A 72,089-nucleotide genomic window follows, 5' to 3' on the forward strand; every position below is an offset into this window, starting at 1 on the left:
ACAATAGCAGAAATTAGTAGATCAACGTTGCTCTTGAGTTTCAACTGCTGACAAACATAAGACATGGAGGATCATTGTAATGGTGAGAGCATTTTGAGATGACCAACTCATCTTTTGGCTGAGTTTTAGTCTTTAAGATGGAACCATTCATATCTACATTGCCAAACAACAACAAAGACCTATAGACGACTGAAAGGGATACACTTGAGAAGAACAAGATCATACACTGGAGAGCAACCAAGTGAGGCATTCCACTGCACATTAGCACAATTTGCGCACCACGAATTACTAAAAATGGATTACTGGCAGACACTCCACAGTACACTTTTTATTCGAGCAACAAGTAGAAACCTGCCCGGGTCCAGTATCTCAGTGTGACGACCATTGTAACATTCACAAGGGCAGAAATACTTTAAAACGAAAGAAAACAGAAAAACACATTGAGGGTTCGCTCCACCACATCAATGGCCATTAACAGGCATAGAACAATGTATTCATGGGAAGAGGTAGCAGGGGATATCTTGTTCAGCGCATCAACACCCGGTGTTCGGGGTTAGCAGGTCTCTCCATCAGTCCTGCATTTCTTTGGTGCCATCTTAAATTGGGACTCTGCATCATCAAATTTCGAACAGACGCACTCCACATGACATGTAAACAAAATGTTCTTTGTGAAGATGGTAATTTCCCTGCTTAATCTGCAAGTGGAAAAAAAGACAGCTATTGAAATCTGAATGAATATGGTCTTTATCTCTTAAACTGTTAGTGCAAAAATATTCAAACAAAGAACGGCCGAATGGGTATACCAAAGATTAATCCTACATATATCAGATTACAAAGCTGTAAGGTAGATTCGATGAAACAGTCGCAATAATTTCATTAGCATAAGACCACATTTTTCAGAACTTTAGAACAACAACACTGTAATTCTTATTTCCACTTATCTTTCCATAATAACCAAATAAAAGGAAGGTAAGGTATACATGTTCTGTGCAAGTGAACCATATAAGGACATGCATGGCCATTATGCTTAGGTTGGTTGTTCAGTGTTTCAGAATCATTAAGAAAAAATAAATCTCCCAAACAAATCTCATGCAAAATCTGAAATGCTGTGTATAGATAAGCAACATGTTTAACTTTCACACAACAAGACGAGTAGAAACGAAATACAAGACCATGGAAATTATTTTTTATCATACCATTTTGATCGTGCATGTTATAAACATTGAACAAGAACTTAAGGTTCAGGATACCCCAAATTCTTGTTTATCGCCTTCAAGACCTCATCCTCAAGAGCTTGCCAAATGCTAGGTGGCCTTGGTCCATCACCGCCGCCAGTCTGCGTGGCCATGAAGAAGTCATGGTGGTAGATGTTCACCTTGCATGTCATGAGGCTCCCTAGATGCTCGATGCCTTCAAGTACAGTATCAGCCCGCTGCACTGCTCTTGTGTGACACTCCACAGTGAGATTTTGAAGCCTGGGTGTGGCCCCTGCCCTGAACTTGAGACAGGGCACTTTACATCTGAAGAAGAAGCCCTTAAGATTCGGAAATGCTGCACCAGGGATGACAACGCCCTCTGCGGGAAGAGACTTCCTAACAAATAGTCGGAGGTTCACCAGCGAGACCAGCTGGGAAAGAATATGGATACCCTCCCTTGTCATGGAAAGAATTTCAATTTCCAGACTTCTGAGGATGGCGAATTGGGTGATCCAATATGGGACCACTGAAAAGGGGCAGTCCTGCACATGTAATCTACGGAGTCGGCGTGGAGGTGGAGACCAGCAAATCAACACATCAACAGGGAGCCCTCCATTGATGATTAGGGATTCAAGGCTGCCGAGTCTGCTGAAGGAGGATAGTAGAGAATCACAAATGGCAACTCCACGTAGATGAGGAACATAGTGGTGTTGGGGTTTGGCTAGGGATTCCCTAAAGGACAGTTGACGTCCACCTGTGTTCCAAACAGATGCGCTCACATATAGCCTTAGCTCCCTTAGGTCGGCCAGATTACCGAGCCCCTTCATTCCCTCCATATGTTTGATATCACCTATTGCTAAGGTAGCTAAACAAATGAGGGATCTCATCCTTCCTATGTCACCAAGTAGCTTTGCAAAGACAATCAGATGCAACAGCGTCAAGGGTAACTCACCAATGTCTAGGTAAACATCTTCACTTCTTCTGTGTGCGATCTCCAGTGTCTGCAGATGTTGCAATTTACGCAATTGTTTGAGAAATCCCGTGCACCAAATGCCTACAATCCTCAGATATTTCAGTTGGAACAGGTTACAAATGCAAGACAGATCATAGTTCTCATCCCTGTCACCAGAAACAACAATATGTAGAACTCGGAGAAGTTGGAACTTTGAAACAGAAGGAATGCTTTGAGCAGGACCCCAGAAGTTAAATGACCTAGCTTGGGTGAGAGCTATGTTTTCCACCAGGTCATTGCATCGAGAATTTTTTATTTTTTGGAGGGATAACCGGCGAACATCCAGACAGCCTTTCGTGCAATGCAGATCATTCATTATAGTGACAAAGTTTTCTTCTGTGGACTTCAGTATGATAAAATCAAGCATGATATCATGGACTCGACAAGACAACACATGCCCGCAGTCATCAATATTAGCTATTTGGATCATGTTTCTATTAATCAGCTCACTGAAGTAACTTTCTGCAATATCATGTGGGCTACGACCATGCTTTTCAGTAACAAAACCCTCGGCAATCCATCTTTTCACCAAATCATCCTTCATTATTTCAGAGTCTTCTGCAAATATACTAAAATATAGCATACATGTCTTAAGGTCCAGGCATAAATCATTATAGCCAAGATTAAGCACATGCCTTATCCACCCTAACGCACGATGTCCTTCCAAATAGATAACAAAATGATTATGTATCTTCTCCCAGATTTCTATTGAATTTACCTCTTCATGACAAGCCAGTATGCTGGCTACGCTAATTATGACTAATGGCACTCCTTCACATTTCTTCAAAATTCCACCACGTACAGTCTTCAGTTGCTCAGGACAATTAAGAGGAAAAATCCTTCTGTCAAATAATCTTCTGGAGTCAATACAGTTAAGAGGTTTGATTCTGTAGACAAGGCCATGGAGAGAAGAACAACATGCTTGAGCTATATCTTCAAATCGTGTAGTTGTTATAACTCTACTGCCAAGACTGTTCTCCAAGAAGCAACCTTTAATAGCATTCCATGCTTCCATTGTCCATATATCATCAATCACAATAAGGTATCTGTCAAGTAATAAAACAAAGTATGTCATGCCAAGAGTATAAGACATAAGGATAACTATTACCACTAAAAAAGTTGAGACTATATGATATGTGAGGCTTTTGGTTTCTCAAGCTTACTTTTAATAAAATTTATGAATTATATAAAAAAATTGTATCATGGACGTAGGAATGTGTAACCAAATAATAGTTGAACAGGGTAGTGTGCGCTAAACCACTTTCATATAGTTTTACCTATATCTTATCTTTATTTTATTTTATGTAGGTACATATTTGACTCCACCTCCTGTTAACCACGTTGCTTTGAGAATTTTAAAGTTTGCTACAACTAATATACAGACAGAAATTTCTATGCAACAATTGTTTGTGTAATTACAGAGATATGAAATTTGGTTGAAAACCATTGTCCTTAACTTTGCAGATTATCAAGAATCTGGTTCATGGTTATATCAGCGTAATCTTTGCATGCATATATGTGACATGTATATGGTTTCAGATTTAGTTTGAACTTCTATCACTACTTCTCATTTTTTTTTTACTTTATTGATGTGCGGGTCTAGACCTAAACTAAAAATGGCTAAGCACCATTCCGCAAATTCTAATGAGCTACCCGCAGTTAGTAGTACATTTTATCAGTTACATCAGTCGTCCATGATCTATACACCATGCATCCATAAACTGTTGGATTACAAATCTAAACCGGCTATTGTTTTACAAGCGAGCAGACAAGAGTATTGGATATAAACGAACGGAAGAGAACATTCAAGTCTTTATTCATTCTAAGCCCATGGACAAATTTCATAAGATTTTCTTAACAATAACCAAACCGAATAAGTTGCTAACAAGTCAAAAGAAGTAACGTGAGTGTTGTTCAAAATATCAAGTAAGCTTCTGGTGTGGCAAACCTACCTAGTTTACCCAATTACTATGTAGATATAATGTTTCTAGTGTGAGCCCTCATACCTTTTGTCTTCTAGACTATTCCTGAGCCGGTCAATGATTAGCCGCTCATCATTACAATTGGTGTTTGGGTCCGTCGTTGCCGAATATATATCTGACAAAATCTTGGCTATATTTGGAATCCGAGACACCGATACAAAGGCCGTGCAATCAAACTGGCCTTTCATCTTGGTATAAACTTGGTTCGCAAGAGTTGTCTTGCCCATACCTCCAAATCCAGCAATGGCTACTAGTTTAAGTCGTTGTGTATCACCAACATCCATCCTCAGCAACTCGATGAGCTTCGCCTTTTGGGCATCAATGCCAACAAGGCTATCAGGATCTACATAGAGTGCCTGTAGACGAGGGTCAACCTCCACAAGGGCCCTAGAGCTAGGAGAACCAATGCACTCATCGGGCTTGTATCTGTTGTGACGATTGCTTAATTCGACAACCTGAGCCCTCAACTCTTCAATACGGTGGCCAATCTTGTACCGCGCCTTGATCTTCTTAAGCCTGCGCCTCAGTCCACCCTTGGCTTCATGCCTATCAAGCTCATGCGTGAAGATGTCGATGCAGTCTTCTATATCATAGGACAGCTCGCGCACCTTGTCACGCCAGTCCTTGTCTCGGGGAGTTAGCTCCTCCAGCCCAGCTAGCGTCACGAGCAAAGCACTCATGCTGCTCATCTCATGCCTCAAGGAAGTGATCTTCTTCCTCACTCCACCAGACAGTTTGTACTTCTTGTGTAGCAAGGCAGTGAGCTTGGGCAAGAGCGTCCTTATTGCTCCGGTCACCGCGCTCGCCACCACCGCCACCTCCATCGTCGGCACGGTGGTCAAGCGATGCCAAAGGCGCTATAGTACTGGAGGTATGAGTTTGAGGAAGAAGCATACGTCTAGAGGTGCCGTGTATGGGCTAATGTGCACACTCAGCAGGCTGGTTAACAATTATTGTTGCAAAAAGGTTGTGAGCTGTCGAATAATGTTTCCGCGTAGCGTTCACCGCGTTGACACTGGATGTGGGCCAACCACTCTAGCTGCGTGAGCTGACACGGCTGCTAGGAATCCGAGGCAAAGCTGTCCACCTGCTCTAACATTCATCTCCTCTAAACGTCTGGTAGGAAAATTTACTCTAGGCCAGCCTCCTTTTTGAAAAAAAAAAAGGAAAAACTGCTCTTTGCTTCTCAAGTAACATGGGACAGCTTTCTCGATTACCAGCTGGTTAACGATGCAAAATGCAGTGTTCACACGGAGTATTGTTTCTACATTAGAATTAGTATTTGCTGCATCAAAGTACGTACGTTAATTTGTTTGTTTTATAAACCTAACATTGAAGTTAGCATCTTGGTTAGTGAGCAAGCGGTGCTACCACATGAAGATCTGCTTTAAGACTTAAGAATCACCCATCAAACTGTTGTGTTTGACTTTGCGCGGTCCGAACTTCCAAGCACCTTCTGGCCATGCTTCGATGCAGCTTCGAAGCGTTGGCTAGGATCTGAGAGGGCGTTTGACTTTGGGTGGTCTGGCGCGTGGGCGCACGTTACCTTCCCCCTCTCCGCATTTATACTTATCTTCATCTCATTCGTCATCTTAGCCCTCGAGGCCAAGCAAAACCAAGGATACTCCCAATGGCTACTCGCCATTGCCAAAGGATCGTACTAAGTTGGCAACTAAGCTAAGTACCGAGTGAACATCTAACTAAGGGCCTGTTCGATAACTCTCCTGCTCCTGGCTCCTCCAACTTCATATACCGAGCTGGCCCGCATGGCCTAACTCCTGGAATTGCCCAAGAGAAGCTAGCGTACTGTTGTAGTACAAACTAGATTATGTGTGTTGCGGCGCCTGTCAATTTTGACGATAAGATGCAGGAATTTATAAATTATATGAAGGTATGCGAGATGAGCTTTTAATGCTTCGAACTATTTATTATTCTAAATAACAAAAAAATGATAATATTACACTGACAAAAACATAAACAATATCTGTCAAACGATGATCTTGGAGAAAGGAGTCAGTGGACCAAATCCAATCATTAGAAAATATCAGGTTTGGAAGTTAGCCTCTCACAATAATAACACAAAAACGTTTGTAGAAGTAGAACATTGTTGACAGGAATTCCTTCAAATGTCCTCGGATCTTCTTTAGCAGCAAGTTCAACTTAAGTTGTTGGATAATAAAAGTAAATACTTTTAAAAAAATACTACTCAAAAAAATACTTTCAAAAAATCGGCCCAGTCACGCCCCCGGGGGCCTTTTTTTCGCCGGCTCGGGCCGAAATTGGCGCCGGCGGACCCAACCCGAACCCGGCGCGCTGGGGGGCGCCGGGCGAATCGTTTTTGGCGCGAAAGCGCCGCGGGCCAGCCGCGTCAGCGACACCGCCCGCCTCGTCTTCTCCCGACGACTCGGTTTCCCGCGGGGAATCAATGGCAAGGCTGCCGCCGGTCAGCTTTGCCATTGATTCCTCACGGGGCGGCACGCCGACGCCTCCCCTCCCTCGGACGAGTACACACGGACGCGGCGCGGCTATATATGGCCTCGCAAGGAGGAGAAGGCCGACGATGGCGGCGACGACGGCAACTTCTCAGACTTCAACAAGTTTTTTTTCTTAGTTTTTATATGTAATGGCGACTCGACTAAAATCCGCGAATATAAGCCCAAATTTGCCGAAATTTGGCGTGTTTTAGCCGAACTTTGCGTAAATTTGCTACACAAATTTTTTTCCCTGCGCCTGGGGCCGGCCCTGGGGGCGGCGGCTGGGAGCCAACTCGCCCCCAGGCCCATTTTTTTCGCCGGGTCACCCCCAGGCAGCGATTTTAGGCGCCCCCTGGCAGGCCAACGACTGAAGATGCTCTCATGGTCACGCTTTCGAGACTTGCCCAGGATCCACTTTTGCATTTTGGCCGGCCAACGACAGGGGCGTGGGCGGCGCGAGCTAGGGTTTGTCGGACACATGGAAGTGTGTGGAAGCTGATTGCAAGTGCACTAGCCAGTCTACGCACACGCGATTGAAATAAAAAGGACCCAGGCAGAGGCATCTGGGTGGATGACATGGGGGCCCCATCCACATGTTTGGATTAAATGGGGCCGATGGGAGTTGGTTGGTCAACTAACAGGCAAGCCCCAGGACGAACACCCACAGGTCCGTCTGCACGCAAATCCGGTCCAAATTTGCACTAAAAATGCATCAAGCCAGACAGATTTTGCGCCCAAGACCCCTGGTATTTGTCCGTCTCGACGCAAAGCGTTGGAGTTGGCCTAATGGTAGAAAGCTAGAGCGAATATGTTCCTTTGTGCTCCCAATTTGGTCCCAAATGAATGTTACATGACTATTTAGTTCCATGTAAGTGACGTGATACGTTGCAAAGACATTAAAATAGAGAATTCAGCCTACATCGTTGTGGATAGGCAATACAATCCAACACACAAAGGGCGAAGTGGACTTTTTCTCCGGGTGTAGAGACCATACGGTATATTTTCCGCAGCAGTTGCATCGACTTGTCTCGCTGACTCTCAAATATGTAACCAAGCATTTCATCTCAAGACTCCATCAACATGTCCAATCGCAATATATTACTATAGAACGCATTTTTCAACTTTTCGAAATGTGTATTTCGACAATGGGTGCATATGCACGTAGGAGCAAAAGGGAATATCCAATTACTATAGTAGTACTACTTGGCATCACCATAAATAAAAGGTTGCAGGAATGAAAAAGAGGAACATAACACAACTTTTACACTGAAGAGAATAAGAGGCAAAAATAGAAACAGGGGGGAGAGCTGCAGATTAGGTTGCACATACTGTGTACCAAAAATAGAAGGGCAGATTCAAAACTATCTATATACATCAAAGACCAAATGTAGTATATTCTTTGCTGATGCTCGAGAAACATCAGCAATAATGTAATAGTATTATTGCTGATGCTTGAGGTGCCATAGTTCAGAAAATGCATGAATGAAAAAGAGCAATGTAGCACAATTTATACAATACCACAACCAAGGTATGAGAGGAAGAATAACCATGCGCGAAATAAAATGCAGGAACGACTAAATGGGGGAATGCTGAGCAAAGAAACAGAACATATGCAAGTAACAAAGGACATACAGTTGAAAATAATAGCATAGTTTGAACAAAAGATGTGAAAATCTCTGCTTGCTTCCCGGGCCCTTGGCACACAGGATTGTTTTTTATTCAAACAAAGTAGAACCTATTGATGCATCACTAATTCAAAGCACATTCTGAGCATGTAAGTGTAAAATAGCTCAACATCCAGTTCGCCATGAGCGTATATCCCAAGTGTCTAGATGATAACATATACTACAGTGAGATCCCAATACTGCTATAAATCATTAACATATTGAGAAGAAAAACCAATAATATTCAGAAATATAGATGAAGCACATAACCACAGATTGTAGAAAGAGAGGTCATATTTATTAAAAAAATATGGGAGACTCAGAGTTGGCTCGTCTATCATATGGGCAACCCACTCTGTAACCGACAAGTTTAGTGATCAGCGTTTGGACATGCCCTTAAACCCATGTGAAGTAGCATTCAAATGGTTGCTCACAGAAAGCAAGCCGTCCCGATTTGCACACTTCCAGTCACACAAAACCCTAACCCTAACCCATACCATAAAAACAAGCAATGGTACCTGATCTCAGTACACCTCTGAATGAGCCTTACTCATCATCGCCGTCAACAGCACTTAGCGCCAATCCCACAAAAAGAATAACAGAGAGAAGCCAATTGTCAAAGAACAAAAGATGACCAGAAACCAAAAGAGAATCAATGAAAGCAGGAAGAATCACTATATCGGGAGCAAATCATGATCTGGTGGACACAAAAATTGGACATGCATAAGTAAATGGCTGAGACATACCCCCATCTCAACACCATGACTGAACTTCTGGTAGAATGACTTATGGACATACTCCTATTATTTTTGTGAACAGAGGGAGTAATAGTTAGCCGCTAAACTGGTTACTTTCTGTGACACAAGCCATCCTAGTTTAGCACCAACTGAATCAATTCAGGTGTTGGATAGAAGCTCTTGCAAGGAAGCTATATCATCACAGCCATTCATGAACATGACACGAAAGAATCAGTAATCTTGACATCTGAACTTGCCCTATACGTCCCTTAAATTGAAACCAGTAAAGAGTAACCAAAAGAAAAAACTGATAAGTAGATAAAGAGTAGGGTAGAAAAGAATGAAATTATCGAGTCAAATAGCAATTGAAACAAGCAAACTGACCCAGCACCAAATAAGATAGTTTCAAATACTATCCAAGGGACTTAGGAACAGCAGAATCAGCATAGCAATTCAAGAAAAAGGAAGAACAGAAGACAAGAATAAGTGCAGCTGCAGTACTATTTCTCAAACAACAGAACTGGTTGACATACTGCAAAACCAACAAAATGTTAAGAAATAGGTAAAATATAAACTTGCAAAACAGTCCTTTGTATCCACCAGAACATGATTTTACCGAAAGAACTAATATCATAACCGAACTATCAACATATATTTTATCTATACATGGATGCCAGTGAGCAAGAATAAAAATTCTCAAACAGGAAAAGATCAGTTCAAATTTTGTTGAGGAAACGATCATTTGTACTCAGAAGTAGCTCTATTTAGCAAGAGGCTCGGAGTTGGCCCATTTATAGAAGGTGGTATGGTATTTTCGCAACAAGAGGTTATAAGAAGTAAATGCAGGTGTATGACAATATTGTGATTTTCCACGTATGGGCTTCTATAAGCATTAATATGATCATCAGCAGAAAGCAAATTTGAGGCCAGTTAGCAGTTGCTGTGCTGGACAACAGTAGACAAAATATTGACAACTGGCCAACTTGAATGTACATCACTGCCAACAGTAACCATAACCCATACCACAAAAACAAGTGATGGTATCTGATCTCGGTACACCGCTAAATGAGCCTTATTCGTCATCTCCATCAACTGCACTTACCGCCAATCCCAAAAAAAAGAATAACAGGGAGAAGCCAATTGTCAAAGAACCAAATATGACCAGAAACCACACAAGAATCGGTGAAAGCAGAAAGAATCACTACATCGGGACCAAATCATTATCTGGCGACACAAAAACAGGGACATGCATAAGAAAATGGCTCAGATATACCCCCATCTGGACACCATAACTGAACTTCTGGTAGAATGACCATGAACATATTATATTTGTGGACGGAGGGAGTAATATTTAGCCGCTAAACTGGTTACTTGCTGTCACACAAGCCATCCTAGTTTAGCACCAAGTGAATCAATTCAGGTGTTAGATAGAAGCTCTCACAGGGATGATCTCACAGGGAAGCTATTATCATCACAGCCATTCATGAACATGACAGGAAGGAAACCATAATCTTGACATCTGAACTTGCCCTATATGGCTATTATCATCACAGCCATTCATGAACATGACAGGAAGGAAACAATAATCTTGACATCTGAACTTGCCCTATATGACCGTTAAGTTGAAACCAGTAAAGAAGTGAGGAGTGACCAAAAGTACAAACTGATAAGTAGATAAAGAGTATAGTAGAAGAATGAGATTGTCAGAAGTCAAATAGCAATTGAAACAAGGAAACTGACCCCGAACCCAATAAGATAATCTCAAAAAACTATCCAAGGGACAGCAGAATTATCACAACCATTCAAGGAAAAGAACAGAAAAGAAAAAGGCCGAATGCACCAAACCGGTTCCCACCATGGACAACAAATTCATGAGAAGGCAAACCAAACACCACGAGAGGTGATTTGTGTGTAGCTGCTCCTAATGAGATAGCAAATGCCACAACCATGACAATTCATCACTTTTAAACATAAAAAGGCGATAGGACTAAATAAATGTGTGGAGGGCACAATATTAGTTGCATTGAGATTTGAGAGGGCTCAGATTCGCCTTTGATAGATCATACAACCTAGCTCCACCATCTTCTTTCACCAGATCAACCCCCACCATTGAAGTCGAGCTCCTCTGGTTATCACTCAACAGAATGACCATCCAAGAGAGAGCCGTCAATATTCGGTGAGAATGAAAAGGTTCTAAAAGAGGGGGGAGTGGGTTTTTGATGCCCACAGCTCCTCGAATAATCGAAGAAAAGTTTATGTCAGCCAAGTTTTATCATCATCGCCACAGATAAGTTTCCAACATGGTTCATTTCGTGCTGAGCTTTTCCAAAAAGGGTCAAAACACTGATTTCGGCCGCAACATGGTACACACATGCATGCATGCATACGTCACTCTGGGGTTGAGAGTTCTGACACCATTGACAATGTCAAGGCCAAGATCAAGGACAAGGAGGGCATCCCCCCTGACCAGCAGCGCCCGATCTTTGCCGGCAAGCAGCTGGACGATGGCCGCAGCCTCACCGACTACAACATCCAGAAGGAGTCCACCCTTCACCTGGTGTCACCTCCGTGGTGGCCATCCATCCATCAGTCTCACGAGCTGCTCATACCTGGCCTCGACCGACCAAAGCTCCCCGCTCGAAGGACACCTCTCAGACAAGCTGTACGGTTCCCAGCCCACGCCACAACCGGATCCAAGGCAATGGAATGTCGGTGGCTGGCGGCACCATAGCGACAGGAACTGGGAGGGCGGCCACCGAAATGATGGGTCAGTCAGCAAGTCCGGCTGTAGATGCTCTTAGTACCCACCACCACCACCACCACGGCTGTCTTGATTGCTCAAGACATGATTATTTCAGCAACAATCTTCATCATCGCCCCGCCACTATTTTCTCTGATGAAAAAGAGGTTGCACGCCAAGCAACATGACCATGATATTTCTTTACAGAGGGAGTACCCATCAAATGCATGCATGCGTGCACGCATGAGGAGCTGCTCATACCTGGCGTCAGCCGACCAAACCTCCCAGCGCGGAACACGCATCAGACAGCACCGTATGGTTCCCAGCCCACGCCGCAACCAAATCCAAGCCAAAATGGAGCGGCGGTGGCTGACGGGGCTGTAGCGGTGTGATACTGAAGCGGCGTCCACCGGGAGGATGGATCAGCGATCCGGCACGAGCGCTCGCCTGATTCGGGTTAGGGTTTGGATTCAGGTGCTGGCGTCCACACCGAGGGAGAGAGTATGCAGGGGACCAATAAACCAGACGGAGGTAGTAGTACCAAATCCGAAGAAATCCATGGACGGCGGCTCAGATCAGATCCCGCGTCGGCCCGAGAAAGCCCTCGAGCGGGAAACCCGCCGCTCGGTCCCCAGGCCGCGCGGCCGCGGACGGCTCCCGCACCGGGGGCGGCCCCGAGGGGCCTCCAAGCCGATGCGCGGTCCGGCGCGGGGGAGGGGAGGGCTGGCCCCGAGGAGCGGCGAGTCCGTCAGTCGGCCGGCTGCCTCCGTCATCATCGCCGCCGTCTGGGGAGGGGCGCGGCGAGCGGGACGGGCGGGGTTCGATCGGATCTAGCCAGAGCGGTCGCGTCGCCTGCTCTGCTCCGCGGCCGCCGCGCGCACTCCAACTGATCTGAGGTAGCGAGCTAGCTAGGGTTAGTCGACGGGAGATGCAGATCCAGATCTCCGCTGCAGAGGGGTGAGTGGGAGTGGGGAGGCGCAGGCGAACGCAAGTGGCCACTAGACTAGAGTTTTGACCAAGACTCCAAACCGGCCACCCTCGCCAAGGTTTCCAAAGGTTTTCGTATACACGGCCGCCGGTAGAGTTGAGGACATGAGTTTTTGTATATACCACTCGCCAGGTTCTCATATACGCGGCCGATCAAACAAAATACTACGTACTACTTAGGTTCTATAGTACCTCGAGGCTGGCTTAAGTTCCTTCGATCGCTCGTCCGTAAAGCTGTTGATCAGCGATGGAGCCGCGTCGAGCTCAGGTCAAGAGGTGATCTGTTTCATTTTCCTTAGCGGAGAGGGACATGCGCTGGTTTTTGAATAGCACGTATATACACTCACCGCCGGTAGAGTTGAGAACACGGTCGGACATGAGTTTTCGTATATACACTCACCAGGTTCTCATATACGCGGCCGATCGAACGAAATACTACATACTTACGAAAAATCTACAGTACCTCGAGGCTGGCTTTAAGCTCCTCCGATCGCGCGACGTAGGGAGTATCTCAACGAGGCATGGACCGTGACGAGACGACAGTGACATCGCTCCCGGAGGACGTGGCCAGCGAGGCCTCCTGCGCGCGCTTGAAGGACTTCGCCGACCTCTTCCGGCTGCGCCAGGATGTGCAAGCAGTGGAGCCGCCTCGTAGCCGACATCCGTCGCTGTCGGCCAGACCACACGTCGTCGTTCATCTCCGGCTTCTTTGTGCAGAAAGGCAGAAAGATGCACCTCATCCCGATTCCGGGATCAGTGTTCGGGCCTCATCGCCGCTTCCTTGGCTCCTTCTGTCGCGGCACTCTCGGTCGCGCAATACCGCTCGGGGCGCACCATGGCCTCCTCCTAGTGCGTCTCCTCTCCTCCGACGCATCAAGCATCATCCATCTGGTTGTGTGCAATCTGCTTGCCGGCACATGCGATGAGCTCTCGCCGCTACAGATCAGCTGGAAGTATGGTGACAGTGGCTATGTCATCTTTACCGATGCTAACTGTTCCTCAAACGGTAAGCAACATTCCTTATGGCCATGGCCTACTCGACTCTTGTTCAAAGTTCTAGTCATAAGCAGCGATAGCAATCACCGGCCATGCATCCTTCACACGTTCTCATACAACGAGGGGAGATGGAACCAGCCTACAAATTTAGGTCGCGAGGCTAAGAATTTTAACAGCAGCTGTGGGTCACTCAAGCATTCCGACGCAGTCGTGTGCCAAGGCATGGCGCACTGGATTGCTGGGTACCACTATTACTTGCATATTGTTGATGTAGATGCTGAGACTTACCGTGTCTCCCTACCTAAGATCGTGACCCCGGCCGAAGACATTTTATCTAGAATGTATGATGAACCGCAACTTAGTGTTGCTGCTGATGAGACACTATCGTTGCTTTTCATGCAAAGACCAGGACTCCAAGTAAAAATGTGTATGCGGCAAGGCAGCAAAGTGAGTGAGAATGGGGATTGATGGTTCTGCACCCGAGTCGTCGAGCTAAAACCACCCAAGCTGATTCGAGCAGAAAAAATGCACTTGACCTTTTTGGGGAGAAGAGTGGCACATTGCTCGTCAAAGACAATTGCATGAATGTGCACGCTGTCGACCTTAGAATTGGGGAAATGAAGAGTCTCATGTATTGCGGTAAAGATGTTACCCACTTGAAGGTTGTGCCCTTTGAGATATATTGACCGATTACCCCTACTTCTGCATCAAAATGATGTATGCACCCATATTATTAATCAAAGTACCCACCAAGTACATACTATCATACAAGAACTCAAAATGAGTTGAAAAGAAAATAACATTGCCACAACCGGCAAAAATAGGACTAGATGACTATACACCTATCCTATTGTTGGATCGCCATCCAACCCGGTTGTAGGTATCCCGTGCTACCGTTTACCAACATTTGCACAGTAACGGCTATGTACGGATCCAGTCAGTTGATCTGTAGATGAATTTCAGACTAATGGTGAGCTCGTGACACGAGTTTTGACCAAGAGTCCAAACCGCCAGACCCAAGGTTTCCAAGGTCTTCAGGTTTTGGTATACACGGCCGGTCGGACGGCGTAGCTCACCGCTCGCGAGAGACATGGTCCCTGAAGAGACGGTGGCGATGTCCCCAGGAGTCCAGGCCGGTTGGACATGAGGTCCGACGAAGAGTCCAACTCCAAATTGGCCACTCCCGAGTCCCGAGGTTCTCAAATACGCGACCGATCAAATAAAATAATACTCCCTCCGTTCCTAAATATAAGTTTTTGGAGAGATTTTATTATGGACCACATACAAAGTAAAATGAGTGAACCTATACTCTAAAATGCATCTACATACATCCGTATGTGGTTCATAGTGAAATCTCTACAAAGACTTGTATGTAGGAATGGAGGAAGTACGTACAAAAATCTACCTCGAGGCTAGCTCCTCCGATCGCACGACATATCCCACACGAGACATGGACCGTGACGCGACGACGGCCACGTCGCTCCCGGAGGACGTGGTCGGCGAGATCCTCCTGCGCGTAAAGGACATGGCCGACCTTTTCCACTGTGCCAGGACGTGCAAGCGGTGGAGCCGCCTCGTCGCCGACATCCGCCGCCACCGGCCGGACCAGATGTCGACTTCATTGCTCTCTGGCTTCTTTCCAAAGAGAGGCAAGGTGAGGTACCTCTTCCCCACACCCGGGTCCTTGTTCGGGCCAGATCGTCGCCTCCTCGGTTCCTTCTTGCGAGGCACCGCGAGAGACCTCAGTCGCGCAACACCCCTCTTCGCGCGCCATGGCCTCCTCCTCATGCGTCTCCCCTCCTCCGATGCACCAAGCATCATCCACCTTGCCTTGTGCAATCTGCTTGCCGGCACATGCGATGAACTCCCGCCGCTAAAGATCAGGTGGAAGTTTGACAAAGGTGGCTACGCCATCATTACCGATGCAGACCGTTCCTCAAACGGTAAGTAACAGTCCTTGTGGCCACGGGGCTACTCGACTTTGTTCAAAGTTCTAGTCATGTACTACAACGATAGAGAGTATTACTCTCCGTGCGTCCTCCACACGTTCTTGTACAACGAGGGGAGGTGGATCGAGCCTACAAATTTAGGTTGTGAGGCTAAGAATTTCTCCAATTGCGGGCCGCTCAAGCATTCCGACGCAGTCGTGTGCCAAGGGACCGCGCACTGGCTTGTTGGGTACCATCCAAGCCACCACAATTACTTGCATACTATTGATGTAGATGTTGAGAATTCCAATGTCTCCATGACGAAGATTGTGACCCCGACTGAAGACATTTTATCTGGAACATATTATGAACCGCAACTTAGTGTTGCTACCGATGAGACACTATCATTGCTTTGCCTGCAAAGGCCAGGCCTCCAGGTAAAAATATGTATGCAACAAGGCAATGGAGGGAGTGAGAATGGTGGTACATGGCTATACACCCGAGACGTCGAGCTAAAACCACCCAAGCAGATTCGAGCAGAAGAGATGCACTCGACCCTCTTGGGAGAGAAGAGTGGCACATTGTTCGTCAAGGACAACTGCATGAACGTGTACGCTGTCGATCTCAAGACAGGGGTGATGAAGAGTCTCACGTACCAAGGCAAGGTTACCCACGGGAAGGTCGTGCCCTTTGAGATATACTCGCCGATGTTCTAATCCTTTTTATTCTTGGTACTCGCTAGATGCACATGGACTTGACTTGAGGGAACCGTCCTCTCATAATTGTTTTTCATTTACTTTTATAATCAGTTCGGTAAATTTGTTATGTTTTGGTGTGGATGGATACTGGCTTGTGAGCTTAATAGTACCTCGCAAAAAAAATACTCGGTAGTAGTATGAAATATTTCTCACTTTAGTACTTTGCAGGAAGTTAGATTGTATAAATGGATTATTTCGATGATAATATGTAGATTATGAATAAGGAGAACAAGTGCAGAGAAAATATTGTCCCCACCTTTGCAGAAAAGGTAATGCGGAACTTAGATGTTTTTTAGGGTCACATGTTTCCGTTTTAGTCAATTGAGGGGTCACACGCTCTAAAGCATCTGAGAAAACCCTTCTGTATGGTAGGCTTCCCAGCTGTGGGCCAATTGCTTTAGCCCAAGAACTAAACATTGTAATGAAAAGGAGACATAACATTTGCTGATAATCGATCCTTATCTCCCCCCACCCCCCAAATGATACTCGATCCTCCTTCAATGACCCACATTGCACACGCGATCATGCTACACACAGAAGAAAAGATGGAAGATACGGTGGCGATGGTCACCATGTTATTGTTACGAAAGGAGGACGTCCGTGAGATCCTCATGCACATGGAGGACACAACTGCTGTCTTCCATTGCGCGGCGATGTCCAAGCTATGGAGACGCCTCCTTCCCCCGTCGTCGCTGGTCGGATGATCTTCCCCGCAAGGTTCTTCACTCACAAATGGATCGGACCCCATATCGAGCCCACCTTCGCGACGTTCTTAGTCACGACGCTGCTGTAAGTGTTCGACCCTAGTCTCGGCTCCCTCATCCCCGACAACACCGACACTCGCCTTCTAGACGACGCGGTGTCGCTGACCACACACAGCGGCCTCCTCCTCGTGCGTCGGACCTTGGACATTGCTCATGCCTATCAATTTGATAAGTCCGCCATTCGTTTAACCATGTGCAACCTGTTGCTGGTGTGTGTGACATGCTTCCCCACACAATTTTTTCAAATGTTTTCTTTTGTGGAAATCCTGAAATTTAGGAGATTTGAATTTTAAATTTATGAACTTTGAAATTTCTAAAAGTGAATTTTCAATAATAAAAATTTCAAAGTAAAAAATTTGAAAACATCAAATATCTCAAGTTTCAAATTCTGAAAGTGCTACTTCTTGAGCTTGTGTTGATTTTTCCCTTGAAGAGGAAAGGGTGATGCCGCAAAGTAGACATAAGTATTTTCCTCAGTTAATAACCAAGGTATAAATCCAGTAGGACGCACAAGCAAGTCCCCAACAGATGCACCTGCACAAACTAACAAACACTTGCACACAACGCGAAAAAGGGGTTGTCAATCCCTTCACGGTCACTAGCAAGAGTGAGATCTAATAGAGATAGCTATAAAAGATAAATAAAAGGCAAAATAAAGTAAATATAAATAAATTGCAGCAAGGTATTTTTCGATTTTTTGTTTTATAGATCTGAAAATATATAATGAGAAATAAACCCGGGGACCATAGGTTTCACTAGAGACTTCTCTCTCGAAGAAAGTATATGATGGGTAAATTAATTACTGTTGAGCAATTGATAGAAAAGCGCAAAGTTATGACGATATCGAAGGCAATGATCATGAATATAGGCATCACGTCCGTGACAAGTAGACCGATTCCTACATGCATCTACCACTATTACTCCGCACATCGACCGCTATCCAGCATGCATCTAGAGTATTAAGTTCATAAGAACGGAGTAACGCCTTAAGCAAGATGACATGATGTAGAGGGATAGATCCAATCAATATGGTAAAAAACCCATCTTTTATCCTTGATGGCAACAATACAATACGTGCCTCGCTACCCCTACTGTCACTGGGTGAGGACACCGCAAGATTGAACCCATCACAAAGCATCCTCTCCCATTTCAAGAAAAACCAATCTAGTAGGCCAAACCAAATCGATAGATCGGAGAGAAATACAAAGCTATCTTAATCATGCATAAAAGAGTTCAGTAAAGACTCAAATAATATTCATAAATAATCTGATCATAAATCCACAATTCATCGGATCTCAGCAAACACACCGCAAAAGAAGATTACATCGAATAGATCTCCAAGAACATCGAGGAGAACATTGTATTGAAGATCAAAGAAAGAGAAGAAATCATCTAGCTACTAGCTATGTACCCTTAGGTCCGTGATAAACTACTCACGCATCATCGAAAGGGCAGCAAAGTTGGTGTAGAGGCCTTCCGTGATCGAACACCCCTTCGGCGGAGTGCCGAAAAAGGACCCAAGATGGGATCTCACGAGAACAGAAGCTTGCGGCGGCGGAAAAGTATTTTTGGTGTGCCCCCTGACGTAAGGGGAATATTTGGGAATTTATAGTGCTGGAGTTAGGGTTAAAGGAGCCACGGGGGGCCCACAAGCCTAGGGGGCGCTCCCCTAGGGCTTGTGGCCTCCTCGTGGGTCTTCTGGCGTCCTCCCGAAGCTTCCTAGGTGTCTTGTTGTCCAAAAAAAATCGTCAAAAAATTTAATTCAATTTGGACTTCGTTTGGTATTGATTTTCTGTAAAAGTCAAAAACAAGAAAAAAACAACAAACTCGCACAGGGCACTAGGTTAATAGGTTTGTCCCAAAAAATGACATTGATGTTCCTAAAAACATCCAAAATAGATAATATAATAACATGGAACAATAAAAAATTATAGATACGTTGGACACGTATCGAAAGTTATGGGTAGAATTTTCGGAAGTCGGTTCTAGGATTTTTGTAAATTTACAAACATTGATGTTGCTAAAAAAAAGAGTGCCGAAAATGAAAATTAGCCAAACAAAAAAATATTCTCAAGTGACCGCACGAGAGCATTGGTACCGCTGTCTGCAAATTAGTTGTGCCCTTGTTTTTAGTGTCATCAGGCTCAATGATTGTCTTAAACCTTGTGGAGGTCATCCTGGGCAAAATTCAATGAAATTGGCAACCACTTTTCTGGATCAGATAGGTTTTGCAATCGTTACATGGATGATCTCTATGATGATGGATACCGCGACCCTATTAACAATGGAGATGGCGAGCGCTCTGCGTCGGCCCATCAATCACAACATGCGATCGGCTAGGCCTGAGCTGTCCGATCGGCCTCCGCATCATTGAATCATAGCCCAAACATCCCTTCCCTTACCAACCTCCCACCTCACACAAATGGGAAACAAAATTGCTAGGGCAGTGAGTAGTAACCATCGATGTCGTAGCAGCGCCACCCGCTATTGTTGCACCAACCATTGTTGTCGTAGCATTGACGTTGTAGAATCCATGTACCAACAATTCATAAGCTGGAGCAGAACATTGAAATGGCAGCGAATTAAAAAGAACTGAAATATTTCCCTGTCTCTACTTTGTCTTCTTATTACGTGATCGAGAAAAGAGACCGTATAGAAACCTATTTGATTGGTTGGACAAAAGGTCAAACCATTATGTATCTCGAGTGACAAATTATGCATCTCTACCCTTAGGAGCATCTTCAATAGAAAATGCAAATTTGAAGATGTAAAAATTTACATCCAAAAAAGAGGAAACTCCAACGGACGATGTATATTAATGATGCAAAAAGTCCAACTCCAATAGATGTTGTATATTTGGTGATGTAAACTGAACCTATTGTTGAAATTTGAACCTAATGTCGATACTGAACCACCGATCAAAATGGCCGATCCTCTCGCACGCCGCCGGCCAGATTCTCACGCGCCACCAGATTCTCAAGCAAATCGAGCTGCCGCTCCTCCTCACCCCTCCTCTGCTGCACACTGCTAGCAGCTGCTGCCGCTCCTCCTCTGCCCCGGCCACTCTTTGTCGCCTCCTCCTCCGTGGACACCGCCGGCCGGGTCGTGGCCCGGGACGGCGTCGAGGCGGAGCAGCACGGCCATGAGTGCCTCCGAAAAGCGCGTGCGACCTCCGTGCGTGTCTGGCAACCTCCTCTACTCAGGCCACTCCTCTACTCAAGCGCGGCGGATGGCCGAATTCGGGTGGCGGGGCTCGCGGCCACTCCTCTGCTCCAGCGCGGCAGATGGCCGGATTCGGGCGGCGGGGATGGCGGGCAGCGGACTGGAATGGGTAGGGAAAGGGCCGGAGCTGGGGAGGGCGACAGAGTGGCGCCGGTGCTGGCCGAAATCGGTTGGCGACGACGGCGAGCGAAAGAGGACGGACGGCGGCGGTGGAGCGCCGATTTGGTGGAGGGTGGGGGCGCAGGAGTGGTGGAACCGGCGGCTGGGCCGGTGGAGCGCCGGGATCTGGCGGCGGCGCGATCCACCCCCCACTAATTTTTCTCCTTGTTTTCTTTTCTTACCGTGGTTTATTTTCATCCGTCACGGTTTTATTTTCCCTGAACCAAAGAGGCGATAGCTTAGGAGTCAGGAGCCCAGCCCGCACACCCCTCTCTCTCCCCTCAAGCAATAAGGTGCGCTAGGGTTGGCCCGCCACTGACTGCGATGGCTATCAAATGGCAGCTAGGGCGATGTCGACGCGCTTTATCTCCCACCGCTGCCGCCTCCTGAGATCCCGATCCCGACCGTGGTGAGCTCCCTTCCCTTCCCCACTTCCTCGCTACCATGCCCCTCCCGACATCCGTTCCGTTCCCAAGGCAACGGCCGCTCCACGATCCGTCTAACCTAGGAATAGGATTGTCGACCTGATCTGTCGGTGTGCACATGACGATGGTGAATTGGCGATGCCGGACTCAATCGCCCTGATTTGGTTTGACTGAGAATCATCCATGTGTAGGCGACAAGCAGATTTCCTTGCATGCCAATTCCTTAGCTGAAACAATATATAGTTCTCCGACTACCGTGCTCGATTTTATTCACAGGCTTCAGGACCAATTTGTGGTAAGAATCGAACTCATGTACTGTTTTCTTTTACTACTTTTTTGATGCAATCACAGGAACAGACGTAATCATATTTATTGAGTAGATAACCATATCATCCTTTGATGTAAGCTGGCGCACCATCTTTGGACAGATTTGGGTGTTCTTTACTAATTTTAATAGTACTGTTTTGTCATGGTCAACCGAGAAACATTAATATTAGTGTGTATGTGCCATGTGTCATGTGCTTGCTGCTCCACCAGATGTCTTGAAATGTATGTCATTCTGCTGTACATTTTTTTAGTTGAGGAAGACAGAGCTCATAGATGGTTCACTTGCTGATTCAACTGACCCCATGTTTGATGGAATCAAAAGCCTATTTGCCACTCTGTTGTTGGGTTTACTATGGATCTTGAAGCTTTTGCTTGTATCATCTATTAGATATTTTCCTGAACTCTCTATGTTATCCCCCTTTGCACTGACCTATAATTTTGGTTTGAGCAGGGAAAGTGCGGCGAACACGAGCAAATAAATTGGTAGAAGGTGCGGACAACTATCTGTGCGAAGGCTTGTGTAATATGTAAAGTGAATTGCAGATGCATTATCTACCTCTTTGATAAGTATTGGGATGTAGGTAAGACACATCTAATCTGAATTGAGATATGGATGTCATGAATAGTCTGTTTGTTCAATTTTCGATTGTATGTTGAATTATTATCAACTAGATCTGCCTCCACCGACATTACTAGCTCCTCCTTGAATATCAACTGTCGGAAAGAGAGCAATGGCACTGTGATTGTACTGTTTTATGCCAGGTGTTAAAGAATACTATTTGCAAGCAGTTAGCGACGAACTGATGGTGCATTATATTGTATAGAAGGTTCTTTTGATCCTACAAAGCCAACTGTGCATTTATTGTTCTGTACCTAATTTGGCCCTCCCGAATCTCTATATACTACATATACATATGATGGTTATGTCAAGTACTTTGTTAGTCTCCGCTTTTGTAAATCTTGTGACTTATCAGTGCCAGCTTACTAGACAATGCGAAGGAAGCCCAGAATTGTGATTCAGTGGATATATTGTTGTTGCATGTGCCTTGCATGCAAATTTAAGTATGAGGGATTCAAGGGCTAGGTAGTAGTCCTTTTCCCCTGGTGCTTCTACTTGACTGAATTTAAGTAGGAGAGATTATCAATTGCGTGCCGAGTCTTGTTGCACTTTCTGGGTTGTTTGATTTCCTTTGGTGGTTTTTCAAAATAATCTTGATTTAACCATGATTTCCTTTGGTGGTTTTTTGAAATAAACTTTGTTTCGCAGCGGCATCACGGTGATTGCGCCTGGTCTACTCCACGTCTTTGCTTGTGGTTTGTGTTCTTCAGGTCTCCACTTGACATGATATTTCGGCTGGACGTGTTTACTTCTGATACATCTTCCAAATTACTAATGAATCTCTCTCTGATTTCTTGTTCTCTGTTCTAATTAGAGTCTGCTTCTGTTTGCACCTATTCGAGATAATGGTCGTGAAATGCAGCAGCCAAGACAACAAGATCAAGCTCTACTTAGGTCTGATGACAAATAAAATTAGATTCAGATGGTTCCTTGCATCTTCCACTCATAATTAAAACTGATAATACATTTTTTTGTGCTCTTGCTTCTGCAGATTCTAAAGAATTGATTTGTTGTTCGGGCATTTCGTGCATTTGGAGTTCACAGGTATCTAAGTTTCTCTGATATGTGTTTTCAAAGGATTTGGTACTAAGCACTAGAATTTTTTGTCTGAGCATGTCATCTCAAGGCTTGGGTAGAACACGAGCAATTGTGAGATAGAGCTATTTGCTGCACCTTTTAGAAAATAGAACTGATAAATTCTCGGTAGTACCTATATTGATTAGCTATGTGCTTACCTCTAAGTCCTTAGCAAATTATTGTAATTGTTAGTACATCAAGGTTTAAATAATTATTATTAAAAGTACATGTTGAGCACTACTTATAATGAAAAATGTATGTCCATGGTTTAAAGAAGCTTTATTGTTTCAGTCTATACTGAAGCTTATATTGTTCCCCAGTTGATCTAGACATCAAATATTTTAAGCTTCTGTTTTTTGAGCCAACAGACGAACTACAACAACAACAACAAAAAAGCCTTTAGAGCATCCCCAACAGACGGGCGCAGGCGCGGCACGCTAAATTTTTTTTACAGCACGCGCAACAGCTGTTTTTGCGCCCGAGTAGGCAATTGCTTCACCAAGCGCTGCAAGTTTTAGCGCGCCACTGTAGCGGTTCAACAGGCGCGCTAAAATACAGCACGCTGATACACATACATACGCAAAAACAAGACATACATATTTCAACCAACATAGACATAGTCATATTTCAAACAAAATAGCATATTTCAACCACAACATATATAGTTCATAGCATAGATAGTAAAAAAAAAGATACAAAAGCCCGCGGCTAAAAACTACTCGTCGTCCTCCTCCGCCTCCGACTCTGACTCGGTGGTGTCCTCCTCCTCCTCCGACGTCGTAATGAAGGCGTCAATCCACCATTCATCGTTGGAGCCCTAGGTCGACGCTTCTTTGAGCTAGATGTTGAAGAGCGCGGCCACCTTCCGCGTACGCTTGTCCTTGCGATAGGCGGCTCGCTCCGCCCTCCTTCCCGCCCTCCTTTGCGCGTAGAATTCGCGCTCGTTGACGACGTCCTCCGGGAAGCGTTGGCGTCACACAGCCATGGCCTCGTCATCCATCTCAACGATGCCGAGGCGGCGCTCCCGCCTCCGGTTGTCGCGACGGTCCTCGTCGGTGAAAAGCCACAGGCGAAGCGCGAGCTCCTACGCTCGCTCCCGCGTCGCCATGTTGGAGAGGTTCATCTCCCTACGAGGCCGCCGGAGGCGCCACGCCGCCGCGTCGTACGCGTGGGCGGCCTCGTGGGTGGTGTCGAATGTGCCGAGGCCGACGCGCATCTCACCGGAGCGGATCTTGGCATAGGAGTCGGAGGGGCGCGCACGGACGCGGTAGCCCGAACTTCCCTGGCGGCACGGCGGCATGGTCGCACGGCGGCGGCGAGGCGAGAAAGAGCGGCAGAGAGGGCGCTTGGCGAGGCAGAGCGATGGGTCTGGGATTTATAGCGCCCGCGCGTCGACACGCGCCAACACTGCCGCACGCGCCCGTTATTTTTGCACGCCACTTTTTCCCGCGCCCGCTGGAGCACCCCGCGCGGACGCGTGCGGGGTAAATGCCATGTTTTTCGCGCGCGCGCTTTATTTGCCGCGTCTGTTGGAGATGCTTTTAGTCCCAAACAAGTTGGGGTATACTAGAGGTGAAACCCGTAGATCTCGCAACCAACTCATGGGTCTGGCACATGGATACCGACATTCCACGCACCCCTGTCCATGGCTAGTTCTCTGTCGATACGAACCTTCCTATCCCTCTTTACGGACTCCTCCCATGTCAAAGTTCGGTCTATCCCGACCTCTCTTGACATTATCGGCACGCTTTAGCCATCCGCTATGCAGTGGCGCTTCTGGAGACCCGCGCTGAATATGCCCAAACCATCTCAGACGATGTTGGACAAGCTTCTCTTCAATTGGCGCTACCCCAACCCTATCTCGTATAACATCATTCCGGACTCGGTCCTTCCTTGTGTGGCCACACATCCATCTCAGCATGCGCATCTCCGCCACACCTAACTATTGAACATGTTGCCTTTTAGTCGGCCAACACTCAACACCATACAACATTGCGGGTCGAACTGTCATCCTATAGAACTTGCTTCTTAGCTTTTGTGGCACTCTCTTTTCACAGAGAATGCCAGAAGCTTGACGCTACTTCATCCATCCGGCTTTGATTCGATGATTCACATCTTCATCATATCCCCATCCTAGCCAACGGGCAAACTAATAAGGGGAAATTTGTTTCATAAATAGTAGTGTCATTTACTACGCAGATGATACTCACTTCTCAAACAAGTCAGCATTATTTTTCAGTCAGTAGGTTTCAGAATAAGGTCGGAGTTCGCATGGAGCACCAACGATAATCTCAAGCAGATGCATCGGAGACAGGTGATGAACTCTCCTATGTTTCCTCACCTGAATCCTTGCTCCAATCACTTGATTGTTCGATCCAGTTTGTTGTGACAATACAATGATTTTCTGTTTTTCCTGTGGTGCAACCTCTGTTTGGTTTGGAAAGATGGGGACTTTCTGTTGAGTTATTTCAATCTTCCATTGACCATAACATTCCAGATTCCTTTTTTTTATTTCCTCTTTTTTCGTGGCTTCATTTCGTTGGTTGGATTGGACCTTGTACTGTTGTGACAATTTTTTTACTCCCATAACAATGGACGGTTATGTTTACATTTGATGATGATGATCTTTGTTGTGTTGAGCCAAAACAGTTCAATTCTTTGTTTTACAATCTTACCTTCAGACTTGGAGATTGAGATGCTACAGCAATACATGTTCAAGTTTCCTCACAAAGAAGTGAGGGAACAAATCAAATAACTGAGTGTAATAATTTTAGAATTATTCCATCTATAAAATTGATGCACCTGAGTTATTAAATGCCCTTCTTGATTCATTTTCTCTTACTGTGCTAGATTTTCTGCAAAAATAATAATATTATTTTCGCAACGCACGTCTAGAACCACTAAACATGCTAGATGGAAGGTTGTGGTATTTTCTTCTCATACTAGGTCGTTATGGATTATGGCCCCCATTTTCAGATAAACATGTGTCTGCATTGCTCAAACTTAGTGTTTTCTTCTCATACTAGGTCGTTATGGATTATGGATTTGCGTTCCGACTACTCCTTAGTCGATTCGCCCCTTGGCAGTGATCTCCTGGCCTGGCTACTCCTTAGCTGGTAGGGGGTGTGAATCATGGCACCTTCCTGGTGTCTCGATTCCTGCTAAGATAAAGGGAGATGGAAAAATTATGATGACTTGGTGGCTAGCGTGGCTGTCCAAGTATTGAGGTGGTGTGATGATGACTCACAACTATAGGGGATCAATCATAGTCCTTCTGATAAGTAAGAGTGTCGAACCCAACAAGGAGCAGAAGGAAATGATAAGCGGTTTTCAGCAAAGTATTCTGCAAGTACTTAAAGTAGCGGTAACAGATAGTTTTGTATCAAGGTAATTCCTAACAAGTAACAAATAACAATAGTAACCAATGTGCAACAAAGTGGCCCAATCCATTTTGTAGCAAAGGACAAGTCGGAAAGTTCTCTTATAGTAGTCAAAGCGTTCTCGAGGACACATGGGAATTGTCGTCTAGTCACATTCATCATGTTTAGTTGATCCACGTTCGCTACTTTGATAATTTAATATGTGGGTGGACCGGTGCTAGGGTGATGTTCTTACTTGAACAAGCAACCCTCTTGTGATTACCCCCTCTCAAGAATCCGTAATTACAAAATAAGAATTAAGATAAATCTAACCATATCATGAAACATACGGTTCATAATCAGCCCCTTACGGAATAACACATAAACTCAGAGGAGGGACCGTTGCGCACCAAGCCGTTGAAGTCGCAGAGGTGCTGCTCGATCTCCTTACAAAGGAGGCGACAAGGGTGTGCAACCTTGTTTATGGCGTGATGTTGTCCTTGGAACATTATCAGGACCTGGTCATCGACAAAAGAAGATATCATTTCTCATGCAGCCCAACACAGAAATAAGAGCTCCAAACTTGAGAGAGACAGACAGACAGAAAGTAACATGGTCTTTACAAGCTTTACATTCGTAGTGCCCCCCACCTTCTATAAACATCTTATTATCCAGAACCAAAGATTTAATGTATTCTCCAAGTCCATTAATTTCTTTGCGTCCATAGAAGATTCCGAGAGCTAATACTAAAAGAGAAAGAAATTATATGAGCTATAAGCATATATAATAGAAACATTTATTGACAGGCCATGTTCTGACTGCAGCAAAGCGGTCAAGCATTCAAGACCTTAACCTTATTTAGGATGAACCAAAAAATAAAATTCCTTATTGTAACTCAATAAGTACTTTATGTAATCCAGAAGACCTTAACCTTATTCTTTATGTCCTTCAAGTCATCAGGGGTACTCATAGTGATCATTCTCTGGATGTTATACAAAATATCGACACCACAGTCATAGCCATTCTTCTGCTGAGGCACCTGTCAGAAAAAAGGTAAAATTGTAACATTTATAACAAAATAAAGTGACGAACAAACAAACCATCCGTTTTCAAATGCACGGCAGGAGCACTGCCTATTCTATTAAGGAGAAAATTTTGAAATTATTTATGGCGCAGCTACCTAGGGCGTCAAGATGTTGATGACATCTACTTTTAGTACTACTCTTGAGAATCTGCCCACAATATACAAGGTTTCAAAATATATCACAGAAGCCTACACCAAGTACTACATCAGTTTTTAATGTAACTTACAACAAATAGTACAACTGATAAATGTTTCTGACTTGCTGCTCAATATTCTGGAGAATAACTTTCCTCCGAATAGAACTGATTTAGTCCAGATGCAGTTCAGTAACAATGTTAACATCCTTGTGAGGCCTATATATGACGGTCAAGCTAAAATGATTCGTACTGAAACACATAGCAGGATATCATATTGCTAACCCCCAGTGGTATCACCATAGTACAAGATAGTAAATATCATCTAAATTTAATATTTCTTAACAAAACAATAAGATTTCATACCCTGTATGGATAGGGATAAAAATGTATATCTCGTCTGTGATGTGTTCCCAGAACCATTCTCCTTGCCCAGTAAGAAATTACAAGATATATGAGGCAGAAAATTGCCACTAGGAAGTCAAAACAAATTAAGAATGTTACCATTCTTTCCAGCTCAACCATATCTTTTTTGTCTATGAATGAATCAATTTTTGTGTATAGATATGCACTGCAAACATGATACAGTTCTTTCATTAGACCATTTTCAATAGCCTTCAGCGGTAGTAACCTATTCAGATGACTACAAGAAATAAAGTTAAAGTTATAGGTGTTATGAGAAAGTGAATAAAAGTAGATCCTAAAAATAGTGGATTCCAGAAAAGCGATACTTAGTTAGACAGTATAGCTCAATTAAATTATAGGTGAACCAAGCTTCATGTGCAAGGCCTCGAAGGTCCCTACGTAGAAGTGAGAGGACTATCCTATCATCATTTGCAGGATACTTAAAGTTTGGTGCGTATTTTCACCTTGGTTGGCTGTCGTCTTAAATAACAACTACCTAAACCATGTTGCAAAAAATAGATTAAACTTGTGTAGGAAAGAACCAATAAAAATTCCTAGATTTTTGGATACTAGATTAGCTTACTGTTAGTGAAGGATGATGTTTGTGCTTGCCCTTTCCTGGACAGGGGCTTGGTTCTGAAGAAGTTTAAGTTCACGAATGACAGTGTTAAGTGTTTCCTCAGCACTAATGTCACGGACTTAATGATTTTAGATAATTGATCGACATCACGTATTTCACACTGAAAAAGTGGGAATTACTAAAATATTAGATACTATACTGAAAAATTAGCACTATGGCATCACCTTATGTATATTGACTTACATCCACTTGTGACACATCTCCATCTTCTTTAGACCGAGATGTTTCACCTTCTTTATTTTTGACATATTTATCACCGTAAATACTCTTAGAAAACTTTCTCAGCTGCAAAAGCAAGGATTTTCCTAGAGTTAGAATTTCTGTCATTCTCCTATAGTGTTGGATTTTCGTTTAGCCACCTTCAATTTGTCCCATGTTCCGTGGTGTCTTCTCAGCCACTTTAGATCCATGTCTATTTTAACCGAGGTCCGTGGAAAACCTCTGGCCATGTCCCGACCCACCGCCATGTCAAGAAATATGGCTTGTATGGAAATATGTTTAAGAAATATAGAAATATGTGTCAAAATATGCTTCAAGAAATATGGGCATATTCTGATCCTATTTACTTAGCACTAGCATAAGCATATTTCCATAAAGAGAATAGAGTATGCCTCTGTTAAGGTTCTTGATAGCCTGAATCAAATACCTGAGTACAAAGTCTCACCAATTGTACTTGTTCATCTCATCAAGACCGAGAGATATTTCAGGAATCTTGCATTCACATTCTATGAACTATTGGAGCATAAGATACAACATAGCACAGTGGACGCGTAAGTCGAGCAGGTGAGTTTATTTTCTGCCTCTTTGAGACGATTTTGGAAGTTTTTGACATGTGGACCCCTGCTTCTTCCATCAGCAATACGATCGAAGACATGTGGACCCCTGGTTCTTCCGGTAGCCCGTCGCCATTTCTATCACATTTGCTAGCTCAATCTCTACTTCTCTATTCTCCCCTAACTCTAGTTCTCCTGTTTCTGTGTTCACTCTATGAACTAAATAACTAGCGAAATTCTCTGGTATGCTTTATCCCTTGACCTTTACTCCCAACGCGTTTGCACGCCAGGACTCATCGATTTATTCAAATTGCCTACGATCTCGGGGACGCATCTGTGCTTGAAATGGGGGGTATGGTTTATCAAAACTTTCTTGGGTCGACCCATCTTTTTGGCTTCCTTGACTTTGGGTCCTTCCATGCATCCTAATTTGGTCAAATAGAAGAAATTTGAACGCACCTCACAACAAGATATATTAATATCAATGCACATGTAACAATACCATGAACAATAACATGTATATAAGATAAATGATAAATCATCTAAATCATAAACATAGTATCTATGGCAGCCTACAAGATTTTTAGTGTTACAGTCATGTATGGTGGTCTGTAAGATTTTAAAATGACAAACCACAAGCCTAGAACAAGTATGGATAACTTAGCTAAACAATCATGGGTCATTTCAGTGGTAATGGATGGGTAACTTCACTGACATGAGTAATTTAGCTGATCAAGAATGGGCCATTTCAGTTAAAATGAGTGGGTAACTTAGCGGGTCATTTCAGGTGAAATAACTTTATCAGCAGATACAACTCAGTTGGCAACCCATCTGGGCCAGGAGCCTATTTTTTGCAATGAAATAGGGAGCCGCGGGCTCCTTGATTCAAAAAAGGTACCTAATGATGCTTCGGTTGAGACAGAAGAGCGCGAGCATTTCAGGCAAAAGCATTTCAGGTGTGCTCGTTCCTGAAATGTTTTTCACAAGAAGCTAGTCAGAAAAGGGGCATGCAGCTACGCGATTCTAACTGCTCTTGGTTTTCTTACTCATTGCTCTTGGTTTCTGACGTGGGTGTTGGTCCGGATAACATATCTTAACAAGGGATATAAAAGGGCGAAGGATTGTAAAAAGATTTTTTTATTCTTGGTGGTGGTTTTGTTTCTGTGAATAAAAGGAAGAGGTCGCCAAGGCGCGGAGTGATGAGTATAGCCCATTAGTAGACCGCAAGCGCAAATCAAAATCCCCACTAGAGCCGGAGGCAAGGGCCTCCCCAATATGCAGCGGCTGCTCGCGCGAACTAGTAGGGATCAAGCTCCCGTGCTCTTCCATCTCAACCGAAGCTTCATTAGGTACGTTTTTTTTGAATTAAGGAGCCCGCAGCTCCCTATTTCATTGCAAGAAACCGGTTCCTTGCCCAGATGGGCTGCCGGCTGAGTTGTATTTGCTGATAAAGTTATTTCCCCTGAAATGACCCGCTAAGTTACCCATTCATTTGAACTGAAATGGCCCATTCTTGATCAGCTAAATTATTCATGTCAGTGAAGTTACCCACCCATTACCACTGAAATGACCCATGATTTTTTATCTAAGCTATCCATTCTTGTTATAGGCTTGTTGTTTGTCATTTTGAAATCTTGCAGACCACCATACATGAGAGTGACACTAAAAATCTTGTAGGCTGCCATAGATATGATGTTTAAGATTTAGATGATTTATCATTTAGCTTATATACATGTTATTGTCCATGATATTGTTACATGTACATTGATATTAATTTATCTTGTTGTGGGGCTGCGTTCAAATTTCTTCTATTTGACCAAATTAGGATAGATGGAAGGGCCCAAAGTCAAGGAAGTTAAAAAGATGGGTGGACCCAAGAAAAGAAAGTTTTGATAAACCATACCCCATTTCAAGCACAGATGTGTCCCCGAGATCGTTGGCAATTTGAATGAATCGCTTAGTCCTGGTATGCCAGATGAAGTGAAGAGGTCGCCATTTGCTAGCACGCTGGGAATAAAGGTCAAGGAAGAAAGCATACCAGAGAATTTCGCTAGTTATTTAGTTCATAGAGTGAACCCAGAAACAAGAGAACTGGAGTTAGGAGAGATTAGAGAAGTAAACATTAAGCTGGCAAATGTGATAGAAATGGCGACGGGCATGAAGAATGAAGGGCAAGAAGTACCAATTGACATTGGCAAACTTCTGAGTGGCAAAAATACTAGCAAACCCTTCTGCCAGAAAATCCATATCTCCGATCGTACTATTGACGGAAGAAGTAGGGGTCCACATGTCAAAAACTTCCAAAATCGTCTCAAAGAGGCAGAAAAGAAACTCACATGCTCGACTTACACGTCCATTGTGTTGTGTTGTATCTTATGCTCTAACAGTTCACAGAATGTGGATGCAAGATACCTGAAATATGTCTCTAGTCTTGATGAGATGAACAAATATAATTGGTGTGACTTTGTACTCAGGTATTTGACTCATGCTATCAAGAAACTTAACAAAGGCATTTTGCATTCTCTTTATGGAAATATGCTTATGCTAGTGGTAAGTAAAGAGGACCAGAACATGCCCATATTTATTGAATCATATTTTGAAACATATTTCTATATTTCTGAAACATATTTCCACACAGGCCATATTTCTTGACATGGCGGTGGGCCGGGACATGCCCAGAGGTTTTCCACAGACCTCGATTATAGTGGACGCGGATCTAAAGTGGCTGAGGAGACACCACGGAATATGGGACAAATTGAAGGTGCCTAAACCAAAATCCACCACTATAGGAGAATGAATAGAAATTCGAAATTTAGGCAAATCCTTGCTTTTGCAACTGAGAAAGTTTTCTGAGAGTATTTACTGTGACAAATATGTCAAAAATAAAGAAGGTGAAACATCTCGGTCTAAAGAAGATGGAGATGTGTCACAAGTGGATGTAAGTCAATATACATAAGGTGATGCCATAGTGCTAATTTTTCAGTATAGTATCTAATATTTTAATAATTCTCACTTTTTCAGGGTGAAATGCATGATGTCGATCAATTATCTTAAGTCGTTATGTCCGCAGAAGACCGGAGTGACATTAGTGAGGAAAAACTTAACACTATGCGTCGTTGGCTGCTGAAACAGAGCATCACCGAGCTGCTGGAGCATCGTCGGTGCTGTAACGGAGCTCGCCGTGTCGCGCGGAGCGTCGTCAGTGCTGCAAGGGAGCTTGCCGGCCCGCAGAATATTGTCTGTGCTGTAACGGAGCATCATCGGGCCATCAAAACTTCGAGGGTCATTCCCGAACTTAAACTTCTTCAGAACAAGCCCGTGTCCAGGAAAGGGGCAACCACAAACGCCATCCTTTACAAAAATCTCACAATTTCTATTGGTTCTTTCCTACACAAGTTTAATCTAGTATTTGCAACATGCTTCAGGTAGTTGTTATTGAAGACGACATCCAACCAAGGCGAAAATATGCACAAAACTTTAAGTATCCTGCAAATGATGATAGTATAGCCCTCACACTTCTATGTAGGGACCTTCGAGGCCTTGCACATGAAGCTTAGTTCACCTCTAATTTAATTGTTCTATACTTTGAGTAAGTAAGTAAGTATTGCTTTTTTGGAATCTACTATTTGTAGAATCTACTTTTATTCACTTTTCTCATAACAACTATGACTTTAACTTTATTTACTGTAGTCGTCTGAATAGGTTACTACCGCTGAAGGCTATTGAAAATCTTTAGGTGATTTGGTGAGTTAGGAGTTGTAATGGACATGAAAGACTGCTCATTGAGAACTACATATGATTTTCCACTGATTTTATTTGTTGTCTTCTCAAATTCTGATGTACTTAAAATTTGAGTTGTGGAGCCTAAATTTTGGAACGTACGAGGATGCACATAGTTGGAACCAATGAGAAAGGTATGTGACATTATGTTTTTCTAATAGCTACAGGTCTGAAAATATACCTATTGTGTTTACTGTGGATATACTTGTAAGGATATGACAAACACAGTTACTTTGCTTGAAGAAATCGCCTTTTTAGGAAGTCATGTACTAACAACCATTCCACAAAATGCAGACACATAAGAGTTTATGGCACCAGAACTCTTCACTGGCAATTATAATGAGTTGGTGGACATATATTCGTTTGGGATGTGCATGCCTGAAATGAAAAGGTGAACCTTCTAAGCAGGGATTTTCTTTGTCTTCCTACCAGTTCTTTTTTTGTTGCTTGACTTTTGAACTCCATGGTTAGAAAATGATGGAAAAGACTTGGACCTTGCTCAATGCTTGGAACTACACCTCTCCAAACATCCTTGTTGCTTGATGCCAAGAGGATTTCTGCAAGAGGCTGGAACTATGTTTCTCTACAGTTCTCCATTCGGGCATTTCTATGATTTGAGCTTTCTTCTGACAAAATTGTGCTGGTTCTAGTTGTAAAACATATTTCCTATTACAGAAGAGAAAGAGAGGAAGTAAATAGGGGTAAGCCAAGGGCTAGCCTAAAATCCCAAAAGGACTATTTCCTGAGGTATTTGTCGCCGGCCAACCTGTCATCAACTGAGCGGTTGGTGCTTGAACAATGACATTCACTCGGAGGGAGTTTTGATTAAAAGTTTGTGAATTATCATGCATGGAACATGTATACTTTGTAAAAAATTCATTGTATTATATATTATATAAAAGCGACAAAGTAGTGTTCTGGTCATTGCTTTAGTAAAACATACATGTACAATATGGTTATGAACTTGAATCAATGCTCAATGGTCAGTTTCAAAGACTTTGAGAAATTCATAAATTGTTCTGTGTGTTTTGATTAAAATGTTAAAGTTGGCCTACCTCAAGTTGCCAGACTGTGGATAAGGGGATATATGGCCAACCCTTTGCCGGAATACCAATAGTTAGCCATTTTTTGGGTATAGCTGTCAACCTTTGGTATAGCTGTCAACCGGAATCCAGACCTTCACATTTCTCCTTTTTTAAATGTTCTCTAAAATCATGTAACTTATATGGCACAATTTTGATGCCACTTGTAAGTTGTAACGCCACATGATTTGATTTGTCATAGATCGATCATGTCAAAGAAGAAGATGGGGAGGGGGGGGGGGGGGGGGGCTATTGAGCCAACAAAGGAGGCGCCTAGGGTAGGGCAGGCCGATGAGGCGTAACACGTTAGCGCTGCTATGTGAGGGGATCAAGGCAGAGAGCAGGGCGTTTGGCAGGGGACTTCTCCTTGGCGGTCCGTGGGGAAGTATGGTGTGAAGGAGAGAGGGCACCATGGCGAAGGTGAGGTGGGCATTATCCGGTTTTAAAAGAAAAGGTCTCCAGTGAGAAATGTCTCGGTACAGAGGGAAACTGAGCGGGAAGGGGAGAGTCCGGCAGAAAATGGGAAGGGTGCATCGTGGGGTGTTTTTTTTTAAATTTTTTTTCGTGTTGGGCATGCGTGTTGGAGATAGTATAACGGATAATCTAGACAACCACATTTCTCCCGCACATATGGTCTAGATTTGGGGAAGTCCGGACTGTCAAGATGGTTGAATTTTGGGGAGCCTACTGGACGGCCATTTGATGTCCGAACACGTTCTGACTTATGAGAAAGAAATGAGTTTCGATTTTGAAGACGATCTTAATCATTAGTTTGATTTATTATATGCATACTAGCCTGTAGCAAACGTATGGGCATTCTACTACTTATACCATACGTTTAAATTTACTTGGAGATGGTCCATGATTCTTTGCATTAATGATTCAGAAGTACGAGCCGACGCAGGCCAAGAGACAAACGCAGGCCAAGAGCCCAAGAGACAAAAGGGCCTTTTCAATTTGAAATCGTGAACACGTGAGACATACGGACGTGAGTTCGACGAAGAGTCCAAACCGGCCAGTCCCAAGGTTTTCATATACAAGGGCCGATTCGACCAAAGACAGGTACGGAAAATCTACCTACTCTCCTCCGATTGCAGGCGTAGCTCACGTACGCGAGACAAGGTCCCTGAAGAGACGACGGCGATGTCGCTCCCGGAGGACATGGTCAGTGAGGTCCTTGCGTGCGTGAAGGACGCCGCCGACCTCTTCCATTGTGCCAGGACTTGCAAGCGATGGAGCCGCCTTGTAGCCAACATCCGTCGCCGACGGCCGGACGACATGTCAATGTTGCTCTCTGGGTTCTTCACTCGGAAAGGCAAACTGACGTGCCTCGTTCCAACGCCGGGATCGGTGTTCGGGCCTACTACCCTCTTCCTCGGCTCCTTCTTTCGAGACGCCCCGCGAGGCCTCCGCCTTAGTCGTGCAACACCGCTCGCCGCACACCATGGCCTCCTCCTTGTGCGTCTCCCCTACTCCGACCCCCTGCTTCACCTCGCCGTGTGCAATCTGCTCGCCGGCACATGCATTGTGCTCCCCCCACTAGAAAGCAGTTGGAAGTATGGCGACAGTGGCTATGCCATCTTTACCACCGCAGACCGTCCCTCAAGCTGCGACGAACAACCATCATGGCCGCCGGGCTACTCGGCATTGTTCAAAGTTCTAGTCATATGCTGCCATGGTTATCACAAGCCATGCATTCTTCACTCATTTTCATATGGCGAGGCGAGGTGGAAGATGCCCACGGAGATAGTCTGTGAGTCGACAAAGCTCAGCATCTGCGGGTCACTCAAGCATCCCATCGCCGTTGTGTGCCATGGCACGGCGCACTGGCTTGTTTGGTGCAAGTCAACCGACGTTTATCGGTGGCATATTATTGATGTGGATGCCGAGACATGTCATGGTTCCCTGAGGGAGATTGTGATCCCGATCCAACATATTTTACCTGTAACTTATGAACCACAACTTAGTGTGGCTCATGATGGGACATTATTATTGCTTTACCTGCAAAGGCCAGGCCTCCAGTTAAAAATATGTGTGCAACAAGACAACGTAAAGGGCGATAATGATGGTAGATGGCTTTGCAGTAGAGTGGTCGAGCTAAAACTACCCACGAGTATTCAAGCACAAGAGATGTATTTGACCCCTTTAGGAGAGAAGGGCGGAACATTGCTCGTTAAGGACAACTGGATGAATGTGTATGCCGTCGATCTTAAAACAGGGGTCATGAAGAGTCTGGCGTCTTGTGGTCAGATTAACCGGAAGATCGTTCCGTTTGAGTTATATTGGCCAGTGTAGTACTCCCTCTGTTCCAAAATATAATGCGTCTTCGGTTTCCGTGCTTCAACTTTGATCATAAATTTAACCAACGAGACCGACTGCGGCGGGAGCGAAAATTATATAATTGAAAACTTCTTTTGAATACGAATTCACTGGTGTAATTTTCGCTCCCACCACAGTCGGTGTTGTTCGTTAGATTTATGGTCAATATTGAACCTTGAAAAGAGCGGGCGCGCTATATTTTGGAATGGAGGAAGTAATTAATTTTTTCTTTGCACTAGATAGATGCACATGAATTATGAATTTGACTCGAAGAAACCTTCCTCTCATAGTTGTTTATTTTACTTTTAGAAACTGTTGGGTAAATTGTTACTTCTCCCAATCCAAAATTGAGTACCGTTGTTTCTCTTTGAACTAAAACCAAGACACCTATTTTGAATTACGGGTGTATGTTTTGCGTGGATGGATCCTCCCGATGAGCTTAGTAGTTAATGCAAAGTAGAGGTCTGCTTCTATGCTTTCCGGGAAAAAAAAATTGCACGAAAATTGAGGCATATCAATGGCTCTGATTAGAGGTGCTAAACAACCAGCATAGTGCGAGCAAAGGGTAGTTTCGTCCTTTCGTCCCACTCAGCCTTTAGTTCCAAAAGTGGCCCGTTCAGTTTCCAGCGAAACCACGATCCGAAAGAAAAAAAAAGCGAGCCACGATCTCTCCTCGACCCCACCTGTTACTCGCCGCGGTTTCCTCCCCGTCGCTTCCTTGTCGGCAGCCCCGGATCCTCGTGCAGCCCCTTACGTGGTCTCCTCCTTGCACCCCGCCGGCCGGTCTCTCCTCGCCGGCAGCCCGGGGTCCTCCTGCACCCTCCTACGCTGCCTCCTCAACTGACGCCGCCGGACGTTCTCTTCCTCGGACGCGGCCGGCCAATTCCTACCCCAACGCCGCCGGCCCTTCTTCCCTCTCCAACGCCGGTGCGCCTCCAACTTTCGAGCTGCTGGCCCCGTCGCCGGTCTTACATGGACTCTGAAAGGTGCGTTTCTTCTCTCATTTAGAATTTCTGCATTTGGTAAGAGCTTCGAGAGATACTCTGTAATAGAAAAACAGAGTGTTTTCCTCTCTTCTAGGATAAACAACCCTGCAGTGAAAGTAGATGTAGCTACTTGATAAGAATTTGTCCACAAGAATAAACAGCAACATTAGTTGTTTCCATCTGCTTCGTTTATTCTCTGACTATTACTGTATGTTACTGTATTTTTTTTCCACGAGCAATTTTGTATGGCTCGCAAAATCAGCGAGTGGTTAAGACTTGAAATTAAATAGCCTAGATTGATGCTCGACCACCAGAAGGTGTGTGGTACTGGGTTTACAAGAGCTTGAATAAGTTACACATCAGGCTCTCTTGATAGGAATACCAGTGAAAAGTTGTTAACAATTTGTACCGTGGAGGCTCAATCTTTGCTCTGTATACCTGCTTTTTGCAAATCATAAAATAACACTTGGTAGGGACTGTTTCAACTTTACAGGTACATCAAGTGCAAAATTTGACAATTATAAAAGCTGATGGAAACAACTAATGGAAACAAAATTTTATGTTTGGAAATGAACGAACTTTCCTAACCTCGATGTCATTGCACAGCAGATTTGAGTGTACCCTTTATATGATCTATAGATCCTTTTCAATATGTAGGTCTTTGTTGTCTTTTTCATATTTTCATTTCTGTTGCTAGCAGTGAAGATCGGATGGGTGATTTGCATGGTCATTTATTTGGATACAATACGTCTGACAACCACAACATGGAGGTTAGATTGTTATGTTATAATTGGTTTACTTATGTTGATGTTTATGTGTGATAGGGATAGAAATCATTATGAACTGAACTGATAGGTAAACTGTTTATATTTTATGATAGGAAAATAGCAATGAGATAGGATCTCATGAGTCTGAAGCCATTCATGGCATGTTTAGTAATTTGGGGGCAGAAAATGAGGCTCTAGATGAGTACTGGAAAATTGTCCAGATGACCTTTGAAAGTGAAGAAGACTCCTATAACTTCTATTATGCATATGCTAAAAAGAAAGGGTTCAATGTTAGGAAGGAAATCGTGAGGCGTGAGAATAAAATAGGAGAGATTTTCTATAGGAGATTTGTTTGCTCAAAGGAAGGGATTCGTGATCCAGCTACAAGGGACATCAAGGACCGAAAAAGAAGGGAAAGAGCTGAGACTCGTGAGTATTGTGGGGCTGAACTGAGCATTAGACTTGATAAGCAGCGCCGAATCTGGTTTGTGGACAATTTTGTAGATGACCATAACCACATATTAACAACTCCAGATGAAACCCAATTTCTTCGTTCCCATAGGAAAATCAAAGACCATCAGAAATCAGAAATAGTAATGATGGAATCGATGGGCCTCCGTAAGCATCACATAATGGATGTCTTTCAGTGCACGAGCAGTGACAAAGCGGGCGCTGGATTTATCGATAAGGACCTGTACAATTTCTCATCTAGGTACAAGAGGTCCAGAATTGCGGATGGTGATGCAAATGCTACAATACGGGCGTTGAAGGCTAGGAAGGATAAGGATCCAGAGTTCTTTTTTGAGTACTGAGTTAACAAAGAAGGTCGTCTGAAGGACCTGTTTTGGTGCGACGGGCAGTCCCGGATGGATTACCAATCATTTGGTGATGTTGTCGTGTTCGACGGTACATACCAGATGAACAGGTACAAGATGCCTTTTGTTCCATTTGTGGGACTTAACCACCATCACCAAACCACCATATTTGGATGTGGTATTGTTTCTGATGAGTGTGCTGACTCGTACATTTGGCTGCTTCGTACTTTTTTGAGGGCGATGTGTCAAGTAAAACCAAAGTCGATAATAACAGACAGTGACAATGCAATTATCAAAGCGATCCGTAAGGTACTTCCAGGAACAAATCATCGTGTATGATTTTGGCATATTGAGAAGGGAATCAAGAAGCATCTTCACTTCTCATACCTCGACTTATTCAGGTCATTCATATATGAGGTTTGCTCAACTGATGTCTTTGAGGACAAGTGGAATGTATTTGTTGGGAAGTATCGAACTAGTAGGAACCAAGACTGGTTGAATAGAATGTATAGAAAAAGGAGGTTGTGGGCTGCGGCTTTTTTGTGCGACAAGTATTTCATGTCCATGAAAACTAACCAACGGAGTGAGAGTCTGAATTCAGTTTTGCATCTACATCTCAATGGTTACATGTCCTTGTTTGATATGCTAGAGCACTATGAGGTATGTGTTTCGAACATGCATCGTAGAGAGGCACAATCTGATTCTGTGGCATCACAATCTTGGCCTGTTGCTGTTACGGATAGTCATGAACTTGAAGAGGCTGCAGCACGTATTTTCACATTTGCTAATTTTCAGCTAGTTCAAGAACAGCTACATAAGATACACATGTTTGATGTTGGTGAGGTAATTCTTGAGGGAAACTATACGAGATATAATTTGATTTCTAACATCGTACCTGGACGGACATTCTCAGTTGAGTACACATGTCTTGGGGCTGATTCCGACATCAAATGCAGCTGCCGAAAGATAGAGCATGACAACTTACCTTGCAAGCATATTTTTCGTGTGCTAAAGCATGTTGGGATGCCACATATACCCAAGTGTTGTGTGTTGCAGCGGATGTCCTTCGCTTAGGCATAGTGATTTGCATATTTGGACACAGAAGCAAGCACAGTATAATGAGTTGAGATCACTAGGGTCTGAGTTGTTTGACATGGTATCCAACAGTGATGATGACTTTGCGGAGGTGAAGGACTATCTTCTTAGTCAGCTGTTGAAGAAGAGAAGTTGTTCCAAACCAGTCAATGATGCCCAAGCACATGGTAATAAGAATATTGGAAGTGGAGCTGTTCCCGAGCCTGGAGGTTTGGTCCTAGATCCCTTATGTGTAGTCACCAAGGGCGCACCTAAAGGGAGAATCAAATCATTTGATGAAGGCCCAAAACCAAAACTATGTGGTCGATGTCGCAAACCTGGTCATAATATCCGTAAGTGCCCTGATGCAATGCAGCAACAGTAAGTTTTGTTGCTGCAGGTTGAGCTATATCAGGTATGAATTTGTATTTGTATTTGCATTTTGTAATTTCTTTGTTGCGCTAACATTGTGTAGTCTGAAGTCTCATAACTTGCATATTTCATTTATTGCCTTCTTGAAGGATCACTTGAGAAAAATAATTGAACCTATGGGAGGAAGGCAATCATTGTTTCCGGGTACCCCTACCGATACCATGGAATATGTTCGTTCTATCCAAGCGGTAATTGGTAATGGCATTAAGGACAACGTTTTTGTAAGTGCTGGGCTCTGACTATGCTATCATTTTCTATGTTTCTTTACATGTTGTGAACATGACTGCACCTGTGATTCTGACTTTGCTATCGCTATCTTGGAAGAAACAGAATGGTGGCTTCTCAACCTGGGCTCTTGCTAGACTAGTAAGTGAAGGAAATATGCCCTATAGGCAATAATAAAGTTATTATTTATTTCCTTATATCATGATAAATGCTTATTATTCATCCTAGAATTGTATTAACCGGAAACATGATACATGTGTGAATACATAGACAAACAGAGTGTCACTAGTATGCCTCTACTTGTCTAGCTCGTTGATCAAAGATGGTTATGTTTCCTAGCCATAGACATGAGTTGTCATTTGATTAATGGGATCATATCATTAGGAGAATGATGTGATTGACTTGACCCATTCCGTTAGCTTAGCACACGATCGTTTAGTATTCTGCTATTGCTTTCTTCATGACTTATACATGTTCCTATGACTATGAGATTATGCAACTCCCGCTTATCGGAGGAACACTTTGTGTGCTACCAAACGTCACAACGTAACTGGGTGATTATAAAGGTGCTCTACAGGTGTCTCCGAAGGTACTTGTTGGGTTGGCGTATTTCAAGATTAGGATTTGTCACTCCGATTGTCGGAGAGGTATCTCTGGGCCCACTCGGTAATGCACATCACTATAAGCCTTGCAAGCATTGCAACTAATGAGTTAGTTGCGGGATGATGTATTACAGAACGAGTAAAGAGACTTGCCGGTAACGAGATTGAACTAGGTATTGAGATACCGACGATCGAATCTCGGGCAAGTAACATACCGATGACAAAGGGAACAACGTATGTTGTTATGCGGTCTGACCGATAAAGATCTTCGTAGAATATGTGGGAGCCAATATGAGCATCCAGGTTCCGCTATTGGTTATTGACCGGAGACGTGTCTCGGTCATGTCTACATAGTTCTCGAACCCGTAGGGTCCGCACGCTTAAAGTTTCGATGATGGTTATATTATGAGTTTATGTGTTTTGATGTACCGAAGGAGTTCGGAGTCCCGGATGAGATCAGGGACATGACGAGGAGTCTCGAAATGGTCGAGACATAAAGATCGATATATTGGACGACTATATTCGGATATCGGAAAGGTTCCGAGTGATTCGGGTATTTTTTGGAGTACCGGAGAGTTACGGGAATTCGTATTGGGCCTTAATGGGCCATACGGGAAAGGAGAGAAAGGCCCCAAAGGGTGGCCGCACCCCTCCCCATGGACTAGTCCGAATTGGACTAGGGAGGGGGGGCGCCCCCTTCCTTCCTTCTCCTTCTCCCTTCCCTTCTCCTACTCCAACAAGGAAAGGAGGAGTCCTACTCCCGGTGGGAGTAGGACTCCCCCCTTGGCGCGCCCTCCTCCTAGGCCGGCCGCCTCCCCCCTTGCTCCTTTATATACGGGGGCAGGGGGGCACCCCAAAGACACAACAATTGATCTGTTGATCTCTTAGCCGTGTGCGGTGCCCCTCCACCATAATCCATCTCGATAATATCGTAGCGGTGCTTAGGCGAAGCCATGCGTCGGTAGAACATCATCATCGTCACCACGCCGTTGTGCTGACGGAACTCTCCCTCAAAGCTTGGCTGGATCGGAGTTCGAGGGACGTCATCGAGCTGAACGTGTGCTGCACTTGGAGGTTCCGTACGTTCGGTACTTGGATCGGTCGGATCGTGAAGACGTACAACTACATCAACAGCGTTGTGCTAACGCTTCCGCCTTCGGTCTACGAGGGTACGTGGACAACACTCTCCCCTCTCGTTGCTATGCATCACCATGATCTTGCACTACTAGGAAAAGGGCTATAGATGGAATGGCCACTAATGGCGCACCAGACATGTGGTGCGCCATTGCTATATAGCAATGGCGCACCACATGTCTGGTGCGCCATTAGTGTGAAAGACACTAATGGCGCACCAGACAAACGGTGCGCCATTAGTAACAATTTTTTTTTATTTTGCCAGACATACTAATGGCGCACCAGGACATAGTGCGCCATTACTAGTTGTAACTAGTAATGGCGCACCAGCAACATAGTGCGCCACTAATTTTTTTTTTACTTTTTTGCAAAACTACTAATGGCGCACCTGGTGCAGTGCGCCATTACTAGTTTAAGCTAGTAATGCCGCACTGCTCCCCGTGCGCCATTAGTGTATATTTCCTGGACACTTGATCTCGATCCCCCTCCATCTCGATCGCTATCCCACCTCGCCAGATCCGGCCCCCCTTGCCGCCGAGCACCCCCCGCACCCTCTACCCCGCTCCACCGGGCGCCGCCGCCGACCCCCCGCACCCTCCCCCGCTCCACCGCCGCCGACGACCCACCGCACCCTTCCCTGCTAGCTCCACCGCCGCCGCCGACGACCCACCGCACCCTCCCCCGCTCCACCGCCGCCGACGACCCACCGCACCCTAGCTCCCCTGCTCCACCGCCGCCGATGACCCACCGCACCCTCCCCGGCCCGCTCCACCGCCGCCGACGACCCCCTGCACCCTCTCCGGCCTGCTCCACCGTCACAAATGAATGCTATAGCTAATTCCTCCCTCTCCCTCGCCAGTTCCCCTTCGTCCCTCTCCCCCGCGCCAGTTCCTCTCCGTCCGCTCCCAATCCGCGCCCCCGCCGCCTCCCTCTCCCCATCCTCCCCTCCGACCCCACCCCACTCTCGCCGGAGCAGCGCCGCAGGGCCGACACCAACCTCACCCTCGCCCGCGCGCGCCGCAACCTCCGCCTCGCATTCAACAGCTACACACATTCTACACCGAGGACAAGGACATGAAGAGCGATGGTTATCAGAACTCCGGGGTAACGATGGAATCCTACACCGGTAACGACAAGGACAGAGCACCCCCCGCAACCCCCGACGACCCACCGCACCCTCCCCCGCTCCCCCGCCGCCCGGCACCCCCCGCACCCTGTTTTTATAAAAATTATTACTGTTTTTATAAAAAAATATTACTGTTATGATTTAAACAAGTTTCAACATATTTAAACACAAATAAATATCAAACAGCATTTTAAATGCATTTTTATAAAAATTATTACTGTTTTTATAAAAAATATTACTGTTATGATTTAAACAAGTTTGAACATATTTAAACACAAATAAATATCAAACAGCATTTTAAATGCATAAAAATAAAAGTGGGGAGCCTGGGAATCGAACCCAGGACCTCCTAGTGTGTGTGCTGTGTGCTGACCAGTCGGGCTAGTGGGCATGTTCTGATGGAGATAGGGTTAGGTGGGATATAACCTGACCAGTCGGGCTAGTAAGTAAAACAAACTTCTAATGGCGCACCAGGGGGAGGTGCGCCATTAGAATCGACGTACTTATGGCGCACCATGGGGAGGTGCACCATTAGAATTTATACTTGTTCCCCTCGCACTGTCGCCTCCCTCCCTCCCTCCCTCGCTCGCCAGATCCCCCACTCCTCGACCCCAACCGTACGCCGCCGCCCCCTTGCTCCGCCCCCTCCGTCCGCCGCGCCTCCACGTCGTCCGCCGCTGTGGTCTTGCACTACCTCGACGCCGCCGCCCCGACCCCCGCCAGACTCCACCCCCGCCCCAGCACGTACGTCCCCTCCCTCCCTTCCCCCATCCCCCTAGCTTCTCCTCCTCCTCTCACCACCCGTGCCTTCTTCTGCTCGAAAGGTCAAGAAGGCGGCCAAGGACGCCGACGACATCACGGGCCCCTTCCTCCGGATCGCCGCCCGCAGCCTCCTCGACGCCGGCGTCCACCGGAGCACCACGACCGCGTCTGCGACCTCGTCTCTGCTCCGCCGCCGTCTACGACCTCGTCTGCGACCGCGTCCATCAAGGTGAGTTCTTCCATGGATCACTTCCAGGCCGTCGGTGCCATCCTGTTAATCAAGAGTGCTACTCCATCTAACTGTCATGAGGGATTATGGTGAATTTGCAATGCAATGCCAGTACTACACCTGACGATTTGCAATGCCAGTGTGAATTTGCAGTGCAAAAAAATTGCCAGGTCTGCACAATTGTTGTTCTAGTTACTTTCGAAACAAGGAGAGCTTTGATGTTGACTAGCATGCTGATAAATTATGAGAAATTAAAGTTTCTCAGATATGCCAGCAAGAAAATTCCTGTTGTTAAATTCACTGAAAATTCAGTTAATTTGGCTTTACTGAAAACCTTACTGAAACTAAATTTAGTTAGCTGGGTCATCTTCCACTTGAGAGGCTGGAATGATATCAGTGGCAATTATTTCCTATGATATGATGTAGCAGTAGTAGTAGTATATTGTGCTTAGGGCATGAATCATATGCAGCAGTAGTAGTAGTATTTTGTGATGAGGTTGGAGATTATGACCCCCAAACTAAATCTCCTAGGACCACAAATCATACCATCTCATCCATATAAGAAGCTTGAACAGCACCTTAACAATGAGGCACTACTAATTGGGCTGCTGTTTCCTCCCCAAAAGAAGGCATCTGTGTGTTGCTTCTCAACCCTGGTGCGTTGCAGGTGAGATCACCTGCTTTACAGCTTTCTCTTGCTGCATAGGAAAGGTATTTTGCAGTGCTCAAGCAAAGTGAGGATAGTTTTTGCACAACAGCTGAATGTAACTGAATTTTTGAACACATGAATTGTAGATAGTTTCAGTTAACTAAGATTGGCAAAATATCTTGTTTCAAATATAGCCTATGCATGTCTTGTTTTCTGGTTATGGATATTGTATAGTACTGCATATCTTGTTTTTTTGTAATATAATGCTTACCAAAGGTTTCAATATTTTGCTGTTACCATTGTTCTTTGAGCATAATTCTTTTTCATTTCCTACTATCCTTATTCTAATTCTCTGAAATTTTGAAGCTGGAAATAAACTGCCAAAACTGAAAGAAATTGGAGTGTTGAAGATATGCTAGTGCTGAATTTTAGTAGTAGACTAAAATAAATTTTAGAATGACTGAATGTATGCAGCCTGCAGTAGTGTAGCTGTACCAAAATCACATATGCCCTAATGTATGCAGTCATGTTTTTATGCCATTCTGACTTGTCCACTGGGACTTCTCTCCTGTGATGTCTGTTTTGTTTCTGCAAAAACCCGTTCAGTAGTGTGGGACTGTGGATCATTAGCAAGGAAACCCTGCTTTAGTTCAGACTTCAGAGATATTTGCCTTTGCTTCAATAGGTAGTTTGCTCACAGTCTAAGTTGAGCTGATTTTGTTGGGTGACCTATTAGATCTGGAATGGAAGCTCACATAAGTTGAGCTGCTTTTTGTCCATATGAAAGCAGAGGACCATATGGTCTGTGGCCTTTTCATCCATATGAAAGTAGAGGCACATTGTGGTGCTAGTTTGCTGGGTTTTGTCTCCGACCATCGTGTCGTGATGATTTTGCAGGTACCCCGAGAGGCCCTTGAGTTTGCCGGAATGTCGATTAACTTCCGTTCCGGCAAATTCGGGTACTCCATTTGTCCTATTTTCAGCAAAGGTCATGCTGAAATTTTCCGTGAATTTTAGCATGACTTTGCTAAAAATAGGACATATGGGGCACTTGCGACTAATGCATGGGCCGGGGTATCTTAGTACTTAATTAAGTAGGATCAACTGCCCCTTTATTCTTGCTGCATTAAACCATAGGTGGCAATAGAGCCAAGTGATTAGGCCCAACTTAGAATTCTCCTTCCCTTTTCTTGATAGGGTGTATTATTAGAAGATACCCATATATATCAGTCAACCTAGGGTCCCTCGGCATCGATAAACCCTAAATGATGAAAACTTAACTTAGCATTTAGGGTGCCTCAGCGTCGACAAACCCTAAAGGATAAAACCTTGGCTTTTAGGGTGCCTCGTTGTCGATAAAAACCTAAATGATGAAAGCTTAGGCTTTTAGGGTGCCTCGGCGTCGACAAACCCCAACATATTCTATTTGGATGGCCCTGCTAACCCTTGACCATAAATACTTGAGATGGATGTAGCAGGCTTAAAGCTGAAAATGCACAAGTGTGCATGAGTAACAATATTCTATTGTAAAGCTAAACAGGAAAGAGGAACCACTCATCCTAACCATTAGCTCTCAAAATTACCACTTCACTTCTTACTACTGAAAATCATAGACTATCTCCATTCACCAATTGCTCAAACCAGTTCGAAGGGCGTGTTTTCACCACACTGTGGATTATCTTATTGGACTCAACAGAGATGATGTAGTTTTGAATTATGAACATAGGAAATGTCGTCATCGGACGACGAAAGTCTCTCGGGGGAGTGCGACTGGTGCCACGACGGTCGAGGTCTGTGCGACAGGCCTCACCTGGACGATGATCGGCGCTTCAGCATTAAGCTCGAGGAGACCTTCGAAGTTGAAACGGTACGCAACGACGACAAGTGTTTTTTTCATAATTAAGCATGACTTCAACTATTCCAACGTGTAATTTCATCTTTTACAATTCGAGTATAGTTTATCCCATGCCATGCAAGACGCTATGTCTTGGAGAGGATGGATTTTGAAGATCATGAAAATTTTGAAACGAAGAAAATTCACCTAAGGACACATCATGATGTGGATTTTGAAGTAAATCTGTATAATGCTGAGAGCGTAACCCATTTTGGTTGCAAAAATTGGGAAGCATTTTGCAAGATGTATGGTTTTGATGAGGGTATGCTTGTCACCATGGATCTTGGTGATCCTGGCATCGACCAAGACAATATGGACATTTGGGTCCTTGTTGATACGCCTCAAGTTCTACCGCTATGTGAGTTTCTCAAACATAGTTAATTATTAACTAATCTATATTGTTTATTTCAAAATAGTTGACAACTTATTTCCATTGACAGCTTATTTTGATTGTTCAAAAAATGTGCGGAAAATGGTAGACAAAACCCACTACACCGATGGCTCCGAGTTAACTTATAAGGAGAAAACTCATCTGGTTGGATTTTGTACTGATATTGAGAATTACAATATCTACAATCAAACTCCTCATCATTATGGTCCTCAATACGTGCCACTAGTGCACGTGTTGAACTACGGTAACTACTATGGAGATACCCTGGTAAGATTTCTTACTATTACGACATCCGTGCATATTTTGCATAGTTCTAAAACTAGTACATTATCATTGCTAACTATGAAGTTATTACTATGTTTTTCAATAGATAATCCCAGAGGATTGTGTGCCTCATTTGATGTATCAGAATGGTAGGCTTGATGTTTTGAATATACAACCAGGTCATCCTACGAATCTCAACTGTCCATACCGGATTTCTAAAAGAAGTGGAGACATGCAAATCAAAGAATGGAAAAAATGTATGGACAGTCGCAAGGAGCTTCTTGGAAGCAAAAGGAAGCGAGGCGCAAGAATTGGAGACAGGATGATCTCCATTCTCCATAATGGAGAGTCAGGGTCTATATTGTTTTATGCTATTTTACCTTAAAGAGGGTATTTCGGTCCTACCTAATACTGATGATCATGTGCTAAGAACAATTAAGTAGGGTTGGTTCGATGACTGTGAGGATGATGATCGTATGACTTGTTATTAATAACGAGTAGAAGTTGTATGATGATGATTAGTAGGACTTGTTAGGATTAGTATTAATTTCGACAAACTCGCTACTCGCGGTCTCGAGACTTGTAATGTTCTATCTTTGTTCGGTCTTTTGATTTCGGAGACTAATATAATGAATTGTATTCGGAGACTAATCTTCTATTGTATTCGATGAATCTGCTGTTGCTGTGTGGTGCTGTTTATATTCTGTCCAATAATATATTTTGTAATCTGTGCAAATATCAGAAAAGAAAAAAAAATCCCTAATATACATACTAATGGCGCATCATCCAGATGTGCGCCATTAGTATGCCAAAGGATACTAATGGCGCATCGCCCACCAGTGCGCCATTAGTATGGCAAAGCACATGCCCACTGGGAGGCATACTAATGGCGCACGGGGGCCTATACTAATGGCGCACTGCCTGGTGTGCCATTAGTAAAAATTACTAGTGGCGTGATGCTAGTGGCGCACCAGTGGTGCGCCATTAGTAGGCAAAACTGGTGCGCCACTAGTAAGCCTTTTTCTAGTAGTGTTGCATGTGCGTAGAATTTTTTTGAAATTACTGCGTTCCCCAACAGTGGCATCCGAGCCTGGTTTTATGCGTAGATGTCATATGCACGAGTAGAACACAAGTGAGTTGTGGGCGATATAAGTCATACTACTTACCAGCATGTCATACTTTGGTTCGCGGTATTGTTGGATGAAGCGGCCCGGACCGACATTACGCGTACGCTTACGCGAGACTGGTTCTACCGACGTGCTTTGCACATAGGTGGCTGGCGGGTGTCAGTTTCTCCAACTTTAGTTGAACCGAGTGTCGGCTACGCCCGGTCCTTGCGAAGGTTAAAACAACACCAACTTGACAAACTATCGTTGTGGTTTTTGATGCGTAGGTAAGAACGGTTCTTGCTAAGCCCGTAGCAGCCACGTAAAATTTGCAACAACAAAGTAGAGGACGTCTAACTTGTTTTTGCAGGGCATGTTGTGATGTGATATGGTCAAAGCATGATGCTAAATTTATTGTATGAGATGATCATGTTTTGTGACCGAGTTATCGGCAACTGGCAGGAGCCATATGGTTGTCGCTTTATTGTATGCAATGCAATCGCCCTGTAATGCTTTACTTTATCACTAAGCGGTAGCGATAGTCGTAGAAGCATAAGATTGGCGAGACGACAACGATGCTACGATGGAGATCAAGATGTCGCGCAGGTGACGATGGTGATCATGACGGTGCTTCGGAGATGGAGATCACAAGCACAAGATGATGATGGCCATATCATATCACTTATATTGATTGCATGTGATGTTTATCTTTTATGCATCTTATCTTGCTTTGATTGATGGTAGCATTATAAGATGATCCCTCACTAAATTATCGAAGTATAAGTGTTCTCCCTGAGTATGCACCGTTGCGAAAGTTCTTCGTGCTGAGCCACCACGTGATGATCGGGTGTGATAGGCTCTACGTTCAAATACAATGGGTGCAAAACAGTTGCACACGCGGAATATTCAGGTTAAGCTTGACGAGCCTAGCATATAACAGTATGGCCTCGGAACACGGAGACCGAAAGGTCGAGCGTGAATCATATAGTAGATATGATCAACATAGTGATGTTCACCGTTGAAACTACTCCATCTCACGTGATGATCGGACATGGTTTAGTTGATATGGATCACGTGATCACTTAGAGGATTAGAGGGATGTCTATCAAAGTGGGAGTTCTTAAGTAATATGATTAATTGAACTTAAATTTATCATGAACTTAGTCCTGGTAGTATTAGCATATCTATGTTATAGATCAATAGCTCGCGTTTAGCTCCCCTGTTTTATTTTTGATATGTTCCTAGAGAAAAATTATGTTGAAAGATGTTAGTAGCAATGATGAGGATTGGATCCGTGATCTGAGGATTATCCTCATTGCTGCACAGAAGAATTATGTCCTTGATGCACCGCTAGGTGACAGACCTATTGCAGGAGCAGATGCAGACGTTATGAACGTTTGGCTAGCTCAATATGATGACTACTTGATAGTTTAGTGCACCATGCTTAACGGCTTAGAATCGGGACTTCAAAGACGTTTTGAACATCATAGACCATATGAGATGTTCCAGGAGTTGAAGTTAATATTTCAAGCAAATACCCGAGTTGAGAGACATGAAGTCTCCAACAAGTTCTATAGCTTAAAGATGGAGGAGAATAGCTCAAGCAGTGAGCATGTGCTCAGATTGTCTGGGTACTACAATCGCTTGGATCAAGTGGGAGTTAATCTTCCAGATAAAATAGTGATTGACAGAATTCTCTAGTCACCATCACCAAGTTAGTAGAACTTCGTGATGAACTATAGTATGCAAGGGATGACGAAAACGATTCCCGAGCTTTTCATGATGATGAAATCGATGAAGGTAGAAATCAAGAAAAAGCATCAAGTGTTGATGGTTAACAAGACCACTAGTTTCAAGAAAAGGGCAAAGGGATAGAAGGGGAACTTCAAGAAGAACGGCAAGCAAGTTGTTGCTCAAGTGAAGAAGCCCAAGTCTGGACCTAAGCCTGAGACTAAGTGCTTCTACTGCAAAGGGACTGGTCACTGGGAGCGGAACTGCCCCAAGTATTTGGTTGATAAGAAGGATGGCAAAGTGAACAAAGGTATATTTGATATACAGATTATTGATGTGTATTTTAATAGTGTTCATAGCAACCCCTCGGTATTTGATACTGGTTCAGTTGCTAAAGAGTAGTAACTCGAAACGGGAGTTGCATAATGAACAGAAACTAGTTAAGGATGAAGTGACGATGTGTATTGGAAGTGGTTCCAAGATTGATATGATCATCATCGCACACTCCCTATACTTTCGGGATTAGTGTTGAACCTAAATAAGTGTTATTTGGTGTTTGCGTTGAGCATGAATATGATTTGATCATGTTTATTGCAATACGGTTATTCATTTAAGTTAGAGAATAATTCTTGTTCTGTTTACATGAATAAAACCTTATATGGTTACACACCCAATGAAAATGGTTCGTTGGATCTCGATCGTAGTGATACACATACTCATAATATTGAAGCCAAAAGATGCAAAGTTAATAATGATAGTGCAACTTATTTGTGGCACTGCCGTTTAGGTCATATTGGTGTAAAGCGCATGAAGAAACTCCATGCTGATTGACTTTTGGAATCACTTGATTATGAATCACTTGATGCTTTCGAACCATGCCTTATGGGCAAGATGACTAAGACTCTGTTCTCCGGATCAATGGAGCGAGCAACAGATTTGTTGGAAATCATACATACTGATGTATGTGGTCCGATGAATATTAAGGCTCGCGGCAGGTATCGTTATTTTCAGACCTTCACAGATGATTTGAGCGATATGGGTATATCTACTTGATGAAACATAAAGTCTGAAACATTTGAAAAATTCATATAATTTCAGAGTGAAGTAGAAAATCATTGTAACAAGAAAATAAAGTTTCTACGATCTGATCGTGGAGGAGAATATTTGAGTTACGAGTTTGGTCTTCATTTGAAACAATGCGGAATAGTTTCGCAACTCACGCCACCTGGAACACCACAGCATAATGGTATGTCCGAACGTCATAACCGTACTTTATTGGATATAGTGCAATCTATGATGTTTCTTACCGATTCACCACTACAGTTTTGGGGTTATGCATTAGAGACAGCTGCATTCATGTAAAAAGGGCACCATCTAAATTCGTTTGAGACGACACCGTATGAACTATGGTTTGGCAAGAAACCAAAGTTGTCGTTTCATAAAGTTTGGGGTTGCGATGCTTATAAGAAAAAGTTTCATCCTGATAAGCTCAAACCCAAATCGGAGAAATGTTTCTTCATAGGATACCCAAAGGAGACAGTTGGGTACACCTTCTATCACAGATCCGAAGGCAAGATATTCGTTGCTAAGAATGGATCCTTTCTAGAGAAGGAGTTTCTCTCGAAAGAAGTGAGTGGGAGGAAAGTAGAACTTGATGAGGTAACTGTACCTGCTCCCTTATTGGAAAGTAGTTCATCACAGAAACCGGTTCCTGTGACACCTACACTAATTAGTGAGGAAGTTAATGATCATGATCATGAAACTTCAGATCAAGTTGTTACTGAACCTCGTAGGTCAACCAGAGTAAGATCCGCACCAGAGTGGTACAGTAATCCTGTTCTGGAGGTTATGTTACTAGACCATGACGAACCTACAAACTATGAAGAAGCAATGGTTAGCCCAGATTCTGCGAAATGGCTTGAGGCCATGAAATCTGAGATGAGATCCATGTATGAGAACAAAGTATGGACTTTGATTGACTTGCCCAATGATCGGCGAGCCATTGAGATTAAATGGATCTTCAAGAGGAAGACGGACGCTGATAGTAGTGTTACGGTCTAGAATTGTCGCAAAAAGGTTTTCGACAAGTTCAAGGTGTTGACTACGATGAGAGTTTCTCACTCGTATCTATGCTTAAGTCTGTCCGAATCATGTTAGCAATTGCCGCATTTTATGAAATCTGGCAAATGGATAAATAAAACTTCATTCCTTAATGGATTTATTAAAGAAGAGTTGTATATGATGCAACCAGAAGGTTTTGTCAATCCTAAAGGTGCTAACAAAATATGCAAGCTCCAGCGATCCATCTATGGACTGGTGCAAGCATCCCGGAGTTGGAATATACGCTTTGATAAGTTGATCAAAGGATATAGTTTTATACAGACTTGCGGTGAAGCCTGTATTTACAAGAAAGTGAGTAGGAGCACTACAACATTTCTGATAAGTATATGTGAATGATATATTGTTGATCAGAAATAATGTAGAATTATTCTGCAAAGCATAAAGGAGTATTTCAAACGAGTTTTTCAAAGAAGGACCTCGGTGAAGCTGCTTACATATTGAGCATCAAGATCTATAGAGATAGATCAAGACGCTTGATAAGTTTTTTCAATGAATACATACCTTGACAAGATTTTGAAGTAGTTCAAAATGGAACAGTCAAAGAAAGAGTTTCTTGCCTGTGTTACAAGGTGTGAAATTGAGTAAGACTCAAAGCCCGACCACGGCAGAAGATAGAAAGAGAATGAAAGTCATTCCCTATGCCTTGGCCATAGGTTCTATAAAGTATGCCATGCTGTGTACCAGATCTATTGTATACCCTACACTGATTTTTGCAAGGGAGTACAATAGTGATCTAGGAGTAGATCACTGGACAGCGGTCAAAATTATCCTTAGTGGAATAAGGATATGTTTCTCGATTATGGAGGTGACAAAAAGGTTCGTCGTAAAGGGTTACGTCGATGCAAATTTTGATACTGATCCAGATGACTATAAGTCTCAATCTGGATACATATTGAAAGTGGGAGCAATTAGCTAGAGTAGCTCCGTGCAGAGCATTGTTGACATAGAAATTTGCAAAATACATACGGATCTGAATGTGGCAGACCCGTTGACTAAAATTATCTCACAAGCAAAACAGGATCACACCTTAGTACTCTTTGGGTGTTAATCATATAGCGATGTGAACTAGATTACTGACTTTAGTAAACCCTTTGGGTGTTGGTCACATATCGATGTGAACTATGGGTGTTAACCACATAAAGATGTGAACTATTGATGTTAAATCACATGGCGATGTGAACTAAATTATTGACTCTAGTGCAAGTGGGAGACTGAAGGAAATATGCCCTAGAGGCAATAATAAAGTTATTATTTATTTCCTTATATCATGATAAATGTTTATTATTCATGCTAGAATTGTATTAACCGGAAACATGATACATGTGTGAATACATAGACAAACAGAGTGTCACTAGTATGCCTCTACTTGACTAGCTCGTTGAACAAAGATGGTTATGTTTCCTAGCCATAGACATGAGTTGTCATTTGATTAACGAGATCATATCATTAGGAGAATGATGTGATTGACTTGATCCATTCCGTTAGCTTAGCACACGATCGTTTAGTATTCTGCTATTGCTTTCTTCATGACTTATACATGTTTCTATGACTATGAGATTATGCAACTCCCGCTTATCGGAGGAACACTTTGTGTGCTACCAAATGTCACAACGTAACTGGGTGATTATAAAGGTGCTCTACAGGTGTCTCCGAAGGTACTTGTTGGGTTGGCGTATTTCAAGATTAGGATTTGTCACTCCGATTGTCGGAGAGGTATCTCTGGGCCCACTCGGTAATGCACATCACTATAAGCCTTGCAAGCATTGCAACTAATGAGTTAGTTGCGGGATGATGTATTACAGAACGAGTAAAGAGACTTGCCGGTAACGAGATTGAACTAGGTATTGAGATACCGACGATCGAATCTCGGGCAAGTAACATACCGATGACAAAGGGAACAACGTATGTTGTTATGCGGTCTGACCGATAAAGATCTTTGTAGAATATGTGGGAGCCAATATGAGCATCCAGGTTCCGTTATTGGTTATTGACCGAAGACGTGTCTCGGTCATGTCTACATAGTTCTCGAACCCGTAGGGTCCGCACGCTTAAAGTTTCGATGATGGTTATATTATGAGTTTATGTGTTTTGATGTACCGAAGGAGTTCGGAGTCCCGGATGAGATCAGGGACATGACGAGGAGTCTCGAAATGGCCGAGACATAAAGATCGATATATTGGACGACTATATTCGGATATCGGAAAGGTTCCGAGTGATTCGGGTATTTTTTGGAGTACCGGAGAGTTACGGGAATTCGTATTGGGCCTTAATGGGCCATACGGGAAAGGAGAGAAAGGCCCCAAAGGGTGGCCGCACCCCTCCCCATGGACTAGTCCGAATTGGACTAGGGAGGGGGGGGCGCCCCCTTCCTTCCTTCTCCTTCTCCCTTCCCTTCTCCTACTCCAACAAGGAAAGGAGGAGTCCTACTCCCGGTGGGAGTAGGACTCCCCCCTTGGCGCGCCCTCCTCCTAGGCCGGCCGCCTCCCCCCTTGCTCCTTTATATACGGGGGCAGGGGGGCACCCCAAAGACACAACAATTGATCTGTTGATCTCTTAGCCGTGTGCGGTGCCCCCTCCACCATAATCCATCTCGATAATATCGTAGCGGTGCTTAGGCGAAGCCCTGCATCGGTAGAACATCATCATCGTCACCACGCCGTCGTGCTGACGGAACTCTCCCTCAAAGCTCGGCTGGATCGGAGTTCGAGGGACGTCATCGAGCTGAACGTGTGTTGAACTCGGAGGTGCCGTACGTTCGGTACTTGGATCGGTCGGATCGTGAAGCGACTACATCAACCGCGTTGTGCTAACGCTTCCGCTTTCGGTCTACGAGGGTACGTGGACAACACTCTCCCCTCTCGTTTCTATGCATCACCATGATCTTGCGTGTGCGTAGAATTTTTTTAAAATTACTGCGTTCCCCAACAGTAAAAAAGTTACTGTTGCGGCAAGATGTCTCCCGTTTGATCTTTGGTAATAATGCAGATATGGGTCTTGAAAATCTGTTTCTTTTTTTAGGACAGGGTTTGGATATCTTCTTGACCTGACGGATGAGAGAGTAGAGTTGCCTTCCATTGGGCTATGCAAACGAAGGTGGCAGTGTGCTGTGCAGGTGCGGACGTGTGGCATTCGGCCTTGCCGGCTGGAACGGCTGGCTACGCCTAACGCGCATCTGGGCTAAGGAACCGGGATGCAACCAGCTAGATAATAGGCTTGGCTCGGCTGAACGCTTTTTTTTTCAATTGTAGAAGGTAGGCTTGAGCTTGTTCAAGCCCGTCCCAGTCCGATAGATTCACGTTCCCAACAGAATTTTTTAAAGTACCACTGTACCACCCTTTTTTTCTGGGAGCCAAGCAGTCCTTATCCACCGCATCACTACCTAACAATAGCACACTTATGAAAAGTTGGACCATCTCAAGGTTTTCTTCAAGCTCTGCACCAATAGTTTTTACCAAAAAGGAATCAGACAAGCCTTCTTACATATATTATGGCATAGAAAAAACCTGTTCTAAAATGATACCATGAATCCAGTGAATCCACAGCGAATCTTTTAACTAATATTTCATCATGGTTTGGGATTGTGCAATGGAATAAGGATAGGTTAATCTTATGGCCCATGAAAATATTCAAAAGTGAATTAACCTATGATTTATAGTAAGACAGGACTGAACTAAAACTGATTATAGAATAGTAGGATGTTGGTTTGTTGCCAATAAAATTCAACGTAGATTAGTAGGCCAAATTTCATCCAATGTTGGCATGATCTTGAGGAGGAGCATCAACGTAATTGCAGCGTACCTAATACTCAACCACTGAATCTTCCTTCAACTATTGTCATGCCCACATACATGTCCACCTGCACCATGAAACTCAATCAACTGAGAAAAGCTATAATCTACTACCCCTATAAAAGCACGAGAGGAGGCAGATCCAAACAATTATACATGTCCATCTACAATATCTGATGGCCCTTATCCTCCCGTGGTTAATACAACAAGCCACGCAATTAAGCCACTGATCCTCAAATTCTTGTGTGTAAAATTTTCGATTTCAAAAAATTCATCTTCTTGTATGTACACACAAATAAGGAATTATGCACACGTGATCCTCAAACTATGCAAGATAGAGCATGGTATGGGCCTAGGTAGCACACGGTTAGCCTCTTGTATGTAAGTACGTTCATATATATAGCCTCACCGCCACCCTATAAATATGCTGCCCACCCCGAGCCTGGGCGCACAAGCAACCTGCCTAGCTTTCGATCTCTCAGAGCGTAGCGAGTTCACTGGGCCATCACCGACCTGTAGGAGAGTTGATCCCGTTCCATGTCTGACTTGACTTCCCTGTCGATAGCTGAATTCTGGGGCTTTCAATGCATCGCGGTCTTCTTGGGGTATCTCATGGGCATCGGTACGATGTTCATGGTGAAGAGGGCGATGGGATGGGGCGCCGTGTCACATCAGCACGCCACAAATTTGCTGCTATAGGTGCAGCAGCACGCAACAAATTTGGTGCATGGGGCCAAAGGGGGCTATCCCCCCCCCCCCCCCCCCACCGTTTCAAAAATAATAATAATAAGTACTCATCTTTATTTCTAAATAAAAAAAGCTAACTAGGTCACGAGCCACATCATTATCTATTTCTCTTGGACAATGCATGAATTCCACATTCCCAATTGACGTAGGTGTAACAACACTGTCCGCGTAGAAATTAATTAGTGACCTCCAAAGAGTCTTTAACTCCGCATGCACCATCTTGGAACCATACAATTAGCTGGGTGCAACCCTTCTCGCATTGCTATGGCATCCATGTGACATCCATTGCGTAGGTGTGGGCAAAAAGAAAAGCCGCAATAATAAACTGCACCAAAGGAAATTGGATCGGACATAAAAGGTTCATAATTGATTAATGACTGGAGATTAATATAAACTTAATTATATTGAGCACGAGATATTCTTTAGATAGCAGGGCCCGAGATATTATTGCAGCCCTGATCAAAGTTGTTCTTCATTATAGTACGCGATGACATCATATATTCATACTAGATGATACCCCACGCGTTGCTGCGGGAATTGCTTGTAACATAGTTCAGTGAGATTTAGTTATAAGAAATGTGAATAGTTGAATTAATATTATAAGAACTAAAACTTGCCAATCAACTAACTGGGAGGTGCACATTAAGGAAAGAAAAAAAATTGTTGGCTATCTGGTGGTGGTACAATATCTGCTGACGTGCATGAAAGGATTAACCTGAATGCCATTTAGTAAAATATCTACTCTAATTAAATTGCTTCATTTGATAGAGTCAAGAACTATATGATCGTATGTGTAGCGTTGAGATTATCTTTGAGAACATTCCATGTTTATATGTAAATGGACTTCATGAATGGATAATGTTATAAAGAAATGTGGTGCCAATGGGGTGCAAAGGTTTTGATATTTGAAAACATTGACAGAGAAACTGCTATACTCGATCTCGACTGAAATCTTGCGAAACATATATACCTGAAGAAATAATCAACAACCCTCCATATTTGCAATAAATGTGAAAGCATGAGCGCTAAAATATAACGGAGTTGCATTAATCAAGAAAGGTCCAAACCTGAACAATGAATGTCTATTAGAACGGCCATGCATGTAAATAAAAGAAAACTCGTTCTGCATGTACGTGCAACCGGATGGGGAGCGGACACTATGGAAGGTCATCTGGCAGTCTGCAGTACCACAGAAGATAAATAAATAACACGTTGTTCAAAGGTTTATTCTGCCGCTATTCAAAGGTTTTTCGTCTTCTTTTTTTAATCATTCTACTACATACTTCAGCCTCGTTCGATCGTTTAGGTACGTTATCTATCTTTTTTTTTAAATTGTGCACTAGCTATCTAGTACTAACAATCCTTTACAAATACATCCGCCCAAACAACAAAATCTCGCAACCAAGTGCATAACAATTTGCAGCCAGCACCCTAAAGTTTTCATTTCCTTACAAACAAGGACAAAATTTCGACAAGTCGTGGGATTATTTGCCGGAATTTTCAGCAGCATAACACGTTGGGAACAAAGAGTCGCAACATATGCCTGCATAACAGCACTGCACTACAATCGCTCCACGACAATGCCTACTATTTTATGTGCTTCACCTGGAAGGAAGGAAGGAAAGAAAGAAGGGAAACACTGCCATGCCATTACAACTACTCCACCGCCCCCGCCAGCCTCTTCATCCATTTTAATTCGTTGGCAATCAACTAACTAACTGCAGAGAGATCGAGGTCTAATCCAATTCCCTAGTATCCATTGTATGGACTAATTCCTTCCTTGCCATGATAGGACTAGTATTATTATTAACGGCCTCGCATCGAAAGAAACGTCCACATCTCTCTCGAGAGCAAGTATCTATCTATCCATCCATCCTTTTTCTTTTATTTACTTCTTTTTTGAGGGCTTGGTATCTATCTAACTATTTTTTGAGGGCTTAGTATCTATCTATCTGTCTAACTATTTTTTTAGGGGCTCTACTCTTCTTCTCTTATTCTTGCTGTGCAATGTGCTACTAATTAGTTCCAGTCTAGTGTCAAGCCTGATAATTACTATCTACGTTAGTGCTGGCGAGCCTGATAAGAACTCTAGTGCTCTCTATCTATAACAGAAAACCCTTGCACCAAAACTCCATGTGCACATGCCCTCTCCTGGAGTTTAAAGAGATTAGCACTGTTGCGGTTGCATGCTTTTACTTGTTGTATGCATGTACTAACCTAGTGGCTGCTAACATTTTCTACCCTAACCTAGTATGCATCAACCACATGTACTTACAAAACCAAATTAACCACTTTAGACATGCACACCAGTAGTAGCAAGCAATGTTGCCAACCACCTATAGTTACTAAAAAAGGATGTTCTGCAAAATTATTCATGGTAATACTCTCATACACACCAAGATACACGACATACCGAGCACTAGTTTAGTTGAATTGAACCTCAGTTCTTACTGAAACAAAATGCTATTACTACTCCATCGTGCAGCAGCGAAGTGCTTTGAGTTTCAGAAAAAAGGAGTTCGAGTGATTATAGGGTTTTAGCTGATGCTGGTCTTCGGTGGATCTGTTTGGATCCGGCCTTCGTTAGTCTTCGTTTGAGTGTTTACAGGGTTTGACCCTTCTGATTTACGACTTCCTTCATCGGCGATAGTTGCTACTCTGGTGCGCTGGTCCTATGGGGCCTTAGCACGACGACTTTCCCACGGTCTACTACAACAAGGTTTGCTCGACTCCGGTGAGGGAGCGGCGATGACGGTGGCGCGCCTTCGGCTTGCTCCAGTGCTTATAGTCGTCGCTAGGTGGTCCACGGACATGGTTGTAATTTTTGTTACCTCTGTTGTTCTGTGTACTGCCATGATTGAAGATGAATAGATTGGAAGTTTTCGCCCAAATAAATCGATTATGTACGTTTGGGCAAAAAGCAAAGCCGCAATAGTAAACTGCACCGGAGGAAATTGGATTTTTGGACACAAAAGGATAATAATTGATTAAAGGGCACTGCTACGCGTCGCCCGGCAAATCTTCTAAAAAGATCCGCCGCCTCGCGAACCGTTGGAATTGACGGATGAGCGGCCAGCGTCACGTTCTACCATCGCAACACATGTCGTGTTGCAAGAAATTTCTGCAACACCGGTCATGTTGCAATTCTTTTTGCAACAAAGGTCTTGTTGCAGAAATATTTTTGCAACAGAGATCTTGTTGCATATTTTTTTTCTACTACAAAGGTGTTGGTGTGGATTTTTTTCCATCTTCACCTTTTTTTGCAACATAAGTGTTGTTGCAGAAAATTTACAATGGAAATCATGATTCAAAATGCCACCGTGGCCGTCGCTTGCAACTCCATCGTTGCAATTACAACATGGGACGGTCAGTGATGGTCGGGGACGCCTGGAGGAGGTCGGCAGCGGCCGTGCCGAGCCGATGGTTGGGGTGGAGACAGCCCTCGACCTCCATCTGTAGTTGGAAGCACAACTTCCTCCGCGACAAGCCGAGGAGTGCCCTCGCAGCTGCAGCCTCACCACCGGATCTGCGCTGAGCCATGGTGGCGGAATTGCAGGACCTGAACGGAGGGAGCCGGCGGCTGCCTTGCGGTGCGGCCACGATGTTTGCAGGTGGGCAAGGGAACGGCCGGGATAAAGAACAAGTCATTCAGGTAGGATAAGGCAGATAGGAAATTGAGAGGAGCTAGGGGCACCACGTCACGTGGACGGTGGATAGGAGCCTAGATATCAGCCGGGTGATTTCAGTCATTTCCCATTGATTAATGACTGGAGATTACGAGAAACTTAATTATATTGAGCTCGAGATATTCTTTAGTTTTTTTTTGAGTAACAGATATTCTTTAGTTAGCAGGCTTTGTGTAGCCATGGGCCACTTGCAATTGGTTTGGCCCGAGAAAAATCAGACACGGGCCAGCTCGAGGTACTTTTTAGTTATATAGTTTGATTGACATCACGTAAAACCTAGCAGAACCGGCCTCGATCCTCGTCCAATCACACATACGTTGCACTTGCACCCAATCGATCCCAATACAGATCGAAGATGGAAGAGACGGCGGCGGCCACCGCGGTGTCGCTCCCGGAGGACGCGATCCGCGAGATCCTCGTCCGCTTGGAGGACACCCCCGCTCTCTTCCGCTGCGCCGTCACGTGCAGGCAGTGGAGCCGACTCGTATCCGACGCCTCCTTCCTCCGTCGTTGTTGGCCGGATGATCAGTCAGCGTGCCGCCGGTGGTCGACCTTCCTGGCCGGGTTCTTCACCCTGAAACGGCTTGACCGAACGGACCCCACCTTCGTGCCGGGGGAGGTAACCTTCGCGACGTTTTTCGTCCCGACGCCGTTGTCGGTGTTCGGCCCCTGCCCCCGCTCCCTCTCCTCTTTCTTCCCGGAAACCGATCCATGCCTTTTCGACCACGCGGTGCCACTCGCCGCACGCCGTGGCCTCCTTCTCGTGCGGATCGGTGTTCATGGCGATTTCGGCTATCAATATCGCCTTGCCATGTGCAATCTGCTTGCGGGCACATGCGACGTGCTTCCCCTACTAAGTGGTGGTTTGAATTTTGGCAAAAGCGGCTACGCAATCCTAACCAGTGCAGACTGCACCACAGAGCAGCAACCTTTGTTGTCGTCAGCAGGCTACTCGACCTTCTTCAAAGTGCTAATCCTCGGCATGGTGTATGATGGGCTCGATCCCAACCTGTACACGTTCTCATCCAGAGAGGCCAGATGGAGCAAGCCTACAAAAATAGCTTTTGGAACCTATGGGCAGATTGGTGATTGTAGACATCCTGATGCTGTCGTGTCTCGCGGCAAGGTGCATTGGAGGGTCGGGTCTTGGTCAGTCGACGTGGACACTGAGACGAATCACATCTCTCGTATAATGATCACGCGCTCGTATTCCCAAATGTACGACGAGCCACAGCTCACGGCCACCGCTAATGGGACGCTCTCAGTGTTATTGCTATCGAGGCCGGGTCTCAGGCTTGACATCTACACACGACAATATCAGAAAAAGAGTTACAATGGTGGTACTTCCAAGTGGCTTAGTGCCGGCACTATCACATTGAAACCACCTGGGCGTATGGAAAGAAGACCAAGGCCAATATTCTTGAGCGTGTTAGGAGAGAAAAGTGGCACGATGCTACTCAAGGATAGCCAGAAGCAAATTTATATGGCTGACCGTGAGACAGGAGTGATGGAGGAGTTGACTGACTGTTTGGATGGGCTTAACCGTCGGAAGATCATATTGTTGGAGATGGACTGGTCTGCGTTATTCATTTCACGACTTTCTAGGTGGTAGGTGCATGCATGTTACTTGCATCGTTGGATGGATCATGATCGTCATCATTAGGTCAAGCCGCACTTGTTACTTGTTCTGACCAACATGAACTCCAATTTCCGGTTCTTAGGTTTGTATTAATGGTAGTAGCTTTGATAAATTTATGCATTTAGTTTTGATTTGCATTCTTTTTTATCACGTGGATCGAATCTGGCTCATGTGTCTCTGGGTGACAATGTTGTACAATATGAACTTTCAAAATTGTTGAAGAAATCAAAATTAACAAATGCTGACGTTTCAAAGCAAAGAATTTTTCACGTGCTATAGCATGAGGTCGGACCAACATCCAGGTGACCATGATCTCATCATGACGTAACATGTGGAGAAATACGATCGGACAATCCAGATATTTCTTTATTGAGGAAAATATATGTCGGTGCAGAGTGTTATGTTAAAAACAAATTAAACTTCATATAAAAAATCAGTTTCCATCGATTCATATCCGGAACCAATTTCTACCGGTTCATACCACAAACCAATTTGTAACGATGACAATGGATGAAGCGATTGCCATGAACAATTGCACGAGACTCACATTGTCTCACGTAACATAGTCGACCGAGCGAGTGATTAGATGGCCCATGTTCGATCATCATGGACTGGTGCTTAATTTGGTCCACATGCACATGTGACGAGGAACAATTTCATTGTATAACATGTCTGGTCATTTGACCCCTGGCACTAGCACTAGTAAAAAGAGTTAAGAGTGTATGGATGAGTCGGGCATTTGTTCGTCCCTTGGTCGTTGGTGACCATGGCTGGGAGTTTACTTGCCGGCCCCATCACAATTCACAAGTTTTCGATTCTCCAAGCATGGCCGGGTTTTGACCTGATCCAAGACTCTTAGTTTTGTTGATCTATTCTATCTCATATTTTAAGTCTCACTGATCCTGAGGATGTACAACAATTGTGGCTTTTGAACTCGCGGGAAAGGAAACAAAGGAAATTTTGAATACTTCACAATTTTTGACCATCGTCGGTGGTTTGCATGGGCTCCATCTGCCACTTATAGCCAAATTGGAACGTAAGGGTCTGTGCAACATTGATCGAAACTAGGTGCAGACAAAAAATTGGACCTGAGTCTAACCCTTCGAGCACCCGATGTATGAAGGGAAAACACTAGACTAGGTTCTAGCCCAAGAACTTGGTTTTAACTTAGGACGCATTTTCCTGGATTTATTTCAGGCTTTCTGTTGATTCTCGTTCAGTGGAAGGAGACGTTCTCATCAACTACGGAGACGCTTGTGGCGACTTCATCAATATTAAGATGTTGCGTAGGATGAGTTTCTCATAAGTTCTCGTATGAGTTGGGTGTGCTTGCGTTCATTAATATGGGTGGGTGTATGTGCACATGTATGAGTGTTTGCGTCTGTACTGTGTTCAAAGAAAAAAAAACTTAAAGTTAACCCATATACCCACCCCTATAAGCCACTACCACATAGGTCATAGATATGTTTGATCCTTATCTCCTCCCAAGAAGACTCTACGAAACAAGGGAGGCATTTTGGCGCCCGGGAGCATTTGCTCCTGGATGAATAGTATCTAAAAAAAGTGGTAGAATGTTTTAAAAAAATTGATTTTTATTTGCGGATGTTCATGTTAGTGTCGCAAGCATGCTTGACAATTTTCATGTGAAACGGAGCAGTAGTGTTTCGTTGGTGAGAAAGCAAATTTGGGGTAGCATTTGGTATTCAATTTGTTTTTATTTCTACACATGCCAAAATGTTTAACCCTTTTGCCTAAAACTTTGCAGGTAGCATTTGGATGTGACTATGAAAACAAAATAAAATTGTTAGGATTTTGTTGATATTTAAAAAATCATTTTTCACGCACGAGCACATGCTCCCGGGAGCCAAATTGGATTTCTGCTAGGTAACATTTGTTTTTCGCCAGTGGGGCCAACGAGGGTAGGCAAGCGTTGCAACGCCACTGGTTTTAGACTCGAGCTATCATTTTCCTTACTTCACACTCTTGCTGCTCATCCTCTAACACTGACAGAGAGGCCAATTTGGATTGCAAGGGTCTCAGAGTTTTTCAAAATTACAACCTGTTAGATAGTTTCACGATTTCATATACATAACACAATCCCTATGGGCATTCGATCCTTCATCAGATCTATCTCAAATCGAACACGCCATTGTACTATGGAACAAGATGAAGAAACGTCAATGGAGGTGGCAGACAATCACTGCCAATCCGCCATGCTACTAATGGAGGATGTGTTCCTCAAGATACTGGAATCATGTGGAGAATGTGGCTCTCTTTTGATCTTTATCTTTATCTAATATTAAAGGGAGAACTGTTTCTCCACTTTTTTTTGTTTGTGGTGGGACCCTGATGTTTTTTCGTCTGTCATGGGACTAATGTTTTTCGTGCGTCGCAAATCCTCTCACACAAGTTTTCTTTTCGTCTGGTGAAAAATCGACAAAAAATTTTGCTCCGGTGGGAATCGGACCCGCGACTAGTGGCTGCTACACCCACTCTCCTAGCCAGTACGATAGCCTAGCTTTAGTGCAGTGTTTGTAGTGCGGTGGTTCAAGAAACGAACGGCAGTTGCAAAACATAATAGCGGCTAGGAAAAAGTTGTGCGTGAGTGGGACCAATCACATGAACTCCCGTGAGTTAACAATGTCCCTAGCCACTGTAGTTGTTCGATGTTTTTGTCTTAAAATTGCAGCGAAAAATTTAAACTTTCTGAGTTTTCAATCATTTTTTGGAAAGAAGTGATTTTTTTGGAATACTAAACTATTTTTGAATTTCTGGACAAAATTTGAAGAAATATTCTTTTTTCCAAAAAAGAATTCTTTTACTGAAAAAAACACGAAATATTTTTGAAAAATAGAAAGAGAAAAATTAAGATTCTGAACATTTGTTGAAAAAGAAACCTTGAGTGAGTAAATTGGGCTAGCTTGTACTTCTATCTATTACGTCCATCCACCATTATTAAGCCAGGTGCAATGAGTACTACCGTTATTTTTGGGTTGTTCGTGAAAAAGGCTTGATTTAATCTCTCCAGCAGATCGTGCCGAATGGAGGCACATCCCGGGCGCGAGGAGAATCGTGTGCTGATGGCCCCGTGCGCTGCCCGTGCACTTAGCAAACCAAAAAATATGGAATTTGCAATTATCTCTCCAGCAGACCGTTATAGAGCACCCGCCAAAGCATGAGATGGGTTTTCTTTTGTTACCAATGTAGTAATTCTTTTGTTTCGAGCGGCACTTGAGCTCCAGCAGATTTGTGCCAAAATTGAACATAAGAATGCATAAGTGGTTTATACATTGAACTTGCCGAAAATTGACCTTTCTAGTATAACACACATGAAAACAATTATTGTTCACCAGTTTTTTTTCTTTTTGACAACATTCTTGTTCACCAGTTAATGCTGATGATGAGACCAGCTGAACTAGGTCACTCCAAGCGGTCAACTTGGGTCCAATTAGCACACTCCACGTTAAGGTGGGCTTCGTGCAGTCGTGGAATTCTCTATTTTCGCGACGTTAAGATGGTTTTGTAATCCAACAGGGACGTATAATTAACCAACGACTGCAATCTCTAATGTTCTAGACACAGGCTTCTTGGTCCTCAAGTCTACACCTTTAATTCGGGAAAAGTCTTCCTTCCAACGGGCTGATTTCTCACCTCGCATAAGCCGCGTCGGACGCCTCGCACGTGTCCTTGTGGACCCAGGCGTGCGTCACCGTTTCCGCCCCTCTTGGGTTCGTACCTTATCCTCTCCGCCTCTCTTCCCTTCTGCAGTATCTTCTCCGGCGCGGCTGGCCCTCTCCTCTCTCTCACACCCTTCCTCCGACGAGCTCAGCCACTCCTCTTGCTACAACTCACATGAGAGCATCTCCCTCTTCTCCCCGTCCGTCCCCAACATCCTTTGGTCTCCATTGGGCGTCCTTCGCCCAATCGACGATTTCTGTGGCTAAAACACCCAGCGCGGCGTCTCCTGGTGTGGACCGGGTGGAGATGTTAGGTCGCCAAGGAAAGATCAGGGGAGGGAGGAGCTACCCGTGCATCCATACCAGATCAGGCAGTCGACGCGCGCATCTATGCCCGATCCGGGTGCCACGGTCAAGGCTGGATGAAGGAGAATGCAGCGGTTGCTTGGTTGTGGCGGAGGGGAAGGGAGTACGGGCTGGTGTAGTTGTGGAGTAATAGGAGGTCGAATCACGAGCAGACGAGGTATACGGAGCACGGGGCGACAACTTCGTCGTCTCGTGTTGGTGCAGCTAGAGCTCGGGTGGCCATCATGGCTGGGAGTGGAGCACGACCGGGTGTTGGTAGGAGGGAGCTGAGGAAGAGTAGGAGCAGAGCTGGGTGTTGAGGTAGCAGAAGGGGGAAGATGGAGGCGGAGCAGCGCTGAGTCATGTGGAGGAATAGCGATGTGTGGACAAGAGAAGGGGCATCTTCTGGGCGGTGAGATGAGGAATTTCTGGGAATCGGTGCTGTTGCTACTGCTTTTTTATGAACTGCTGCTACTAGATGTTGTGCTGCATTGACTAGAAGCAGCTAGATGTTGCTCTGTGTGCTACCATTATTATAAAGAAATTGTGTGGGTGAGCTCGGATAATGATTCTTGGCTGTTGTTTGTCGTACTGACATAGTTTAATATGCATGCCGAATGTTATCACAAAAAAATTATCATTATATATAGTAATTAAAATATATGTGAGTGAAATATTGAAAAAATATTTATTACTTAAGGGAGAAGATATTTCGCTCTCACCGGGATAAAATGAAAGTGCGGAGTTGAAATAGGTCATGACAAACGTTGCTAGGGCATGTCCAAATTTCATGGTCCAAAAAGAAATACTCACTGTAACCTTATTTCTGACGATTGCAAATATTAAAAAAAAAGTGTTGCATAATGGCACAGGGTGCAAGTTGTATTTAATTTTTCATCCGGTGCAACACACGGGCATTTGTGCTAGTAATTAACCAACGACTGCAATCTCTGATGTTCTAGACACAGGCTTCTTGGTCCTCAAGCCTACACCTTTAATTCGGGAAAAGTCTTCCTTCCAATAGACTGATTTCTCACCTCGCATAAGCCGCGTCGTACGCCTCGCACGTGTCCTTGTGGACCCAGGCGTGCGTCACCGTTTCCGCCCCTCTTGGGTTCGTACCTTATCCTCTCCGCCTCTCTTCCCTTCTGCAGTATCTTCTCTGGCGCGGCTGGCCCTCACCTCTCTCTCACACCCTTCCTCCGACGAGCTCAGCCATTCCTCTTGCTACAACTCACATGAGAGCATCTCCCTCTTCTCCCCGTCCGTCCCCAACATCCTTTGGTCTCCCTCGTGCAAGACACTAGGTGCTCTCCATGCTCCACACCGGCCATGAGCTGCTGTGAGCTCTCCCAGGCGCAGCTGCTGTGACATCTCCTGGACGCAGCTGCAGCAAGGACGCTGGTGGCGCCTGCTACGAGCAGGGGTGCGAGGTCGCGCGCTCACGAAGCTTGTTGCTCCCGTGCTGCGCTGCAGGTATTGCGAGGTCGTCGTCGTTCACTCCGGGCGGTGCGATGGGTGGGTCGTGGGGCGGCGCCTCTCCTGTGAACCCTCCAGCAACCTGCCATTGCTCCATTAGCCATTGGCGTGGCTGGTGCTGCGATGGAGCACTCACGATGCCTAGAGGGACACCGGCGATGCGTGTTGGGGAACGTAGTAATTTCAAAAAATTTCCTACGCACACGCAAGATCATGGTGATGCATAGCACTGAGAGGGGAGAGTGTTGTCCACGTACCCTCGTAGACCGAAAGCGGAAGCGTTAACACAACGCGGTTGATGTAGTCGTACGTCTTCACGATCCGACCGATCAAGTACCGAACGCATGGCACCTCCGAGTTCAGCACATGTTCAGCTCGATGACGTCCCTCGAACTCCAATCCAGCCGAGCTTTGAGGGAGAGTTCCGTCAGCACGATGGCGTGGTGACGATGATGATGTTCTACCGACGCAGGGCTTCGCCTAGGCACCGCTACGATATTATCGAGGTGGATTATGGTGGAGGGGGGCACCGCACACGGCTAAGAGATCAAGAAATCAATTGTTGTGTCTTTGGGGTGCCCCCCTTCCGCCCCCGTATATAAAGGAGCAAGGGGGGAGGCGGCCGTCCTAGGAGGAGGGCGCGCCAAGGGGGGAGTCCTACTCCCACCGGGAGTAGGACTCCTCCTTTCCTTGTTGGAGTAGGAGAGAAGGAAAGCGGGGGAGAGGGAGAAGGAAAAGGGGGCTGCACCCCTTGTCCAATTCGGACCAGAGGGGGGGTGCGCGCCTCCTTCCTTTTGGCCTCTCTCCTCTATTCCCGTATGGCCCAATAAGGCCCAATACTTCTCCCCGGCGAATTCCCGTAACTCTCCGGTACTCCGATAAATACCCGAATCACTCGGAACCTTTCCGAAGTCCGAATATGGTCGTCCAATATATCGATCTTTACGTCTCGGCCATTTCGAGACTCCTCGTCATGTCCCCGATCTCATCCGGGACTCCAAACTACCTTCGGTACATCAAAACACATAAACTCATAATATAACCGTCATCGAACTTTAAGCGTGCGGACCCTACGGGTTCGAGAACTATGTAGACATGACCGAGACACGTCTCCGGTCAATAACCAATAGCGGAACCTGGATGCTCATATTGGCTCCCACATATTCTACGAAGATCTTTATCGGTCAGACCGCATAACAACATACGTTGTTCCCTTTGTCATCGGTATGTTACTTGCCCGAGATTCGATCGTCGGTATCTCAATACCTAGTTCAATCTCGTTACCGGCAAGTCTCTTTACTCGTTCCGTAATACATCATCCCGCAACTAACTCATTAGTTGCAATGCTTGCAAGGCTTATAGTGATGTGCATTACCGAGTGGGCCCAGAGATACCTCTCCGACAATCGGAGTGACAAATCCTAATCTCGAAATACGCCAACCCAACAAGTACCTTCGGAGACACCTGTAGAGCACCTTTATAATCACCCAGTTACGTTGTGACGTTTGGTAGCACACAAAGTGTTCCTCCGGTAAACGGGAGTTGCATAATCTCATAGTCATAGGAACATGTATAAGTCATGAAGAAAGCAATAGCAACATACTAAACGATCGAGTGCTAAGCTAACGGAATGGGTCAAGTCAATCACATCATTCTCCTAATGATGTGATCCCGTTAATCAAATGACAACTCATGTCTATGGCTAGGAAACATAACCATCTTTGATCAACGAGCTAGTCAAGTAGAGGCATACTAGTGACACTCTGTTTGTCTATGTATTCACACATGTATCAAGTTTCCGGTTAATACAATTCTAGCATGAATAATAAACATTTATCATGATATAAGGAAATAAATAATAACTTTATTATTGCCTCTAGGGCATATTTCCTTCAGTCTCCCACTTGCACTAGAGTCAATAATCTAGTTCACATCGCCATGTGATTTAACATCAATAGTTCACATCACCATGTGATTAACACCCATAGTTCACATCGTCATGTGACCAACACCCAAAGGGTTTACTAGAGTCAGTAATCTAGTTCACATCGCTATGTGATTAACACCCAAAGAGTACTAAGGTGTGATCATGTTTTGCTTGTGAGATAATTTTAGTCAACGGGTCTGTCACATTCAGATCCGTAAGTATTTTGCAAATTTCTATGTCTACAATGCTCTGCACGGAGCTACTCTAGCTAATTGCTCCCACTTTCAATATGTATCTAGACCGAGACTTAGAGTCATCTAGATTAGTGTCAAAACTTGCATCGACGTAACCCTTTACGACGAACCTTTTGTCACTTCCATAATCGAGAAACATATCCTTATTCCAGTAAGGATAATTTTGACCGCTGTCCAGTGATCTACTCCTAGATCACTATTGTACTCCCTTGCCAAAATCAGTGTAGGGTATACAATAGATCTGGTACACAGCATGGCATACTTTATAGAACCTATGGCCGAGGCATAGGGAATGACTTTCATTCTTTTTCTATCTTCTGCCGTGGTCGGGCTTTGAGTCTTACTCAATTTCACACCTTGTAACACAGGCAAGAAACTCTTTCTTTGACTGTTCCATTTTGAACCACTTCAAAATCTTGTTAAGGTATGTACTCATTGAAAAAACTTATCAAGCGTCTTGATCTATCTCTATAGATCTTGATGCTCAATATGTAAGCAGCTTCACCGAGGTCTTTCTTTGAAAAACTCCTTTCAAACACTCCTTTATGCTTTGCAGAATAATTCTACATTATTTCCGATCAACAATATGTCATTCACATATACTTATCAGAAATGCTGTAGTGCTCCCACTCACTTTCTTGTAAATACAGGCTTCACCGCAAGTCTGTATAAAACTATATCCTTTGATCAACTTATCAAAGCGTATATTCCAACTCCGAGATGCTTGCACCAGTCCATAGATGGATCGCTGGAGCTTGCATATTTTGTTAGCACCTTTAGGATTGACAAAACCTTCTGGTTGCATCATATACAACTCTTCTTTAATAAATCCATTAAGGAATGCAGTTTTGTTTATCCATTTGCCAGATTTCATAAAATGCGGCAATTGCTAACATGATTCGGACAGACTTAAGCATAGATACGAGTGAGAAACTCTCATCGTAGTCAACACCTTAAACTTGTCGAAAACCTTTTGCGACAATTCTAGCTTTGTAGATAGTAACACTACTATCAGCGTCCGTCTTCCTCTTGAAGATCCATTTAATCTCAATGGCTCGCCGATCATTGGGCAAGTCAATCAAAGTCCATACTTTGTTCTCATACATGGATCTCATCTCAGATTTCATGGCCTCAAGCCATTTTGCGGAATCTGGGCTCACCATCGCTTCTTCATAGTTCGTAGGTTCGTCATGGTCTAGTAACATAACCTCCAGAACAGGATTACCGTACCACTCTGGTGCGGATCTTACTCTGGTTGACCTACGAGGTTCAGTAATAACTTGATCTGAAGTTCCATGATCATCATCATTAACTTCCTCACTAATTGGTATAGGCGTCACAGAAACTGGTTTCTGCGATGAACTACTTTCCAATAAGGGAGCAGGTACAATTACCTCATCAAGTTCTACTTTCCTCCCACTCACTTCTTTCGAGAGAAACTCCTTCTCTAGAAAGGATCCATTCTTAGCAACGAATGTCTTGCCTTCGGATCTGTGATAGAAGGTGTACCCAACTGTCTCCTTTGGGTATCCTATGAAGACACATTTCTCCGATTTGGGTTTGAGCTTATCAGGATGAAACTTTTTCACATAAGCA

At 44.3% G+C, this 72,089-nt stretch overlaps 1 protein-coding gene and 3 long non-coding RNA genes across 10 annotated transcripts; 2 read left to right on the forward strand and 2 right to left on the reverse strand.

Moving 5' to 3' along the window:
• Window positions 1-360: 360 nt before the first annotated feature.
• Window positions 361-5,060, reverse strand: LOC123168473 (disease resistance protein RGA5). Its single transcript, XM_044586359.1, has 3 exons — window positions 4,215-5,060; window positions 1,197-3,254; window positions 361-695 (listed from the first exon to the last, which is right to left on the reverse strand). Exons 1-2 carry the CDS (start codon window positions 5,012-5,014, stop codon window positions 1,235-1,237), a joined length of 2,820 nt encoding a protein of 939 aa, XP_044442294.1. The 5' UTR covers window positions 5,015-5,060; the 3' UTR covers window positions 361-695; window positions 1,197-1,234.
• A 2,586-nt stretch (window positions 5,061-7,646) lies between these two features.
• On the reverse strand, window positions 7,647-12,925 carry LOC123165875 (uncharacterized). The gene is made up of 2 exons (XR_006483218.1): window positions 12,347-12,925; window positions 7,647-12,252 (listed from the first exon to the last, which is right to left on the reverse strand). It is a non-coding gene; the product is annotated as an uncharacterized lncRNA (long non-coding RNA).
• Window positions 12,926-20,603: 7,678 nt separating this feature from the next.
• Window positions 20,604-32,394, forward strand: LOC123169768 (uncharacterized). 7 transcript variants are annotated; one of them, XR_006484945.1, is made up of 6 exons: window positions 20,604-21,339; window positions 21,823-22,700; window positions 22,805-22,884; window positions 22,982-23,034; window positions 25,307-25,381; window positions 32,101-32,394. It is a non-coding gene; the product is annotated as an uncharacterized lncRNA (long non-coding RNA). The 7 variants fall into 7 exon arrangements; XR_006484943.1 differs by having other exon boundaries at window positions 21,823-21,952; window positions 22,639-22,700; window positions 22,982-25,381; XR_006484942.1 differs by lacking the exon at window positions 32,101-32,394 and adding an exon at window positions 26,094-27,383.
• A 95-nt stretch (window positions 32,395-32,489) lies between these two features.
• Window positions 32,490-34,175, forward strand: LOC123169371 (uncharacterized). Its single transcript, XR_006484777.1, has 3 exons — window positions 32,490-33,376; window positions 33,537-33,633; window positions 33,714-34,175. It is a non-coding gene; the product is annotated as an uncharacterized lncRNA (long non-coding RNA).
• The last annotated feature ends 37,914 nt before the right edge of the window (window positions 34,176-72,089 follow it).

The sequence above is a fragment of the Triticum aestivum genome, chromosome 7D (assembly GCF_018294505.1).
Source record: "Triticum aestivum cultivar Chinese Spring chromosome 7D, IWGSC CS RefSeq v2.1, whole genome shotgun sequence".
Classification (NCBI taxonomy): domain Eukaryota; kingdom Viridiplantae; phylum Streptophyta; class Magnoliopsida; order Poales; family Poaceae; genus Triticum; species Triticum aestivum.

Coding starts and splice junctions, on each gene's coding strand:
- LOC123168473 (XM_044586359.1), bottom strand. CDS start 5,014: ATGGAGGTGGCGGTGGTGGCGAGCGCGGTGACCGGAGCAATAAGGACG. Junction 3,255..4,214: donor AATAGTCTAGAAGACAAAAG/GTATGAGGGCTC, acceptor ATTACTTGACAG/ATACCTTATTGTGATTGATG.